The sequence below is a fragment of the Carassius gibelio genome, chromosome B18 (assembly GCF_023724105.1).
Source record: "Carassius gibelio isolate Cgi1373 ecotype wild population from Czech Republic chromosome B18, carGib1.2-hapl.c, whole genome shotgun sequence".
Lineage (NCBI taxonomy): Eukaryota > Metazoa > Chordata > Actinopteri > Cypriniformes > Cyprinidae > Carassius > Carassius gibelio.
In genome coordinates, this window is record NC_068413.1 from 27,853,252 (window position 1) to 27,925,340 (window position 72,089).

Below are 72,089 nucleotides of genomic sequence, written 5' to 3' on the forward strand. Positions count from 1 at the left end.
GTTATTAGCTAGCTCATCGGTTATCACAGAATCCTGTTAAAAAAGTCCTAATGCTACACAATGAAATCAATTCACCAAGTTTTATGTAGAAAACCAGCAAATAACAAATAAAATTAGCATCAATATGTACTTTTTGGTTACATAAACATTAAAATAATAACATTAAAAATGATGGCCACATTTGAAAGATTAAAGATTTTTTATAAAAAGATAAAACTCACATGTTTCTGCCTCTAAATCATTTTTATAAAAGTCAAAAAAGATAAATTACTGACATTTACAATGCAAATTCTCCTTTATTATTAATAGTATGCGGTCCGATTTTTCCCGTTGTGTTTGTCGTTGCTATGCAGGGGGTATGGCTTATCTAAATGAGATGTAAATGAGCCCCATTGTCACTCGCAGCAGTGAAAACTGCACAATCTTCAGAGGCTATTTCTGCTTTTTGAGCTTTTTTGAGTGCCTATCTTCAAATGGCCACAACTTCTCCAAATATTATCAGATTTCCATGTGTTACACATCGTTGGAAAGCTTGGAGACTACACTTTCAGAATCTGTGAATAACTCAAAATGCCCCAGAACCGACTTGTGTCCCTACTTTCCGTGATTGGTCACGTATATGTAACTCAAGAAGTGCAAAACAAGTACAGAAAGTGCATTCTGTCAACTTTTTAAAGTGCATGCAATTCACAATTTACACTGTGCAACTCTGGGAAATAAACTGGGATAAGTATTTTTTTTATTTTTTTACAGGTTTTTAGCTAAGAACACAAGTCTGTCTACTGTCTGTGGTTTAAGAGAAGCTCTATGGAAAAACTATGTTACCACTGGCACTAAAAACCCTCTCAGATATATATATATATATATATATATATATATATATATATATATATATATATATATATATATATATATATATATATATATATATATAGATAGATAGATAGATAGATGGATACCATATTTTCCAGACTATAAGTCACACTTGTTTTTCATAGTTTGGCTGGTGCTGCGACTTATAGTCAGGTGCGTCTTATTTATAAAAATTAATTTGACATGAACCGAGAGAAATGAACCAAGAGAAATGAACAAATAGAAAACATTACCGTCTCCAGCTGTGAGAACATAGAGCGCCCTCTCACGGCTGTAGACGGTAATGTTTTCTCTTGGTTTTCTCTCTAAATAAATGCGACTTATAGTCCAGTGCGACTTATATAAGTTTTCCTCATCATGATGTATTTTTGGACTGGTGTGACTTATAATCTGAAAAATACAGTAGATAGATAGTAGAATAGTCATTCCACATTGCTATGGCCTATATTTCTCTATTCACACAACACCAATTGTATAAGGTCATTTTATACAGCGAACAAAATCGCAAACAATACAGTCGAGATCTCATGACAGAACACAGACCGGCTGAATGATGCTTTTATTTAGATTGCTAAACTTTAGCCTGTTTGTTTGAAAACCCTGGTCTTCAAGTTCCCCTGTCTCATCTCTTTCAATATACTTTACAATATGTACTATTAGAAATTAGAGACTTTTCCTGGAAACATTCTCTCTTTGCGTACCGACAATATTTAGAAAATCACAAATTGCAAACAAATAATCACTGTTTAGTGAGTAAAGTGTCCCCACTACTTTAAGTCTCAAAACCTCCAATGTGTTCATGTTGGTTGTGGATGAGTGGTTAGTGTCAGTATAAAGCAGAATGTCTACTTGTAGCTCTCCTGGTTGGGTGAGGAACCTCATATTACTCTGACTTCTGCCCGTCTGGTTGTGAGACTACTGACCACACACCACTGACCTCCTATTGTGGTGGCAAGGTGGGATGTTATCATATGGCAATCTACCTGCAACCTTCAATCTCCTTAGTAGACGCTCCAGACATTATACTTAAATCAAATTGATTCTGTCATATTTTAACCTCTGCACTAATATTGCATCTCCAGCAGTTACAGCAAGAAAACATTAATGCCGGACTGCTGCTTCTCACGTTGTTTATGCTAATAGGGCAGAGTCCCAAATGTCCTATACAAAGGGAGAAATCTGAAATTGCTTGTTTTAAGAAACTGTTTATGATTTATTGGGATTAAAAACCAAAAACTGAGTGTAAGGATTGTTTTCCCACACTATGTCCACACAGATGTGTTCAAACACTTTATGATCTTACCTTATGAATGTGATTTTTGCATTATAGGTTCCCTTTAAACTTTTTAAAATGCCTTGGCATCTAACTGAAATAAGTTGAAATATAAGTTGAATAAGTATAAATCTAAAACAACAATAAAACAAAAGCTAAACGGATATATAAAAAATACAAGTAATAACATAACAAAATTACTATAACTTTAATTAAACTTAAAATGAATATACTATAACAATAAAAGCTAATTACAAATAAATAATGTAATAGTACAGCGGTATATAAATAATACTAAAGACAACAAATTATATGGAGTTGGGTTGGGGTATGATCTATTACTAAATACCAAGTATGTGTGTATGTGTGAGTCCATCTCAAAAGGAGCAGAAGTGGAAAGAGTATGAAAATATTCTACATGGTATGTGTGTTGGAGCAGGTTTGTAACTAAACTCTAAAAGGCTGAGGCCCTTCTGGAAATTACAAATGCAAGACAATACATTGAATACTCATTTGAAATTATATATATCAAAAGATACTTTAAATGTGAAATTAAAACTGCCAGTAGATGTCAGCAAGTCACTGTTAACAAGTGAGTCATTGCGATGAAACACAGAACTGTGCTATGGTGGCTGTGTTTGGAATTTTTTGTTGTTGGCAACAACATAAACAAATGTTACTGCACTTTTGTGCCCCTAACTTGACTTCTGGTAGACTTCCAAATAGAATCAATAAAAACAACTTAGTCCCTCTAGTGTAGATTATTTTTGATAACAAGCAAAATATGTTTGCTGTGTAGACAGACTTATATATATAAAAAAAATACAAATTCATATAATAAGTGGTGATCTTACAAGCCCTGCTTTATCAGGCATATAACATGCAAGATGAAATTAAAATGACATCGAAAATTTCTTCCGAAATACTGTGATATTAAAACACCTGTGCCTTGTTTAGATTTTTAAACATGCAGTTCAAGCTCATGTTTATTCAACAAAGCAAAGGTAAGTTTTGATATTGTGACGGATCGCCACAAATAAATGTAAGGGAAACTGCATTTGTAGCCGGCGTCACTAGCCAGACTGATAAACAAACAGACAGGAAGTTTATACATTTTCTGCCCCTATATCTGACATTTTGTGATCATTCTAAACGTGTTTTAACAGACTAAATGATGTAGTAAAAGAACACACTCTAAATGCTAGTCTCATTTAGTCTAGTCGACTATTCTAATCTACTAAAATTCACAGCACTCTGTGGGACTGTTTTGTTTTGTTTTTGGCAAAATAATGATAATGTCAAATTGCGATTTGGTTAAAACAACAATTACGATATTATCGCAGACAATATGTATCGCACACCCTGCACCACTGTCTTTTTGGCTAATTTGTGCAAAACCTTTTGCTAAACAGTCAACACTTCATTTTAACCACCAATGCAACAATGCAAGTATTTACCTGACCTATACATTCTTGTGAAGGGTTGATGTTGAGATTTTATAAGCTGCTAGTTTGGTCTCCTTAGGCAAACGCAGCTTACACTGCATAATAGAGCATAAATATGGCCATGGGTTCACTTCATTTCCTTCGAGTTCAGCTTCAGCAGAACACGACGGTTTTGTTTTCAGCTGGGTCTGCACTATAATGCGTGTCTTGTCTGTCTGCATCTTTCTTATGATTTTAGCGTGAGTTTGTTCTCCTGCCCATTATTTACTGCAGTAGTTTCCAAGGAGCCTTTTATTTATTTATTTTACTCAGTAATTAATGTGTTTTAAAAAGTGAGATACTTCAAACTAAATATATTTAAGCATAGGTAAAATTACAGATTTAAAAAAATTACTTAAAAAATTAGAAGAAACCAAAAAGCTACTCAATTACAGTAACGCACATAAATGTAATTCGTTACTTCCTCTGAAAAGGAGTCAGTGTGTGTGTGTGTGTGCGTGTGTGTGTGTGTGTGTGGACCATGAGTGAAATTGTGTGTAGAACACTCACACAGCTCCAGAAATCATAATGATTAACTCTGGCATCATAGCAATAGCTTAAATTGCTATAATGACCTCAATTTTCCCTGTAGGCTGAACAATGTCCTCAAAAGCACAGACATGCAAAATGGCTTTGAGGGCTGACAACACAAAATAATTGTTTTTAAGCTCTATCAGCATGAATATATATATATATATATATATATATATATATATATATATATATATATATATATATATATATATATATATATATATATATATATATTATTGTGTCTTTTTATTTCAATAATGTGCTCATCTTCAAAATATCAGTTCTAAAAGCTGTTTTTTACTCCATTCTACATGAGAATTACTCTCCACAAGGGCTTTCAGTAATTATGCCCCCACTCACCTGTTTTCCTGTTGCATGTTATTTTGCCCCAGGCATATTAAAGTCTACAAAAGTGGAGAAATTGTCCAACCCTTCTTTCTTTGCAGGCAAAGTGTGAGATTGTAATTTTTCATGGTCTCTCTTTCTGTCTCTCTGTATGTTTGTGTAAAGTGATGGGATTTACTATGTGGTTTTGGGTAGGGGTATTTATTGTTGAGATGACAAGGGTTTGTGGTGCAGGACTGTCCTGTGGTCTGCAGGGCAGATCTGTTTCAGAAAGCCTGTATAAAGAGGGAGATGTGATAATTGGTGGTCTCTTTCCAGTTCATGTTGAAGCACCAGAACCTGATCATGCTTTCACTCATATACAGCATGGTTCTCGCTGCCAGGGGTGAGTATAAAATTAGTGTTGAAATGAACTGAAAGGCAGAGCTGCAGAGAAGCCATTTACACATTTTGAATGCAACAATTTTATGTAGTTTTTAAGGGATTTTGCTAACTACAATTTACCTATAATAATTTGTAAAAAAAAAAAAAAAAAAATACAATTAAATAAAAAAATAAAGTGGAAAAATTAATCTAGCATATAATGATTTCTTTCTTTTTTTATTAATTTATATTTATTAATTTGATTAAATGCCATCAGTTAAATTATATTTTCTACCAGTTAATTTAGATAAAGCACAACTGGGCTATTTTATATTTTACAGTGTATACTTTAATATAATGTCAAGAATCTTCTTTGGGAAAATGCTACAATATGTCTCTCATTAAACTGTACATTTTTTGTTTTCCCTTAGTGTTGACCTTCGCTCATACCGCTGGCTCAAATCTATGATTTTCACAGTGGAGGAGATTAATCGGGACCCTGTACTGCTTTCAAACATTACTCTGGGGTACCTGGTAGCTGACACCTGCCTAGCTGAAGGCACAACACTGAGTGCTGCTTTAGCTCTGGTTACGGGGCAGGATGAGAAAGTGTTGGGAGCAGAATGCAACAAGGCCCCAGTTGTGCCTGTCATTATTGGTGACGCTCGTTCCTCTGCCTCAATAGTGGTGGCTGACACGCTGGGAGTGTTTGATATCCCCATGGTAAAATGAGGTGTTCTGTATTTTACAGATGTGATTTACATATTTATTATATTATTTTTGACCAACAATTTCAGTAATCAGAAATTCATACATTTCAGTTAAATGCTTGTCTTTCTGCTTCATCTGTGCAGGTGAGTTATTTTGCATCCTGTGCTTGTCTCAGTGACAGTCGCAGATTTCACTCTTTCCTGCGCACTGTTCCCAGTGACGCTTTCCAGGCCAAGGCTATGGCCCGTCTGCTGCACCTGCTGGGCTGGACCTGGGTGGGGGTAGTTGCAGGAGACGATGAATATGGTAAAAGTGGCTCGCAGCTGCTTTTGAAAGAACTGGAAAATACAGGCGTCTGTGTGGACTATGTGGAAGTTATTCCTAAATCACATTCCCAAAGCCGGATCAGGCGGATTGTGGAGAGGATCCAGAGTTCCACAGCTCATGTTGTGGTAACATTTGCCATTGGCCCAGACCTTGAAGTTGTGTTCAAGGAAGTTGTGGTGCAGAATGTGAGCAACAAGCAGTGGATAGCTACAGAGGCCTGGAGCACCTCTATTCAGTATTCTGTTCCAGCAAGCATTCCTCTCCTGGCCGGTACAATCGGTTTTGCCTTGCGTCGGGCTGATATTCAGGGTCTTGGTGCTTTTCTTGCCCGGCTGAACCCTGTGAAGCAGCCAAATGAACCATTTGTAAAAGATGTTTGGGAAGAAATTTTTGGATGCTTGCTGGCACAGGACTGGCAGCCTTCATCTCAGAGACCAAAGTGCACAGGCTCAGAGAATGTGGAGAAACATGGTCGCATCTACACAGATGTTTCACAGCTGAGAGTCACTTACAACGTGTATAAGGCTGTGTATGCTATTGCCAATGCTATTCACAACATGATGACCTGTCAGCCTGGTAGAGGGCCATTTGAAGATGGAGAATGTCCTGATGTGACCCGAATAAACCCCAGACAGGTACAGATGGAAGGGGAGTCTTAAAATATTAATTTTAAATAATATTTAAATTTCTTAAAATAACAAATGTATAATATATTTTGTTATAAAAGAAAAAATAATATATACATATTTTTATTTTATTTTGTCTACATTAACAACTTTTAGATGTAGAATTGCTACTTTAATTTTGATAGCATTAACTCTTATTTATTTTTTTAAATATATTTACTGTTACATGTTCTATCATCTTTCCTTTCACAGCTTCTGTACTACTTAAATGCAGTAAACTTCACCACACCAGTGGGTGAGCTGTTCTATTTTGAAGATAACGGTGAGCCATCTGCCTCTTATGACATTATGAACTGGCATGTAGATGAAAGTGCAGCAGTGAATTTCATCCAGATTGGACAGTTTGATGCAGCCAAAGGACCAGGCCAGGAACTGAGCATAAACCTTGAAAAAGTTGTTTGGGGAGGAGGCTGGGCTGACAAGGTAAGTGATTTGATTTTTATTTATTTATTTTCTCTACACCGGCCCCCCAAAAAACAGGATTTGGACACTTAAGCCATAATATAAGAATGTTATATTAAATAACAAAAAATCTAACCAAGTAGCATTTATTTTTATAATATCAGCAAAGTTGAAAACAAACAAACAAATAAATAAATACAGATTTATTTGTAGATTGTAATTTTGCAAAACGTTATTTTTAATAAAAAAAATGCATGCAAATGTTATTTTTAAAGCTTAATAAAAATGTTGTGTTACTTTTGTTGTATGTGAGGTGTATATTGTATTATCCTGTGCATTAATCCTACTCCTGTTATTTCACTATTCAGAAAACATTAATTTGTAAAATGTTGTGAGTGTGTCCATTATCCTCTCAGTTAGGGACATAGTCGATAAAACCCTTTAATGGACAGACTGTTGAGAAAGTGGAGATATTCCATGGAAATTAGTCTAAAACGTTTTGTATATGTGTGTGGATATATATATATATATATATATATATATATATATATATATATATATATATATATATATATATATAATATATATATATACATATATATATATATATATATATATATATATATATATATATATATATATATATATTATTATTATTATTATTATTATTATTACTATTATTATTATTTATTTATTTATTATTTTTTTTTAATTGTATTATTTTTGTTTATCTTTATTTGATTCTTGATAGATATTGTGCTTTTAGTCTGACAAACTTTCTTTCTCAATCATTCAGGTTCCTGTATCTGTGTGCAGTGCAAGCTGTCTTCCAGGCACTAGAAAGGCTGCACAAAAAGGAAAACCTGTCTGTTGTTTTGACTGTCTCCCTTGTGCAGCAGGGGAAATCAGCAATATGACAGGTATTAATAACCTTTGTACATACTTTCATTTAAATAATTCCAAGAATGCCATTGTGTGTCATGATTCACAAGTTAAGAACTTCTGGTCTTTCAAATGTAAGACCACACTTAGAATGTGCAATGTCTTTATCTGTATCATAATGTTCTTTAGACTCTACAGTGTGTATGAGATGTCCTGAGAGGTTCTGGTCAAACAATGAAAGAACAAAGTGTATCCCAAAGGTTGTGGAGTTTCTGTCCCTGCAAGATACCATGGGAATTGTCCTGACAGTCTTATCTGTCACCGGGGCAACACTGACCACAACTATTCTGGCAGCTTTTTTCCATCATCGTGACACACCCCTCATACGGGCCAACAACTCGGAGCTGAGCTTTCTGCTATTGGTATCGCTCACCCTTTGCTTCCTGTGTGCACTAGTTTTTATTGGCCGCCCTGCGCCGTGGAACTGCATGCTACGTCACACCTTGTTTGGAGTCAGCTTTGTGATCTGCATTGCCTGTGTCCTCAGTAAGACTGTGGTGGTTTTAGTGGCTTTTCGGGCCACTCTGCCTGGATCTAACTTGATGCAGTACTTTGGACCCATCCAGCAGAGGGCAGGCATCTTCCTTTGCACGCTGGTTCAGATTGTCATATGTTTACTGTGGCTGCTGCTGGCTCCCCCTCTGCCCACAGAGAGTGCAGGAGGTGAGCTTGGTGCTCGAGTGATCCTGCAGTGCACGGTGGGATCTGTTGTGGGGTTTGTACTAGTACTGGGGAACATCGGTCTGTTAGCAGTGGCCTGCTTCCTGCTGGCCTTCTTTGCTCGAAAACTCCCAGACAATTTCAATGAAGCTAAATTCATTACTTTCAGCATGCTGATCTTCTGTGCTGTGTGGATTGCATTTGTGCCAGCTTACGTCAGCTCACCGGGGAAGTACACAGTAGCTGTGGAGATTTTCGCTATTTTGGCTTCCAGTTATGGCCTGTTGCTGTGTATATTCACCCCAAAATGTTATATTATTCTACTTAAACCTGAGAAAAATACAAAAAAGAACATGATGGCTAGATAAGGTTTACAAATCAAAGACATGATTTGGCAACAATTTTCCTGAGAGCAATATATAACTATATTTAACTAGACATTTGCATATTATCACTATAACAACAACAAAAATGTGCACTAATCAGTTTGATGAAACATTCTAACTGAAATATTAGAGATGTTTTGCTTTATATGTGTATTTTCATGCACCGTCTCAGTAAATAATGATTATAATATGAAAAAAAAAACTACCAAAAAAGTTTATTAATACACATTTGAATGATTTTGAGAATACATAAATAAATAAATCTGAAATTAAATAAATAAATAAATAAATACATTCAAATAGGCTCTTACCTCTTTACTGCAGACTTGGCCCATTTCTTTTCCAGATCACTGATAATCTTTTGTTTTCATTGTGCCACTGCTTTCTTCAGATTCAGTCAAATATTTTCAATGAGAATTAAATCTGAAGATAGAACAGGCCACTTAAGAACATTACAAATGATTCCTGAAGAACCAAGCTTAAGTAGATTTGGATGTATACTTTAGGATGGCTGTCCTGCAGGAAAGACAATCGATCATCAAGCTTCAGTTTCTGCACTGAAGGCATCCCAGTCTTTGCCACAATGGCCTGATACTTCAAACAATCACCCATGCAGCAAAGCAGCCCCATTAAAAGACTGGTCCACCTCCTTATTTGACAATTGGAGATGGTTTTCTTCTGCTTATAAGCTTTGGCTTTTTTTGCATCAGACGTACCACTGATCCAAAAAGTTCTACTTTCATTCCATAAAGCTTTCTTCTCGAACTCCACAGGTGTATACACATTTACCATATTCAAGTCACCCTTTTATGTACTGTTTGGTCAAGAGTGGCAAGATTACCTGAAATGAAGGCCACATGTTTCTAGTATTCTTCTTAAACTCATTCATTGAAATTAATTTTTTTTCTCCTCCGTTTACTAGGTCATTTTGCAAGCGTTTCGGAATTAAACCGAGTTTTATTTTTTATTTATACGTTTTCCTGTATCCATTAACTTTCTAATGTAATAAAACAATTAGTTCTCTATAGCTTTTGTGAGAGCTCTTTTGACTTGGCCATGAATAATGAATACATATGAATAAATCAATAATTGTGACATAGATGTATTACAAAAAATACTGTAACCTACAGTATGACTCAAAAACATGACTTAGATCCATGGAATTTAGCCAATTTTTGGTTGCTCAGGTGTAGTTACATTTCATTGACTGAATCAAGCAAATACCCCTAGATGGATCCAATGATTTATTTTTTATTTAATTTTAATAGGCCTACTACATACTTTATTACCATACAACTAATGTGGTACCAGATGCACTTTTTTTTTTAAATAAACTTTCCTCCCATCTATGCTGATTAGGTAGCTAACATTACTACTTTAGTGTGTCGGGTAAAAAGTGTATAAGTATTTACATTATAAACTAACTATCTACAGTTATAAATAAAGTTTTAAGTATAGTATATAGACAATAAAAAAGCAATCTAGATGTTAACATGTCACCTTTAGGAACACACACATACACTCCTCTAAAAACATTGTTATTTATTGTTTTACTAACACACCAACACATCTACCTACATCTACAAACCAAAATAATGGTTGCACTTTATTTTACAGTATGTGTACTTACATGTACTTATAGTGTACTTACAGTGTATTTATCTAAGAAAGTTCTGGTAATACAAGGTAAATACATGGGGTAGGGTTAGGTTTAGGGGTAGGTTCAGGGTTAGTACCTAGTTATTACATAGTTATTGTAATTATTATAATAGGTACATAGTATGTACATGGGGAACAGGACTGTAAATACTCTAAAAAAATAATTTAGTGTATTTTATTGATGTGTCCATTTCTCAGCTGCAATACAAACACTACTGTATTGTAAGTGGAGTTACTGACAGCACACAGTTGACAATTAAATTATCACTCTCCACAGTGGTATGGCCAAACAGAACATTTACTTGCATTTAGCACAAATGGCACGTGTTAATTTTGTGCCCTGGTTTGTTTTGGGAACACAAAAATCTCGCCTCTGTTTATTAATTTGTTCTTTACTGGAAGACATTGAAAAGGGCTGAGTTATATTGTAAAAACATTTTACAACAGTTCTTTCTGGTCCTCAAATCTAATTTGCTGATAAGAGTGTGATATTAGAGTGATATCAGAACTCCAACAACCGTTTCACCGTTTGAAATCTTATCACTCCACTTGTAGTACTTCTTACAGTGAGTGTCATGGTGGATGCCAAAATCCGGTATCATTTCATAAATATTACTGTTTTTGTGTCACGAATGTAGTTTTACGTGGTTTTCAGGCGAGAATGTACTTGTTTATAATTCAAATATGCAGTTTGTTAATACCAATAATGTCTATTTGAAAATTTGCTTCAACGTTTTGGAACGTGAGCTCCAGATCGTCCACACCCATTCTGTGCTCATGAAGCCGCCCAAGAGTGCCTCACCTCGGCCAGATCTTCTGGAATTTACCACTGGCTCAGATGTATCTGTTGTGGTTAAACATGAGATGTAATTAATTTTGTGTAAATCTAATGGACAGTCTTTGGCCTCATTAATCTATAATTTGTTCCAGAGAAGATGGTTTTGGCAAAATCCCATGTTTATGTAAATTCAGTGTTGTATATCAGAGCAATGTACTTTTGACTGAATTGCCTAGCAACTTTTATGGCTGTTGTTGTTGTTTATTAAATATTATTATTCAATAAATAATATTTAATTTAGATATTATTTTAAATAATAATAGTATTTAATAGTAGTGTTTAGCATTGAGAAATGTTCTTTGCTTGTGATGCTGATTTTAGTTTCATTGTTCATTAGATCAGCATCAGATCAGCATCAGATTAGCATCATAGATGGTGACGAGACTGCTTTTATGAGTGAGTCAGTAGTGAAGACATTTATACTTAAAGGTGACATCATAAAAATCTGACTTTTCCAGGTTTTAAGTGCTATAATCAGGTCATCATAAACCATGATGAATCTACCAACCAAGGAAAGTTGAAAAAGATTAACCCAGTAATGAGGGATCTCATTATAATATTACCGCCCCTTAATCTCTAAATTTTCATCCACGGCACTGTCATTTGATTTCACAAGTGACAACGGTGTAGCATTTGGACCAATCAGACACACAACTATTTGTTATATTTAACAAATAGACCCTAACACCCCCTTCACCTAACCAAAGTGCCAACTATAGCCCGATTCGGATGGTAATTGTTTCTCATGTGGACGTCTATAAAATTTTTTTTACATATCATCTCAGTGATAAAACTCATGGATTCGGATGGGAACCTCTGTTCTAAAGCAACCAAAGACAAACTATCTGATAACACTAGTTTTATGGCTTTAAAGAAATGTGGGTAAAGCAACTCTTACTCAAGTCTCTCTAAAACAGAGACATAATGTCCATAAAACAGGACTCTTCTCAAATTAATTAATAGGAAAACCTTTCTTTTTAATGAACACATATATACTTCAGGTAACTGTGTATGTTGTTACTCTTCTTGTATATTGTTTTTTTGTATTGCATACTGTTTTATGCATGCTTATGATAGAACCACTCATTGATGTAATATTACCTATATGTAATCTAACCATGTTTAGTATCTATGAATTCATCTTCTGATGATTTAAACAATAGTGTATATTAATTAATTTAAGAATCTTTAGTAATTTTGCATTAAGACTCAACAGGGTTCCATATGCAAATTACCATGCTTTCAGACAAAGGACTTTCTCTCCAGTATCTCCAACCTCCCGCTTGAAATTTCAGCCTTTCTCATTAAAAAAGCCCATCCTGAGAGGCGTGAATCTTCTCAGACCTTAAAGGGCTCACGTACAGTGCCGCCCATGTTTTGCTAAATCTTCTGTCTTCCAGATGAGGATGTGAGCTAGAATGCTTCTAAGAATACCCTAAGCATGTGCCAGACCCTCCTAGGATCTCTTTTTTTTATTTAACTTTCCACTGGGAAGAAACTCTCAATCAGAATCAGAATCAGAAAGAGCTTTATTGCCAAGTATGCTTACGCATACAAGGAATTTGTTTTAGTGACATAAGCTTCCAGTACACAGAGACAACAACACACAGACAAAAAAAAAAAAAAAATGTACAAATTGGCAAATAAATAAGTGTATAAACAATTGTGCTATAAATGATAATGGAATAGGATTGAGTGAGATGCAGGGATGTTCTAGGATGGAGGGTTAACAAATAAATATAAGGATATTGCACGTTTATAAGCATAAGTAGGGAACATTTAACTGTTCATGAGGTAGATTGCCTGGGGGAAGAAACTGTTCTTGTGCCTTGCTGTTCTGGTGTTTGCGGCTCTGAGGCGCCGGCCAGATGGCAAAAGTTCAAAGATGGGGTGACTTGGATGTGAGGGATCCAGAGTGATTTTCTGAGCCCTTTTCCTCACTCTGGATGTATACAGTTCTTGAAGGGTGGGCAGGGGAGCACCAATAATCCTTTCAGCAGTCCGAACAGTTTTCTGTAGTCTTCTGATGTCTGATTTTGTTGCTGAACCAAACCAGACAGTTATTGAAGTACAGAGGACAGACTCAATGACGGCCGAGTAGAACTGTTTCAGCAGCTCCTGTGGCAAGTTAAACTTCCTCAGCTGGCGAAGGAAATACAACCTTTGCTGGGCCTTTTTAACAATAGAGTCAATGTGATTGTCCCACTTCAGGTCCTGAGAGATGGTGGTTCCCAGGAATCTGAATGACTCCACTGCAGTCACAGTGCTGTTCATGATGGTGAGTGGGGAAAGTGCAGGTGGGTTTCTCCTAAAGTCCACGATCATCTCCACTGTTTTGAGCGTGTTCAGCTCCAGGTTGTTAAGACTGCACCAGACAGCCAGCTGCTCAACCTCTTGTCTGTAAGCAGACTCATCACCGTCTGGGATGAGGCCGATGACTGTAGTGTCGTCTGCAAACTTTAGGAGCTTGACAGAGGGGTCTTTAGAGGTGCAGTCGTTGGTGTACAGGGAGAAAAGCAGAGGGGAGAGAACACATCCTTGAGGGGCACCAGTGTTGGTGGAGCAGCTGTTTGATGTGAATTTCCCCAGTCTCACTAACTGTTGCCTATCTGTCAGAAAGCTGGTGATCCACTGACAGATAGAGCTAGGAACAGAGAGCTGGGTCAGTTTGGTCTGAAGGGCTGTTGGGATGATGGTGTTGAATGCCGAACTAAAGTCCACAAATAGGATCCTCACATAAGTCCCTGTTTTGTCCAGATGTTGCAGGATGAAGTGCAATCCCATGTTGATAAGTATACAGCGTGCTGTTAACAGTCCCACCACGTCTACTCCGTGTGTTTCTCTGCGCAGGCCCGGTGCACCCAGGACGCGATCTTCCCAGATGTCCTTCACTGCGACGCCGGGACACCACGGACCCTGGGTGCATCCACAGTGGAGGACGCGAGCTGGGTCCCGTGCGACGACTTCTCCCCCTCCTGCCTTCGAGATCTCCATCCAGAACCGCTTCGCTCCCCTCCGCGAGACAGGACGTGACGCTGTGATCATCGGAGACTCCATCGTCCGACACCTAGGTGCTACGTTAGCTGAAGGTAAAGTGCACACTCATTGTTTGCCTGGTGCTCGTGTTCTCGATGTTTCTGCGCAGATACCCGCGATCCTGAAGGACGACGAAAGCCCCAGAGCGGTCGTGCTTCACGCCGGGGTTAACGACACCACGCTGCGGCAGACGGAGACGCTGAAGAGAGACTTCAGGAGCCTGATCGAGACGGTTCGCAGCACGACGCCCGCGGCGACGATCGTCGTGTCAGGACCACTGCCCACGTATCGACGAGGACACGAAAGATTCAGTAGACTTTTTGCTTTAAATGAATGGTTGTTGTCATGGTGTAAAGAACAGAAACTGCTATTTGTTAATAACTGGAATCTTTTCTGGGAGCGTCCTAGACTGTTTCGCGCTGATGGATTACACCCCAGCAGATTTGGAGCGGAGCTTCTCTCTGACAACATCTCCAGGACACTTTGCTCCATGTGACTAGTAAGACAATTCTCAAATAACCATTATGATGAGTTTTGTTCCACCCGCTTAAATGCTAAAAGTACTTGCGCTGTAAAATCTATTAAGACCGTGTCTGTTCCCCGAATAGTGAGGTCAAAATATAAATATAAATATAATGTAGGATCTAGAAAAAATCTTATCGTAATTAAACCAGAAAAATGTAAAGTAAATGAACAAAAACAATTTTTAAAGTTTGGGCTCATAAATATTAGATCACTCACACCAAAAGCAGTTATTGTAAATGAAATGATCACAGATAATGAGTCTACTCCACCAAACTACTGTTATAAGCATGAGCCCCGTCAGACTGGCCGTGGCGGGGGTGTTGCAACAATATATAGTGATATTCTCAATGTTACCCAGAAAACAGGATACAGGTTTAACTCTTTTGAAATACTTCTGCTAAATGTTACACTGTCAGACATGCAAAAGTAATCGAATGTATCTCTTGCTCTGGCTACTGTGTATAGACCACCAGGGCCGTATACAGAATTCCTAAAAGAATTTGCAGATTTCCTCTCAGACCTTCTAGTTACAGTTGATAAGGCGCTAATCATGGGAGATTTTAATATTCACGTTGATAATGCAAATGATACATTAGGACTTGCGTTTACTGACCTAATAAACTCCTTTGGAGTCAAGCAAAATGTCACCGGGCCCACTCATCGTTTTAATCATACACTAGATTTAATTATATCGCATGGAATCGATCTTACTGCTATAGATATTGTACCTCAAAGTGATGATATTACAGACCATTTCCTTGTATCGTGCATGCTGTGTATAACTGATATTAACTATATGTCACAGCGATACCGTCTGGGCAGAACTATTGTTCCAGCCACCAAAGAAAGATTCGCAAATAACCTGCCTGATCTATCTCAACTGCTATTTGTACCCAAAAATACACATGAATTAGACGAAATTACTGACAACATGGGCACTATTTTCTCTAATACATTAGAAGCTGTTGCCCCAATCAAATTGAAAAAAGTTAGAGAAAAACGTACTGTACCATGGTATAACAGTAATACTCACTCTCTCAAGAAAGTAACTCGTAGTCTTGAACGCAAATGGAGAAAAACTAACTTAGAAGTTTTTAGGATTGCATGGAAAAACAGTATGTCCAGCTATAGACAGGCTCTAAAAACTGCTAGGGCAGAGCATATACACAAACTCATTGAAAATAACCAAAACAATCCAAGGTTTTTATTTAGCACAGTGGCTAAGTTAACAAATTACCAGACGCCACCTGATTCAAATATTCCACCAACGTTAAATAGTAATGACTTTATGAATTTCTTCACTGATAAAATAGATAACATTAGAAATACAATAGCGAATGTAGATTCTACAGCATCTAACACTTCAGTTTCATCCATCGCACCCAAAGATAAATTGCAGTGCTTTACAACCATAGGACAGGAAGAGCTAAATAAACTTATCACTGTATCTAAACCAACAACATGTTTATTAGATCCTGTACCCACTAAATTACTGAAAGAGCTGTTACCTGTAGCCGAAGAACTGCTTCTCAATATCATAAACTCGTCATTATCTTTAGGACACTTCCCAAAACCATTCAAGCTGGCGGTTATCAAGCCTCTTATTAAGAAACCAAAACTAGATCCTAGTGTACTGGCAAATTATAGGCCTATTTCAAATCTTCCATTTATGTCTAAAATTTTAGAAAAAGTTGTGTCTGCTCAATTGAGCACCTTCCTACATAAAAATGATCTGTATGAAGAATTTCAGTCAGGTTTTAGGCCTCACCATAGCACAGAAACTGCACTTGTTAAATTTACAAATGACCTGCTCCTTGCGTCAGACCAAGGCTGCATCTCATTTCTAGTCTTACTTGATCTTAGTGCTGCGTTCGACACCATAGATCATGACATACTCATAGATCGATTACAAAACTATACAGGTATTCAAGGGCAGGCTCTAAGATGGTTTAGATCCTACCTGTCCGATCGCTACCATTTTGTTTACTTAAATGGGGAGTCATCTCATTTATCATCAGTAAAATATGGAGTTCCACAAGGATCCGTCCTAGGTCCCCTTCTATTTTCAGTATACATGTCGCCCCTTGGTAATATTATTAGAAAATACAGAATTAGCTTCCACTGTTATGCTGATGATACTCAGCTATATATCTCAACGAGACCAGATGAAACTTCCCAATTATTTAAGCTAACGGAGTGTGTTAAAAATGTAAAAGATTGGATGACAAATAATTTTCTCCAATTAAATTCGGATAAGACAGAGATACTAATTATTGGACCAAAAAACACTACACAGAATCTTGTAGATTACAATCTGCAACTAGACGGATGTACTGTTACTTCCTCTACAGTCAGAAATCTGGGTGTTATATTAGACAGCAATTTGTCTTTTGAAAATCATATTTCCAATGTTACAAAAACTGCATTCTTCCATCTTAGAAACATTGCCAAGCTACGAAACATGTTATCTGTTTCTGATGCAGAAAAGCTAGTTCATGCATTCATGACCTCTAGACTGGACTATTGTAATGCACTTCTAGGTGGTTGTCCTGCTTCGTCAATAAACAAGCTACAGGTAGTCCAAAATGCAGCAGCTAGAGTCCTTACGAGGTCAAGAAAATATGATCATATTACCCCAATTTTACAGTCTCTGCACTGGCTACCTATTAAGTTCCGTATCAGTTACAAATTATCATTACTTACCTATAAGGCCCTAAATGGTTTAGCTCCAGCGTACCTAACTAGCCTTCTACCACGCTACAACCCATCACGCACCCTAAGGTCACAAAACGCTGGACTTTTGGTCGTACCTAGGATAGCGAAGTCCTCTAAAGGAGGTAGAGCTTTCTCACATTTGGCTCCCAAACTCTGGAATAGCCTTCCTGATAATGTTTGGGGTTCAGACACACTCTCTCTGTTTAAATCTAGATTAAAAACACATCTCTTTTGTCAAGCATTCGAATAATCTATCTTTTAAATTGTGAGTGTAGTTGCATCTGATCAAAGGTGCTTTTTTTATTCATTAGCTTGGGTTAAACTAATTTTACTTTGTTGGATCAGCAGCTATGCTAATGATGTCTGTATTTTGTTTCTATGTTTCGCCACGGGATTCACATCCCGTGGTAACTAGGATTTACACAAGCTCCAGTCTGGATCCAGAACACCTGAGAAGAGATGATGCTGACCCTCAGAGGACCTCAGATGATGCTAACCCTGAATCAACAAACAGAACTAACAATTATTGCTAAATGTGTGACTGAATCATATAATAACTTAATTAATAATATTGATAGTTCATCGTCTAGCTGACTACGTCTTGTATTATTATTATTATTATTTTTATTTTTTCTAAAATCCTGTCAAATGTGCACAAACTACTAGCTACTACTAAATATTGTAGAAACAGAATTTTCTGTAAAGTTGCTTTGTAACGATTTGTTTTGTAAAAAGCGCTATACAAATAAACTTGAATTGAATTGAATTGATTGCATCATCCACGGACCTGTTTGCTCGGTAGGCAAACTGGAGGGGGTCCAGTAAGGATCCAGTGATGTCCTTCAGATAAGCCAGAACCAGTTTTTCAAACGACTTCATCGTTAAGTTCTGCTATCTTGGGTTTCTTTGGGATGGGGATGATGGTGGAGCGTTTGAAGCAGGAAGGCACTTCACACAACTCCAGGGATCTGTTAAAGATCTGTGAAAAGATGGGGGCCAGCTGGTCAGCACAGATTTTCAGATAGGCTGGTGTAACACCATCTGGGCCTGGTGCTTTTCTTCTTTTGTTCTTCTTGAAGACCTGGCGCACATCATCTTCACAGATTTGAAGAGCAGGAGGTGTGGAGGGTGGGATTGCAGGATGTGTTAATGGTTGTGTAGGGAGATGGTCAGAATGGGTGTTGGGGGTTTCAAATCTGCAATAAAACTCATTCAGGTCGTTAGCAAGTCGTTGATTAGCCTCAGCGCAAGGGGATGGTGTCTTGTAGTTCGTGATGGTTCTTAGACCTCTCCACACTGAAGTTGAGTCGTTGGAAGTAAACTGGTCTTCCAACTTTTTAGCGTAGGTCTTTTTAGCCGCTTTGATCTCTTTGTTCAGTGTGTTCCTGGCCTGATTGTACAAGACCCTGTCCCCATTTCTGTAGGCATCCTCTTTGGCCTGACGAAGATGTCTGAGTTTTACTGTAAACCATGGCTTATCATTGTTGAATGTTAAATAAGTCCTGGTAGGAATGCATATATCCTCACAGAAACTAATATAGGATGTTATGGTCTCTGTGAGTTCGTCCAGATCGGTGGTAGCAGCTTCAAAAACACTCCAATCAGTGAGGTCAAAACAAGATTGTAAATCCTGCTCTGTTTCGCTGGTCCATCTCTTCACGGTCTTTACTACAGGTTTAGCAGATTTAAGTTTTTGCTTGTAGGACGTATGAGATGAACCAGACAGTGATCAGAACGTCCCAAAGCTGATCGTGGAACAGAGTGATATGCATCCTTTATTGTGGTGTAACAGTGATCCAATATATTACTGTCTCTGGTGGGACATGTAACATGCTGTCTGTATTTTGGCAGTTCACGGGAGAGATTGGCTTTGTTAAAGTCCCCAAGAATGATTAAAACAGAGTACGGGTGTTGTTGTTCTGTGTCTGTGATCTGATCAGCAAGTTTCTGTAAAGCTGAGCTCACATGCGCTTGAGGATGGATGTAAACACTGACCAGAATGAACGAATGAAACTCCCGCGGCAAATAGAACGGCTTGCAGTTGACAAACTGCATTTCTAGATCAGGACAGCACCTCTTCTTTAACACAGTTACATCTGTACACCACCGTTCATTGATGTAAAAGCATGTCCCACCGCCGCGCGATTTCCCAATTGATTCTGATTCGCGATCCGCTCTGAACAGCTGAAAGCCCGGCAGATGGAGCGCGCTGTCCGGTATGGCGTCATTCAGCCAGGTTTCCGTGAAACACAGAGCAGCAGAGTGAGAGAAATCCTTATTTGTCCGAGAGAGCAGAAGGAGTTCGTCTGTTTTGTTGGGTAGAGAGCGGAGATTTGCTAGATGGATGCTAGGCAACGGCGTTCGAAATCCGCGCTTCCTGAGTCTGACGAGCGCTCCCGCTCGCTTCCCCCGCCTGCGCGTCCTGAAGCGCTTGATCAGCGCTGCCGCTCCTCCGATAACAACGTTCAGTAAAACGTCTGAATAATTTAAATCCGGTAAAAGATCTTGTGGTGTGTTCTGCCGAATGTTCAGCAGTTCATCCCTGGTGAAACTGATCGTGTTTGTTAAACAAAAAACAGGAAAAACGAACAAAAACAGCACAAACACTGGAGAGCCAAGCACTGAAGCAGCCATGTGCGGCGCCATCGAGTACTACTATAAGGATAAGGATAAGGATAAACTTTATTTGTCCCCCAAAGGATATTTGTCTTGGGCAAAGTTTTACAGTGTTGTTCTGAACAGACAATAATAATAATAAAAATAAAAATAAACTTAATATACAACAATGTATAAGCCTAAGATGTAAACATACATACAGTGCAAAATACAAAGTTCTAATATTTTATATAGGTATTATTTTTGGTAGAATTCAGCATTTTTATCGAGGCAGGAACAAACAAAAGCTTCAGTCTATTAGTTTTACACATTAGCATTCTTAGTCTCTTTCCCAGTGGCAGTGTCTGATATTTGCTAAAAATAGAATGTTTGGAGTCAGTACTGATATTTTTGCTCTCCTGGCGGGCCTTCCTGCATGTACTATCAAGTCTCTGTAACTTCAATGAGCCAAAAAAAGCTCACGTTACTCCTCTCTTCATCAGGTTACACTGGCTACCAGTAGCTGCTCGCATCAAATTCAAGGTACTGATGCTTGCCTACAAGACAACCACTGGCATGGCATCAACACACCTAAACTCACTAGTACAATCCTATGTGCCCACCAGAAGTTTGCTTTCTGCAAATGAACGACGCTTTGAGGTGCCATCTCAAAGAGGTTCAAAATCACTCTCACAGACCTTTTCCTGGACTGTGCCCAGCTGATGGAATGAAGTCCCAATCTCAATTTAGAGTCTTTACTCATTTTCAAAAAACTGGCTTTTTCGCCAGCACTTAACCAACTAATACTATCATTACCTTTTCTTTTCTTGTCTATCATATTCTTAAAAAAAAAAAAAAAAAAAAAAAAAAAAACCTGGCTATGTGTTCTGTGCTAGACTGTCATGCTGTCTGGTCTCTGTTTCCCTGAGTCTCCACTAGTGGTCTCACTTCCCCATAGGCACCTCACCGTTGGCACTACAATTCCCACAAAGCCTTGCCCCTTCATCACAGTTATTGCACTCCTGTTAATTGCACTCAGGTGTCTTCACTTGATAGTCTTTACCCTGCCTATATTCACCGGTCTTTTTCTGTTTGTCTTCATAGAGTCCTTTCTTTCCGTCACCCAGGTTCCTCGCCTTCCGAGTTTCAAGTCATGTTCCTGTTCCTATTCCTATTCCTGTTTGTTTGTTTGGATGGATTTTTGGTTTTGACCCCTGCATGTTGGATTCTGATTTGGATTAGCCAAATAAACCCACACTGCATTTGGATCTCTCTTTCCCTGGGTCTCTGATCGTAACATAGACTAACTGAGACTTGTCACATCATTTGTATACTGTTGTTGTTCTCTTGTTGGTCTGATTGCTTCTATTTTTCTCATTTGTAAGTCGCTTTGAACAAAAGCGTCTGCTAAATGACTAAATGTAAATGTTCTCAGCATTGCTTGTTCATATAGAGTCCGTATGAGCTTATATTGTTTTATTCCTATGATTTTCCAATTTGTTTTTCAGATGAACAGAATTTCCAAACCACACTGTGATTCCGTAGCGAATAAGACTTTCAAGCGTGGTCTGGTAAAAAAAAAAAAAAAAAAAAAAAACATGCAAGATATTACTACCCACCCCATACAATGTGAGACTGTCAGTTTGTGTTTTCCAACAAAGAACACTGTAATATGTCACTTGTTGTATCACTGTGTCTTTAATAATGACAGGCTTGTGTTCAGATACACTTCTTGGGTCAAGGACAATTTATTGTGTCTTATTTACATTTAACAAAAGACCTTGTCACACCACTGAATGAAAGTACATATTTCACTATGGTAAGATGATAGGTCCATGTCTTTATGTAAGAGACTTCACATGACAGTGTCATCAGCATATTTCATGATATAATTATTAATATATGTGCTTCTACAATCATTCAGGGATAAAGAAAAAAACAGTATGAAAGCAATGAAACAAAACCTTGTGTGCTCCTGTGCTGCTATATCTGACCTCAGAAAGTTCAAATCAATTCAATTTTATTTTATTTGTTCTATACAAATCTTTAGAAAGCAGCTTTACAGAAAATTAAGTTTCTACAATATTTAGTAGTAGCTTGTGGTGACTGTCAGTTTATGTGCATATGACAGGATTTTTCAGAAAAATTTATGGATGAACATTATTAACAGCAATTATTATATAATCATCAGCATAACAGTGGAAACTAATCCCATATTTTCTAATAATATTACCAAGGGGCAACATGTATATTGAAAATAGAAGGGGACCTAGTACGGATGCTTGTGGCACTTCATATTTTACTGGTGATAAATGAGATGACTCCCCATTTAAATAAACAAAATGGTAGCGTTCATCTTAGAGCCTACCCTTGAATACTTGTATAGTTTTGTAAATGATCTATGAGTATGTCATGATCTATGGTGTTGAACGCAGCACTAAGATCAAGTAAAAATATAGCTGCAAGCAGCGATAGCGGGCTCAAGCCTTCAGTGCAAACGCCACCCCAGTGGCATCGGGAAAACTGTGCCCATGTCACGTTTATTAACTTTCTGTTTCCTTTTTTGGTCACCTTCCTCTTAGTTTTGGTTAATTGATTCTTCCCACCTGTTTCCAGTTCCCTCATCACCTCCTGATTGTTTAAATACCCGTTCTGTTGAGTTCTCCCTCGTCCGTGATTGTTTGTATGGTTCCCAGATAATGTTTAGATGTTGATGTGTTTGAATGTAGATGAATAAACGTGTTACCTTACCTGAATGTGCATCTGAGTGTTAATGCTAAATGTAATCTTGTATATTGTCTGTTTTCCCCTTCTTTATCAGTAAACTCCTTATTTGTTCCAGATCCTCTTCTCGCACTTTGTTTTACGTTTAGCACTACCTTAGTTTGTAACAGAATCACGGACCCAACAGTGTAGTTTAATTTAGCTGCGTTTTTTTCTTTCATGTATTTATCTTTTATTTTTTCTCCTCTCCTGAAATGGCCATCCCAGCAGTCCGTCTCCTATGCCTGGAGCAACTGGACCGTTCGCTGGAGGACCACACCAGGGACTTTTTAGATTTGGCGTGCTTTACTCACTTCCCTGACCGCTCTCTAACTTCTTCTACACTGGCCTGAGCGAGCGGTGTAAGGCACGCCTACTCTAAAGAGTCCCTGGTGTGGTCCTCCAGTTCCTATGCTCCTTTTCCGCTGGTTCCGTCCAGCCATGAATTTTCTGTTTCTCCGCTGGTTCCATCCAGCCATGAATTTTCTGTTTCTCCGCTGGTTCCGTCGAGCCATGAATTTTCTGTTTCTCCGCTGGTTCTACCCAGCCCTGAGTTTTCTGTTTCTCCGCTGGTTCCGCCCAGCCCTGAATTTTCTGTTTCTCCGCTGGTTCCACCCAGCCCTGAGTTTTCTGTTTCTCCGCTGGTTCCGCCCAGCCCTGAATTTTCTGTTTCTCTGCTGGTTCTGCCCAGCCCTGAATCTTCTGTGTCTCCGCTGGTTCCGCCAAGCTCTGAATCTTCTGTGTCTCCGCTGGTTCTGCCCAGCTCTGAATCTTCTGTGTCTCCGCTGGTTCCGCCCAGCTCTGAATCTTCTGTGTCTCCTGTGTTCCCTCCCGGCCTCCCTCTCCCACCTCCTCCTGGACCTGCCGGTCCCTCTGCTCCACTTCCGCTGGTTCCGTCCAGCCCTGATCCTCCTGTCCTTCCTCCCATCCTTCCTCTCTCTCTTCCTCCTAGACCAGCCAGTTCCTCTTCATCCCTGCTGGTCCCAGTCAGTCCTGCAGCTCACGCTCAGTCCGCGCCATCTGGGCGCGATGGTTCGCCGCTGGACTGCCAGTCTCCAGCTCCGCCTTGGTGCGTTAAAGCCCTGTCTCCTCCTCCAGCCTCCGAGCCCTGGACTCCTCCTCGGTCCTTCAACTTAGCGGCTCCGACTTGGCTCTTAACTCCCTTGTCTCCACCGTGGCCTGGCATCCCACCTGCTCCACCGGGCTTCCTCGTCCCTCCGGCTCCACCTTGGTCAGTCGTCGACCATCCGCCGCCTTGGGACTCCACTCCTCTGGTTCCACCTCAACACTCCATCCTTCCGGCTCTGTCAGGCTCCTCCTTCCCTCTGGTTCCACCTCCATCCTCGGTCGCTCCGGCTCCACAGCGGTCTGCCAGGACCCCGCCTCCGCCTTGGTCGCCTGAGCCTTCTGCTCCACCTAGGCCCTCCGGATCCTCGACGTCACCCTGGCTCTGAAGCTGTGCTGCTCCATCTTGGGCTCCTCACCCACCGGTGCAGTCTCCGCCTGTCGGCCCCCTGGTGTCGTCGACCCCTCCTTCACCATGGCTCCTCCCGCCGTCAACTCCACCATGGATCTCTGTCCTGGCTGGTCTCTGGTGGACAATCTGGCTCCTATTTTTGTATAATTGCGCATGTTTATATTGCCTGTTACGTCATTTGGGTTATTGGGCTACCTTGTTGAACGCATATCATTATATTTCAATTTTTTTTTTTTTTTTTTCCAAATATAATTCATTAGTCCAACGAACCTTTCAGTACATAATGCATACTGCGTAACGAACCGAAAGCCTCGTACCGAACGGTTCAATACGAATACGCGTATCGTTACACCCTTAATATATATATATATATATATATATATATATATATATATATATATAATAGCTTTCCAATGCCGTTGCTGTTGATAATAGGATTAAGCAAGTGTAGAACACGTACAAACAGAGTCCATGTAGACAGATGTAGATGCATAACAAATGTCTTTCTTTATCACTTGAGCTCCATTAAACGTTATCTCAAACTTCTTTTGGCCTCTCCTTGTTCACATGTCAAACAAAGCCATACTTTATGGACCGCATACAACTAGAATCCTCCTTGCGAACTACTCTGCAGTGCACTCAAAAACTGTGTTCAGGACAGGTGCTCTAATTAAACATAGCCACAGCACCACCCAGTGGACAAAACCTTTACCATCCCCAAAATGGCTCCTACTACACACACACACACACACACACACACACACACACACACATATATATATATATATATATATATATATATATATATATATATATATATATATATATATATATACATGTATAGCTGTATTTATAAGCTGCTTACTAATGACTATTAATGTTGGGACAAGACTTTTTATAGCATGAACTGACTATTTACTAATGAGCAGGCACGCAGATGGCACGAGGGACGGGGGGGACATAACCCCCCCAGATTCATAGTAACCAGATCCGTCCCCCTCACTTTCTCAATGAATGGTTGTATTGGTAAACAGAGGATTAATCCGCGAGTTTCCGCGATTTACATTAGTCTAAGTAGAAGCGACCCGGCCCGCCACTCCTTTAAACGTGTACTAACTAAACGATTTTTGAAACACGCTTTTGACAGCTGTGTTTGACCGAGTCCCAAAACACACTTGTAGCCAATCAGCGGTAAGGGGACGTGTCTTGTTCTGATGGTGAGAAGAAAGTGCTCAATTTGAGTGCACAGGACGCATATTACATTAGCTACATTTACATTTAGTCATTTAGCTGACGCTTTTATTGAGAGAGATGGCGGATAAAAAAGAGGGATTACAATTAAGCAAGAGGTAGGACCCGTGTAAATATCGGAGCAGCTTTCCAGTGGTGGAGAGAAACTCAAGGATTGGGAAGGGCTCGAATCGTATGCCGAGGTTTATTTGCTTCTTTTTGATAGGTGAGTAACGATTTTGCGTTGTTTCACACAACTTATCCATGTTGGCTTTTGTTTGAATATGCTTGTGTGTCATCTTTGCTTGTTTCCGCGATCGTTGTTACCATGGTTGCGTATGTACGTGTGGGGTGAAGATTTCAAAATAGGGGCGATGCACGGTGGCCAAAAGAGCTCAACTTCACAAAACACATTCAAATAGAAAAAAACACCAGCAAATAATAAAAAAAAAACTCTTAATCAGTTTGACAGCACACATGCTGCAAATACTCAATGAAATACAAAAACAAGCTACAAATGCTCACAACACAAACAAATACAGAAACGCTCTGCAAATACTCAACACAAACAAAATTACCCCAACAAAAAGAGTATTTTGAGTATTGATACCATTTGAATGACCATATTTGTACAAATACCATGGTTAAACTATGGTTATAGTAGTAAATCCATGGTTAATTTGTTAATGATTACAGTAACCATTTTTTGGTAAATGGTAAATGGACTGCATTTATATAGCGCTTTCAACAGACCAGATGGCCATCCAAAGCGCTTTACAAGTTGTCTCACATTCACCCATTCACAAACTCATTCATACACCGACTGCGGTGTCAGCCATTCAAGGCGCCATCCAGCTCGTCGGGAGCAGCTGGGGTTAGGTGTCTTGCTCAAGGACACCTCGACACTTGGTCAGGTGGAGCCGGAGATTGAACCACCAACCTTCCGGTTTTAAAAAAATATTTTTTCAGAGCAAAGATTTATAAATTATGTCCCAGCCACATTTGTCACTTCACGGTTCCCTGAAATATTTCCGATGTGGTCTGTGTTTTTGCAGCACATTTCTTTATTTTTTTGTATTGTGAGTATTTGCAGCACGTGTTGTCAAACTGATGAAGATGTTTTCATAATTTACAGGTATTTTTGTCATTTGCAGCATGTTTAGCTCTCTCGACCACCGTAGCAGGTCCTGTTGGGGTATGGGTGTGTTTGTTTTGGTGCTAAAGAATCGGGTTAGGGCAGATGCAGGCTGAAGCACAATAATAGTCTAGCCATTACTTTACCCACATTCTCACTACACACTGTTCTGTTGTCAATAAACACACATGACGATGGTGCTTCCACTGACGTTTATGTTCTCTTTATGTGTATTGCTATGACTCCTGACCCCGGGGTCCTACGAGGAGCTGGTAGCTGCCTCAATTGTGCCTTTAGCGGTAACCATAGTGATCATATACAGGTGCATGCCAAAAAATTTGAATTTCATGGAAAAGTTCTTTGTTTTTTCTAATTTAATTCAAATAAGCAAACTTTCTTATATTCTAGATTCACAGACTGAAAATATTTCAGTATGAGTTTTTTTTTTTTTTTTTTAATTCTGATGGTGACCTACAGCTTAGAAAAATGAATAGTAGGCAAACTTTTAAAGAAAAAGAAAAATTTAAATCCAAAGTAGGTTTAATTATGCACTCAATACTTGGATGGCGGTTCAGGTTTAGCATGGCATGAAGGTGATCAGCTTGTGGCACTGCTGAGGCATTACTGAAGACCAGGTTGCTTTGATAGCGGCCTTCAGCTCTTCTGCTTTGTTTGTCAGATGTTACTTCTCTTCCTCTTCACAATACCCCATAGATTCTCTGTGAGGTTCAGGTCAGGTGAGCTGGCTGGCCAATCAAGCATGGTAATATCATGGTCAGCAAAGCACTTGGAAGTGTTTTTTTTTTTTTTTACTGTGGGCGGGTGCTAAACCCCTACTAGAAGAGGAAATCAGCATCTCCATAAAGCTTGTCAGCAGATGGAAGATGGAAGTGCTCCCAAAATCTCCTGGTAGATGGCTACATTGACTTGTCACGGTTGGTAAACCGTGATCTCGGCTTGTTTACACTTTGTGGTGAATTCTGTGTGTTCCGCGTCTGCACTGATTAGTTGTGGGCGTCTCCGTTAATTGTATCAGCAACAGCTGCCACTCATTACCCATCCACTATATAATGGCTTGTCTCACGTCCTGTGTTTGTGAGATCGTTGTTTCATGTCGTTGTGTTTACCCCCGTCTGGCTTCTGTGTAGTTTGCGTTGGATGTCTGTGTTTCCCCAGAACCTCATTCACTCTCCACACGATCACTCAGCCACGGACACTTACCTTCGGCTCTGTTCCCCGCAGTTCCTGTGCCACTCTCTCCTGCTGCCTCACGCCTTCAACACCCGGATTCCTCACCTTCTCTCCACTACCGTCTGGACTTCTCACCGCCTTAACATCCCTCTGGAGTGTTGCTGTATCATCGTCTTTGTGTGACTTTGTGTGACTTTCAAGCACTCGTGAATGACGTGTTGAGAGATATGGTAGATCAGTTTATATATGTTTACCTGGATGACATACTGATTTTTTCTTCATCTCTCCAGGAACATGTTCAACACGTCAGACGAGTGCTCCAGAGGTTATTAGAGAATGGGCTTTTTCTCAAGGTGGAGAAGTGCGTATTCCATGCACAGTCGGTCCCCTTCCTAGGGTATATCGTATCGTCTGAGGGAATACGAATGGACCCTGACAAGGTAAAGGCTGTGATAGATTGGCCATCTCCAGATTCCTGTAAGTCCCAACGTGCTGCTTCAGACAATAAGGTCCACCCCTTTGGCGTTTTTCTCTCATCGATTATCTCCTGCTGGACGTAATTATGACATTGGCAATAGAGAGTTGTTGGCGGTCAAATTAGCGTTGGAGGAGTGGCGCCACTGGTTAGAGGGTTCAGGGGTTCCCTTTATTGTTTGGACCGATCATAAGAATTTAGAGTACATTAGATCTGCCAAAAGACTCAATTCCAGACATGCTCGGTGGGCACCTTTTTTCGGCCGTTTTGAATTTACCCTATCGTACCGCCCGGGTTCCAAAATTGTTAAACCCAATTCTTTGTCACGTCTTTTTGATCCCTCCGCCCGTCCCGCTACTCCCGAGTGTATTTTGCCTGAGAGATTAGAAGTCTCAGCACTCGTATGGGAGGTCGAGTCGAAGGTCAAGACGACCTCAGAAGGTGTAATGCCTCCGTCCGGTTGCCCACCGAACCGCTTATTTGTGCCGGAAGAGTTAAGGTCCGAAGTTGTCCAGTGGGGTCATTGTTCCAACGTGGCTTGTCATCCAGGGATAAGTAGAACTAATGGGTTGGTTAGACAACGATTCTGGTGGCCACGTATGGCTCGCGATGTCCGCGATTTTGTTTTGGCTTGTTCAGTTTGCGCCAGTGGTAAGTCATCTAACCGACCTCCTGATGGGCTTCTTCAACCGCTGTCTGTCCCTTCGAGACCCTGGTCACATATCGCTCTAGATTTTGTCACCGCCCTCCCGCCCTCTAATGGCATGACAGTCGTTTTGACTGTAGTAGACCAGTTCTCGAAGGCGGCACATTTCATTCCATTGCCCAAATTACCTACAGCCAAGGAGACAGCGGTTACTGTTTTAGATCATGTCTTTCAGCTTCATGGCCTCCCGGTAGACGTAGTTTCAGACAGGGGATTATTTATATTTATATTTATAGACAGTTCATATCCAAATTTTGGAAAGAGTTTTGCTAATTATTAGGAGCGTCAGTTAGCTTGTCATCGGGTTATCATCCCCAAAGCAACGGACAATCTGAGCGAGCCAACCAAGATTTAGAGAGGATGTTGAGATGTTTGGTCTCCAAGAATCCTTCTTCCTGGAGTCAACAACTCTGTATGGTGGAGTACGCCCACAATTCGTTGCCAGTGTCAGCTACGGGCCTCTCTTGTTTCAGTGTAGTGTAGGGTACCAGCCACCAGCGTTTCCCAGTCTGGAATCTGAAGTCGCGGTCCCCTCCGCTCATGCGTTTGTCCAGAGGTGCCACCGCACCTGGACCAGAGCCCGTGAGACTCTGCTCCGGGTGAGGGACCGCACTAAGGCCAAGGCCGATCGCCACCGGTCAAAGCCTCCCATTTACGTTGTGGGTCAAAAAGTGTGGCTTTCTACCAGTAACATTCCATTGCGATCCATTTCTAATAAACTAGCTCCCAAATTTATCGGCCCGTTCACTATCACCAAGATCATTAGTCCGGTGACAGTCCGCCTCAAACTACCTCCTGCGTACAAGAGGATACACCCCGCCTTTTATGTGTCCAAAATTAAACCCGTGTTTTATGCACGTATTAATCCGCCTACTCCGGTTCCCCCGCCGCCGCGTCTCGTAGATGGGGAACCAACTTATTCGGTTAATCGCATTCTGGACTCGAGACGGAGGGGACGAGGATTCCAGTATCTGGTGGACTGGGAAGGTTTCGGTCCAGAGGAGAGGAGTTGGGTACCTGCTAGGGACATATTGGATCACTCCCTTATTAAAGAATTCAATCAGCAGGTAGGCCCTTCTGGGAACTCCAGGAGGAGTTCTTAGAGGGGGGGGGGGGTGTACTGTCACGGTTGGTAAACCGTGATCTCGGGTTGTTTACACTTTGTGGTGAATTCTGTGTGTTCTGCGTCTGCACTGATTAGTTGTGGGCGTCTCCGTTAATTGTATCAGCAACAGCTGCCACTCATTACTCATCCACTATGTAATGGCTTGTCTCACGTCCTGTGTTTGTGAGATCGTTGTTTCATGTCGTTGTGTTTATCCCCGTCTGGCTTCTGTGTAGTTTGCGTTGGATGTCTGTGTTTCCCCAGAACCTCATCCACTCTCCGCACGATCACTCAGCCACGGACACTTACCTTCGGCTCTGTTCCCCGCAGTTCCTGTGCCACTCTCTCCTGCTGCCTCACGCCGTCAACACCCGGATTCCTCACCTTCTCTCCACTACCGTCTGGACTTCTCACCGCCTTACCATCCCTCTGGAGTGTTGCTGTATCATCGTCTTTGTGTGACTTTGTACCAAATCATATCCTCTCATTAAATACTTGTACTCGCTATTGTTTCCAGACTGTCCTTTCACCAGCCGTCACATGACTCTGGACTTGATAAAACACAATGGAGCAACACCAGCAGACGTCACGCACCCAAATCATCTCTGACTTCAGAAACTTCACACTGGACTTTGGATTATGTGCCTCTCCAGTGTTCCTCCAGACTCCAGACCTTCATTTCCAAATGAAATGCTAAATTTACTTTCATCTGAAAAGAGGACTGTGGACCCCTGAGCAACAGTCCAGTTCTTTTTCTCCTTACCCCAGGTGAGATGCTTCAGACGTTATTATCTGGTTCAGGAGTGGCTTGGTTCTAGGAATGTGGCAGCTGTAGCTTTTTCCTGAAGACATCGGAGTATGGTGACTCTTGATGTGCTGACTCCAGCTTCAGTCCACTCCTTGACACTCCCAAGTTCTTTAGTCAGCTTTTCATGATAATCTTCCCAAGGCTGTGGTCATGCCTGCTTGCTTGTGCACCTTTTCCTACCACACCTTCTACTTCCAGTCAACTTTCTATCAATATATTTTGATACAGCACTCTGTGAACAGCCAGCCTTTTCAGCAATGACCTTCTGAGGCTGACCCTCCTTGTGGAGGGTGTTGATGAACTCAGTTGTCTGAAGTCAGTAGTCTTTCCCATAATTGTGGTTGCATGTTCTAAACTAGCCCAGGAGGTACCCTGTATTTATACTCAAAATAGAATATAAAAACTTTTGAGATACTGAATTATTTTATTTTCTTAAGATGTAAGTCGTAGCCATGATAATTAAAACACTTTATATAATAAATAATAATAATAATTATAATAATAATAAATACATACATACATACATACACACATAAAAAAGCAGCCAAGACAAATGATTTTCTGTATTTTTTTATAGATTAAAATTGAAGCAGCTGGTAAATGCTGTCACTTTAATATTCAAATCCAGTAGATCCACTACAGATTTATTTCTCAACAGTTTATGTTCATATGGCTGTTTTCGTTTATATTTGCCAAGCTATTATGTATTTTGAAATAATCTTCTCCGTGATGTGTTCGTTCCCAGACAGAAAGCAGTTTTGGCCCAGATCTTGCCCACATTTGGCCCGCATGGATTTCACGCGGGCCAAATGTGGGCCGGTTCTGGGCCAAAACTGCTTGTTGTCTGGGTTCGTTTCAAATAGTCTTTCACACTTAAACGGTTCACAAATACATTCATTTAGCTCTTGTTGTGTTATAATGGATGTATTGTGTGCATTTGGGGTAATATTTTATTTTAAAAAGCTCTTAAACAAGAATAAATTTGTTTGTTTTGAGCTCTGAGACACTGTACGCACTGATCAGAGGCAGTGATTTCACATAGACAGCCGCAAATATTTCATTTTCACACAAACAGTTCAAAAACATCTGAATTTAGCTATTGGTGTGTTCTAATTGGTGTATTGTGTGATATCGCTGTAATATTTTATTTTTAAAAGCTTTAAAACAAGAATAAATTAGTTTTTTTCTGAGCTCTTGACTCCAGACGCTCGTGATCACAGCGGTGATTCATCTCTCGTCTTTCTCACGTATCTCTGGCCAGAAATCAATTATCCATGAGCCCTGAACCAGTAATAATCAGATATGTTGGTTTAGCTTGTCAGTGTGAATTAAATCTAAGTATTTATTTGTATTTTTAACCGATTTAAAAGTGAAAGTAAAAGAGAGTCTTCAGTCCGGGAATTGCACCTGTAGGGGCGCAATTTCTCTCAGACAATGTAAGTCTCAGCACATATACTCAAACAGAGGGACAGAGTGAGATGAGATGTCTGACAGTTTTTTAATTTTCTGTTATCCATACAGTGTTGTAAAGTCGCGAAACTATCCATATTTACTCAGAATGCACTGTTAACAATTCATTGCACTTACATCAAATCGCGATATGGACTAGTATCTGTAAATATTAAGCCGGAAAAGTCTATTTAAATATGAATCCTGCATGTTCTGTGTGTCTGTGTTAATGAATGGTGCAGGAGCGCGGCTTCATTCATCACACACACGGAACCGCGCGCGACACTCGCAGTGATTTCAGCTTCTGTCGTCTCTCTAAATAAGAACGTGAACACATGAGGAACATCTCCAGAACTGTTCTGAGAGTCACTTCATGAGCATTTGAGTAACACTAGCGTCATCACATACAGTGAACTGTATGTTACAGAACTGTAAAGGTATTCACGTCAACCTGTCAAAATAAATGTCCGGTTTAGTTTAAAGACAAGTGTTTGCCATAAATGTTCAGCAGAATGTACATAACCTACTACTACTACTACTAAAAGAATCAAACATCATTTTTTTAAGGTTAAAATCGCACAACATTTTTTCCATGTTTTATTTTTAGTAGTAAATCCCCTTTGTTTACCAAAAAATAAAGTTTGCTTAATTTTCAACAATTAAAAAGATAAATAAAATTAACGTTTTATGCCTTCATTTGATAACCATGAGGTGGACTCATTTAAAATAATGTAATCATCAGGTTTTAGCACATCTAGATTATGATCAGTGATCATATTATTTACAAAAAGTGTTTTCATAGAAAGGGATCTGGTATTCAATAAGCCAAGCTTTATCATTTGTTTATCCGTATTGCATCTGTTTTTTATTTGTTGAACCTCAATTAAATTGTTACTCTTAACTTGGTTTGGACGTTTTTTGTATTTTCTAGTTCGGGCAACAGACACAGTCTCTATAGTGTGATATCTAGGTGAAAGAGTTTCTATGTGCTGAGAATTAACTGACCTCTGTGACGTGAGATTTACTAATAATTTACTACTAATCATGGAACCAGCTTTACTGATGAGATGCGCATGTGATTAATTGCACAGCCCTGGAGGGTATGTTCACTGTGTGTGTGTGTCTATCTGACTAGTGTGAGGCCTGTTCATATAACATGATTGGAAACATAGACATAGACATGATTGGTAACAGAGACACAGGCAGATGCAAATGAAGCTCAGACGAGACTGCAACATCAATCATCTGTCTGGTACACATCAAGAGTAGGAAGAATAACAGCTTCCAGTATGCATCCCATTACATCTGCTAGTGTTGAGAAACCAGCCACATCAACTGTGTCAATAGTGTGCTATCCCCAAAAAAAAAAACAGCAACCTCAGCTGCCATCAGATGGGGAATAGACAATGAAGGAAAAGCAAAGCAGGTCTATGTCACACTGGCAGCACCTCAACACACAAACCTAAAAGTGGAGAAATGTGGATTTATCATAAATCCATTATTTCTTGAAGTTGGGGCATCGCCTGATGGCCTCATTCACTGCACATGTTGTGGGATAGGCTGTCTGGAAATCAAATGCACATTTAAGCACCGCAACAGCTCCATAATGCAGGCTTGTGCAGATGACAACACTTTCTGTTTCCAGGTAAATGATGGGAAGTTACATTTGAAAATCTTTTTTCCATGTCGGTCGTGAGTGTGAGTATGGCAGTGAATTACTCAACAAGCTTTCACCAATGTGACGTAGTTTTTAGCTGTACAAAGCAAAGAAAACCGTCAATTATCAATCCAATTCAGTACATACAGCAGCGTCCGTGTCCCCAAGTCCCAAAATGCACTGCATTGCTGATGTCACATTTTCAGACTCTATAGCAGCTGCTGGAAGCAGATTATCATGCAGATCTCTCCAGGGAGACAATGACAATAATGCTGGGATGCAGAAGAGATACAGGGATAACCAGGTCAGATGCTCTGAATCAGTATACCAATACAGAATAGACATAAATGAAATGACATAAAGCTGGAGAATGTGGATTCTATTTTAGACTGTGATAGACCAGATATAATGTATCATGTAATGCAGTTTGCTAGTTTGCAGTTTGAGTTATTCACCTTCAAAGACCATGTTTAGAAAACACACAAAAAAGCACCTTCTATTGAGGTGGTTCATCATATGAAAAACAACATAAATAATCATATTTGTCACAAACAGCAGCTTTTTATATAACTTCAAAGGGTTTTCTGTAAAATGATGTAAAGATATTGCCTTTATTCCATTGTATGTGGGTATGGAGAGACTTCAAATTTGGGTAGGCGAAAACTGTATACTAAAAGGGTATTATTCTTCCCTTCAATTGGAATAGAATAACTTTTGCATAGATTATGATAGAAACACATTTTTCTCTATTAGCTGACATGTGCTGGAAACAAATCAGGGCAACTCAGGGCCTGAGCTATACAATTTCAAACCAGTTTATATAGAATATATATATATATATATATATATATATATATATATATATATATATATATATATATAATTTTTTTTTTTTTTTTTTTTTACCAATTTCAACTGTGTTTTATGTAATTTCATAGGGTTTCCTCTAAAATGATACCATAAAATGATACCAAAAGTTCTTTTTTTTTTTTTTTTTTTTTTTTTACCTCAAATGCTTAATCCCCTTAACCTTAATTTTCCAAACCATCTCTTGATTCAGCAAAAGCAGTCTTCATTTTTAGCCACCACCATGTCTTATACTGTAATTATCCTATGCCATGCCTTAGGACCTGCATGAGTAAAAACTATGATAGATAGATTAGTTCAATATCATCTCAGCCTCACTGATTCAGAAAGTCATCATAATGCTGAATATTAAACTTTTTATAAAATTCTTGCCAATAAAGCAAACAACGTGCTGCTGATATAAATTAAGAAACTGTCTAAAAAATAATGGCCGTCATCACATGGTTTCAGATAGTTCTTGAAAGCCCATTGCCATTAACACTTTATATATAAGCTCCTTTTCTTCAGGGTATGATCCCCTGGCATTGGTGCATCAAGTTGTGGACACTTGTCACAATGAAAAACAAGCCATCAAGTAATGTGGTTGCTGTTGATCAGGTCTGGAAAGGCTCACATTTTTGAGGCAGATTTCTGTACTTCCTACATGCATTTCTAAAAGAAGATTATGCAGAACAAGACGGTAGACAGCACACCCTTTTGTTTTCTTTATTAGATAAATGCACAAAGTTTTTTTGTTATCTTGTGTGTATACAAATAAAAGTAAACCCTTTACAGATTCAATTGATGTATTACTCTGTTTGATCAAAACTGAAAGTGTAATTTATTTTCTTTTTAGTGTTATCAGAAGATGCCACAAAACATCTGCATTTGTCGACCACAGAGGGTTAAGTACAATGGCGAATAGCCAATTGAAGCATGGATTTGGCTATTGCATGCCATAACCAACTCGGGTAGATACTGTTTCCAGTCCCTTTTTTTCAGGGGTAATGTCCTTAGCATGGCATGCATTGTTCTATTAAATCTTTTGCACTGAGAGCTACCCTGCATGTGATTATGGAGTTGTGTGAATCTTACTGATTCCATAGACTTTAAACAATTATTTGATAACATTGGCTTCGAAACACTGACCTTGGCCAGAAAAGCAGCCATAGTGGACAAACCAATACTGCACAAGGGCTTTTGTTGTGGTGTGGGGCAGTGTGATTTCTGGTTGGCATTATCACCGTGAAATGAGTGAACATGTCAGTTAAGACAAGGACATGCTCATATCCTCCCACAGATTCCTCTAAAGACAGTATAATACATAGCAAGGACTTACAGTGTTGCAGATATGTTAGCAAACATAATTGGGGCTCGGATTTTAGGAAAAACATCCTTTGCGAGAGTGTATCTCTTGCATTCCTGGATCCAGCTTTGAACATCCTTACTCATTTTTGGGCATTAATAGCTCCGCCTCATGTGCTCAAGCAAGCTTTTTTTTGTCTATTTTTTTTTTTTTTTTTCAAAATGTTAACAATGATCATGCTGACTCTTGTACACTTTGTGAAGCAAGGCTTCTAGAATCATTAATTGACAAATTTAATCTCCGTCCGGGAGATCAAAGATAGTACGTAATATCACTCAGTGTTACTCAACATCCATGTTGCCCAGCTTGACTGGACTCAGATTCTTGTTGGTTACTAAAGCACAGTAGATAGGAGCTAAATGAGGGTTGACCTTCTGTTGCTGTTCTGTCTCACTCCAGCTATATCAGGGGACTTTTTTGTCACTGACAACTAGACTGGTGCTTGTACTCTGCTGTTTTTAACAGAGTACTCTTGCTCAGGCTCTTTGCCAGATGGAATCCTTGATAACACATCTGCATTTGTGTTTTGTTGTCCTGGCTTGTAATAGACCTCAAAATCAAACTCTGCCAACTGAACCATCCACCATTGTTTGACAGTTCCTAAATTTGCTGTCTCCACGTAGTTCAAAGGGTAATGATCTATAATCATGGAGATCTTGGAGTAGATCAAGTATTCTTTACATTTTTCAGTTACAGCCCATTTTAAGACAAGTGGCTCTAGCTTGAAGCACTGTAATTTTGGTTGTTCTTTTCTCATCCATGAAGGCCCATTGTCATTGAATTACCATGGCCCCAAGACCATGCAGGCTCCCATCAGTTGTGAGTATGAAAGACTGACTGAAATCCGGGTATGCGTGAACTGGCGGAGACATTAGACACTCTGTTGTCCTATTAAGAGGTTCAATGACTAACTGACTGAAATCCGGGTATGCGTGAACTGGCGGAGACATTAAACACTCTGTTGTCCTATTAAGAGGTTCAATGACTAACTGAGCAAAACCAGGAACTAATCTCCTGTAATAACTCATAAACCCAAGGACCTGTCTTTAACATTTGCGGGTGCAGACCATGATTCCCAAGCCTGAGTTTTTCCCTCCATCCACCTTTAGGTCTCTCGGTATGCCATGCTGAGTAGCTTAGTGTGTGTGTTCAGGTGTTTTGTAAGCATTACTCTTTTGTGCCACAGTTTCACTGTGTCCCTGAACGTGTCGTTGTCTATTTAAACAAACAAAAGCGGTCTTCTTTATCCATTACCACTGCTCCCTACAAGCAGAGTACGAGGTTTGTGTAGAGCATCAACTCCCAGTGGGGCAACATCCAAGTTACTCAAAAACAAAATTCCCCATTCACACTCGCAACCACTCGCGCCCCATGTTTGTGGCTGAAGGCAAATGATTATAATTGATGGATGGACATCTATGCTTGTGAAAAGACATCAGCAATCCGGCGCAGAGAAAAGAATACAAAAGACAGTAAAAAACTTGCATAAAGTTGCCTTGACGTTGGACGTACAATATTCCCAAATTTAGTGACCATCTCTAAAGTTGCATGATATAATGGTATACACTTTTCTAACATCAATAGCATTTGAGAATCACTTAACAGTCATAAAAACAACTGTAAACTGTTCATCTCGGTGTCACCTATAATGCACACCTTTTAAATGTTTTATATTTATTAAAATAAACTGTAAATCATATGTAAATTTTGCTACTTTTTTTCACACCGAACGGGGTCGAATTCAAATTTAAAGCTTAAAAGCATTTGATGAGAATGACTTAACAGTTGTAAAAGCAACTGTAAAGTGTTCATTTAGGTGTCATCTACACCTTATACATTTTTAATAATTATTAAAAAAAAAAATTCAAATCGTTTGTTAAAGGTAAAAATGTGATGACCGTGCATCACTTTCAGGCACATTCATAATCCCGTGGAACTTTTTTGCACTTTCCATGTTCCCATCGAAAATTTGCAATATTTTTAACAAGAAATATATACAGTATTGTTCAAAATAATAGCAGTACAATGTGACTAACCAGAATAATCAAGGTTTTTCGTATATTTTTTTATTGCTACGTGGCAAACAAGTTACCAGTAGGTTCAGTAGATTCTCAGAAAACAAATGAGACCCAGCATTCATGATATGCACGCTCTTAAGGCTGTGCAATTGGGCAATTAGTTGAATTAGTTGAAAGGGGTGTGTTCAAAAAAATAGCAGTGTGGCATTCAATCACTGAGGTCATCAATTTTGTGAAGAAACAGGTGTGAATCAGGTGGCCCCTATTTAAGGATGAAGCCAACACTTGTTGAACATGCATTTGAAAGCTGAGGAAAATGGGTCGTTTAAGACATTGTTCAGAAGAACAGCGTACTTTGATTAAAAAGTTGATTAGAGAGGGGAAAACCTATAAAGAGGTGCAAAAAATGATAGGCTGTTCAGCTAAAATGATCTTCAATGCCTTAAAATGGAGAGCAAAACCAGAGAGACGTGGAAGAAAACGGAAGACAACCATCAAAATGGATAGAAGAATAAACAGAATGGCAAAGGCTCAGCCAATGTTCACCTCCAGGATGATCAAAGACAGTCTGGAGTTACCTGTAAGTACTGTGACAGTTAGAAGACGTCTGTGTGAAGCTAATCTATTTTCAAGAATCCCCCGCAAAGTCCCTCTGTTAAAAAAAAGGCATGTGCAGAAGAGGTTACAATTTGCCAAAGAACACATCAACTGGCCTAAAGAGAAATGGAGGAACATTTTGTGGACTGATGAGAGTAAAATTGTTCTTTTTGGGTCCAAGGGCCACAGTCAGTTTGTGAGACGACCCCCAAACTCTGAATTCAAGCCACAGTACACAGTGAAGACAGTGAAGCATGGAGGTGCAAGCATCATGATATGGGCATGTTTCTCCTACTATGGTGTTGGGCCTATTTATCGCATACCAGGGATCATGGATCAGTTTGCATATGTTAAAATACTTGAAGAGGTCATGTTGCCCTATGCTGAAGAGGACATGCCCTTGAAATGGTTGTTTCAACAAGACAATGACCCAAAACACACTAGTAAACGGGCAAAGTCTTGGTTCCAAACCAACAAAATTAATGTTATGGAGTGGCCAGCCCAATCTCCAGACCTTAATCCAATTGAGAACTTGTGGGGTGATATCAAAAATGCTGTTTCTGAAGCAAAACCAAGAAATGTGAATGAATTGTGGAATGTTGTTAAAGAATCATGGAGTGGAATGTCAGCTGAGAGGTGCCACAAGTTGGTTGACTCCATGCCACACAGATGTCAAGCAGTTTTAAAAAACCGTGGTCATACAACTAAATATTAGTTTAGTGATTCACAGGATTGCTAAATCCCAGAAAAAAAAAAAAAATGTTTGTACAAAATAGTTTTGAGTTTGTACAGTCAAAGGTATTGCTATTTTTTTGAACACACCCCTTTCAACTAATTGCCCAATTGCACAGCCTTAAGAGCGTGCATATCATGAATGCTGGGTCTTGTTTGTTTTCTGACAATCTACTGAACCTACTGGTAACTTGTTTGCCACGTAGCAATAAAAAATATACTAAAAACCTTGATTATTCTGGTTAGTCACATTGTACTGCTATTATTTTGAACAATACTGTATAAAAAAAACAAATAAATAATTGTTCTTGCAGCCATGGTAACTGGAAAATAATCATGGTTTTGTTTCTTCAATTAATAATTTACAGAAAAGTTTTAAGATCTTTTTTTTATTGGTTATAAAAACAGGCCTAAGCCATCAATATACCTAAAATGCTTTACACAAAAACAATGGGGCAATAATGATTGGTTAATAACACTGTAAAAATACAAAATGTAGGCTTATACAAAATAAACAATTTATGTACATTTTATTATAATTTCTTTTCACGCAAGTTCAATAAACATAAAGTAAATTATTCGACAATCGAAAAGGAGCTTTAGCATTGCTTATGGCTCTGCAATATTTTGATGTATATATTGGGTCTATTAATTGTCCAGTTGCTGTGTTTACAGATCATAATCCTCTGTGTTTTCCTGTCACGTATGTACAACCAGAATCAACGTTGAATGCGTTGGTCTCTGATTGTGCAGGTTTATAATTTGGTAATCAAGCACAAGAAAGGTGTGGAGAATGTGAACGCTGATGCTCTATCTAGAACATAATTATGTTAACCTGTTAACCAGACCCCCATTATGGTATTCACAGCTGAAAGTGCCCTACCAAACTTAAACTTGTAACAGTTCCTTACTTCAGTGTGTTTTACACGTCTTTGGAAAGAAGACTCTTTGGGCTGTACTTTCTATCAACCAGTTGATAATACTCAAAAATATTATAGATATATAAAAAGTTATAGACACTGAAGTGTCTTGAAATTTGTTTTTATAAAAGTACATGAAATAAGTCCTGGAGCAATCTAGAAAAGTAATGGGTTGAAAGTCAAATGTCTCATGAGTTTCAAATCTGAAGAAGATGCCATGAAAAATTAGATTCCTGCAACCATTTTTCTAAGACTATGTCTAGTCCCTCCCCCCCCCCAAATATATATATAAAAAAATATTTACAAACTGTATTGAAGGGTTCTAGAAACTATTTTAGTCATTAAACATACAACTGCACATTTTTTTCTATTATAAAACAATAGACAGAAACTTAAACATCATATAAGTGATTTATTTGAGCACTAGAAAGATACAATAAGAAAATTTGAATGTAAAGAAAATGTATGAGAAATTTGAATAAGAAACTGTATGCCAATTACAGTACATCCTGAGATTGCTAGAAATGCAGCATTTACAATGAATTATGGTCATATTGTCAATTATCACGTGCTGATGGCCAGTTATAGAGATGGTAATCATAAATGTGCCATAAAGTCAATAAATCACACTATTCATATAGATGGCGTTCACATTGATAGCCGTGATTACACAGTATTAGCGAGCTGATTTGCACTCAAACAGATGGGAATCATGAAGATACATGCACATTCAACATATAACACACTCACGCATATATAAAAAAAATGTTGAATAATAAAAAAAATAGAGAAAGGCGATCGCTAAGTACCGCCTCCATCAGATGACAGGTGCATCAGAGCGTGCGTCATGAACACCAGAATTCTAATAAACAAACTGCCTATCTTTCACTTTTTTTTGGTAGATCATCTGATTCTGTTTGTGACACTGTATGCTACAAAACCATGCCATGTTTTAAAGTCAAGTCACCTTTATTTATATAGCGCTTTATACAAAATACATTGCATCAAAGCAACTGAACAACATTCATTAGGAAAACAGTGCGTCAATAATGTAAAATGAAAGTTAAAGGCAGTTCATCATTGAATTCAATGATGTCATCTCTGTTCAGTTTAAATAGTGTCTATGCATTTATTTGCAATCAAGTCAATGATATTGGTATAGATAAAGTGACCCCAACTAAGCAAGCCAGAGGCAACAGCGGCAAGGAACCGAAACTCCATCGGTGACAGAATGGAGAAATAAACCTTGGGAGAAACCAGGCTCAGTTGGGGGGCCAGTTCTCCTCTGACCAGACGAAACCAGCAGTTCAATTCCAGGCTGCAGCAAAGTCCGATTGTACAGAAGAATCATCTGTACCTGTGGTCTTGTCCTGGTGGTCATCTGAGACGAGGTCTCTGCAGGGGATCTGTATCTTGGGCTCTAGTTGTCCTGGTCTCCGCTGTCTTTCAGGGATGTAGAGGTCCTTTCTAGGTGCCGATCCACCATCTTGTCTGGATACGTACTGGATGCTGGTTACTGCAGTAACCCTCTGATCTGAATACAGACTGGATCTGGTGGCTACGGTGACATCGGAATAAGAGAGAAACAGACTAATATTAGCATAGATGGCATTCTTCTAATGATGTAGCAAGTACATCGGGTGTTATGGGAAGTGTTCCTGGTTCACCTAATTAATGCAGCCTAAAAATCCTTTAACGGATTTGGATATTAAAAGCATATTAGTATGTTATGTGTAAGCCAGGTTAAAGAGTTGGGTCGTTAATCTAGATTTAAACTGCAAGAGTGTGTTTGCCTCCCGAACAATGTAAGGTAGGTCATTCCAGAGTTTAGGCGGCAAATAGGAAAAGGATCTGCCGCCCGCAGTTGATTTTGATATTCTAGGGATTATCAAATTGAGTTTTTAGAACATAGCGGACGTAGAGGATTGTAATGTAAAAGGAGCTCATTCAAATACTGAGGTGCTAAACCATTCAGGGCTTTATAAGTAATAAGCAATATTTTAAAATCTATATGATGTTTGATAGGGAGCCAGTGCAGTGTTGACAGGACCGGGTGGTCATACTTCCTGGTTCTAGTAAGAACTCTTGCTGCTGCATTTTGGACTAGCTGTATTTTGTTTACTAAGCGTGCAGAAAAACCACCCAATAAAGCATTACAATAATCTAACATTGAGGTCATAAATGCACGGATTAACATTTCTGCATTTTACATTTAGACCATAGGCCGTAATTTAGATATGTTTTTGAGATGGAAAAATGCAGTTTCACAAATGCTAGAAACGTGGCTTTCTAAGGAAAGATTGCGATCAAATAGCACACCTAGGTTCCTAACTGAAGACGAAGAATTGACAGAGCAGCCATCAAGTTTTAGAGGTGTTAATAGGACCTAAAAACTCTGCTTGTAATAACCTAGGACAGTGGTTCCCAAACCTGTCCTGGCGTACCCCCAACACTGCACGTTTTCTTTGTCTCCCTAATTAAACACATCTGATTCAACTCATCAGCTCATTATCACATGGGTTAATGAGCTGATGAGTTGAATCAGATGTGTTTAATTAGGGAGACAAAGAAAATGTGCAGTGTTGGGGGTACGCCAGGACAGGTTTGGGAACCACTGACCTAGGACACTGTCTGTTTTTTTTTATTTTTTTCAGAATTTAGAAGTAATTACTCGTCATCCAATTTTTTTATATCGACTATGCATTCCATTAGTTTTTCAAATTGGTGTGTTTCGAACCTACAGTAAAAAGTCCACAGGAGGAGAAGGTTTGCATCAACAACAATAATAATAATAATATTAATAAAAACACTTCGGATTGAAGAAACAAGGGAAACTGGTTTTCCATAAATATGGGGTTTTATTTTACCAATTGAATTAACCCAAAAAGATATAACAGATACAAACTACTACAATGAGGAATGAAAGAGCAAACACATTCATATTTACAACCTTCTCTTCAGAGAGAGTAAACCCCAAACATGAGGATTGAACTTATTACACGCTACTGCAGGAACTCCACGAATGCCCCTTCAGTATCAACCAGCTCTAGTAAGCTGTATGCATCTAGACATCTGCTCTCCACCCGCTTCACAAACTTCTGCCTGTTCTCTTCCCTTTTTACCAGCTCTCGCTCTCCTGCTGATTGTCAACAGGTATTCCTCTAATTAATTGCCAACTGAAAACCGGTGTGCACACAGGACCTGCGAGAGACAGACAAGCAGCAGTACATCTAGGCAGAAATACACACACAAATACGACCTAAGGGCCGTAACACCCCCCCCCCCCCCAATAAAATCAAACTAGAAGTTTGACTAAGTTACCTCACCCATGAGCCAAGGCATCGGCTATCACATTGTCAGCTCCCTTTTTATGACGGATCTCCAAGTTGTAACCCTGGTTGTGGTTATACAACTGGGACAAGAAAACCAGAGGGTCATGATCTGTAAATACAACAACTGGAGAGGGGTTATAGCCAATATAGACTTCAAAATGCTGCAAAGCGAGCAGCAATGCAAGGGTCTCTTTCTCTATAGGAGAGTAGTTTATTTGAGGTTTCTTAAACTTGACAGAGAAGTAGCTAACTGGGTAACAAACATCTCCTTCTCCATCCTACAGCAACACAGCACCAGTGCCAGTAGCATCAACTTCAAGCTTAAAGGGGAGAGAGAAAATTGGCGCAGCCAGGACAGGGGCACAACAGAGGAGAGATTTCACTGCTTTAAAAGCATGTTGACACTCATCCGTCCACACAAATGGGACATCGGGACTACATAAACTAGTCAGGGGGACAATGACTACGGAGAAGTTTCTGCAAAAACATCTGTAATATCCAGCCATACCAAGAAAACGACAGAGCTCACGTCTAGTCTATGCTAGCACCGCAGTAACCTTGGCGTCAAAAGGACAGACCTGGCCCACCTGTTTACCCAAGTACATCACAGTGGCCTTTCCAAACTCGCACTTCGCTAAGTTTAGTGTCAGTGATGCTGCCGCCAACCTCTGAAACGCCTCAGCCAAAATCAACATGTGACTAGTCCAGTCATCGGTGTACACTACCACATCATCTAGGTAGACATTGCAGTTAGGTATAGTCCCTAATACTATCCACATCATGCGTTGGAACGTTGCCGGTGCATTTCTCAACACAAAGGCCATAACCGTATACTGCATGAAGTGATCAGGGGTAACAAACGCAGAGATATCTGATGCCCGAGAGGTTAGTGACACCTGCCAGTACCCCTTCAGTAGATCTAACTTAGTGATGTACTCCGCGGGACCAATCAATGTAGTCCTCCATCCTGTGCAAAGGGAACGAGTCTGGGACTGTCACTGCATTAACCTTATGAAAATCTGTGCAGAACCACAGCGTACCATCAGATTTAAAAGTAAACATGGGGAACTCCACGGGCTACAACTAGATCTGGCTAACCCATTTCATATTAAGTAGTCGACTTCCTCTTTCATCATCTCTCTTTTAACCAGCGGACAACGATAGGCATGCTGCTTTATTGGTTCCACTATCCCAATGTTGATATTGTGCTGCAGTACAGTGGGCTGGGATGGCACATAACTAAACAGAGAGAGATGAGAAGTTATTAACAACATTACATCACGTTTCTCCGGCGAGAGGTATGACAAATATGCCTCTAGGTCAGACAAGAGCTCCGAATTGGGCAACCTAACGCCCTGATGACCTTCACCGAGCCCTGCAAACCCATCATCAAGCTCCCCCCCAACATAAACCAAAAAAGCAATGGTGTTGCCTGGAGCAAAGGTCTCTGGAGTTTCTTCCTGCTTCTCCTGATCCACATCTCTGGAGTAATGGGGCTTCAACATATTAATGTGACACAGACATTTCTTTCTTTTACGGTCAGGTGTGTAAATGATGTAATCAGTTTCAGACACTTTACTATCAACCACATAGGGTCCTGAAAACAGAGCAGTAAGGGCAGCGCCAAGCACAGGCAATAACACCAACACTTGTTCACCTGGTTTAAATTGCCTTTTAACCCTCTGGAGTCTAAGGGTATTTTTGGGGCCTTGAGAAGTTTTGTCATGCCCTGACATTTGTGCTTTTTTCAGTTTCTTATAAATATCTAAATGGGTAAAGTCTAATATCACTGTAATCAGCACAAACTGGGCTATAATAATATGTGAAATGCATGCATGTACATGATTGTATTTTTGAGAAAAAAAATGTTATGCATGGTTAGTGAAAAACTAAAAATGTTAAATCACTTGAATAAGGCAATAAAACACATACATAAAATTGGTTGCCGGAAAAGTTGAGAACTGGAGCTTGTAGCCTAGAATTTTTCTTTCTGAATGATGTGAAAATCATCTTGTTTACTCACTCACAGAAAACAATATATTGATTTAAATTTTCTAAATCACTTTTTGTTGGTAAAAGTCATATGCGAGTAGGCGTCAACTATCATGAATATCATTGTGATTTACACCTGAGAAGACAAAGGCCTGCATAATGAGCTGCATAATGAGCCTCTCATTCAACTGTGCCACTGTTAGGGAGGACTTACAAGAAAGAATGTGAGAACAAAATAAAAGTATATAATTTCATGTTTGTAGTTTATTAAGAATATATTTAATTATCCCACAACATAATTTAATATCCACTTGGGGGAGCAGTTAAACAGTTTATTAGGGACAATCAAAGCTGACTTTCAAATTTTTTGGCATCCTTTCTCTAGTCACACAATCCTTCAGAAATCCTTTTAACAATCTTATTTTCTACCAAATAAACCCCATTTATTATCATCATCATTATTATTATTATTAATGTTGAAAAGAGCTGATAATATTTTTCAGGTTTTTTTAGGGGGAATAAATCGAAAGAACTGCATTGTTTTTACATTTGTTAGAGTTATCTCTATTTGTCACGTTTATATTATATACATCAAGCTTTTGAATGGTATAGTATTGTATATTGTTATTGAAACTTCATAATGTTTCACTTGATTATACATTTAGTCAGGAATTATAGTTTGGAAAAAGTCTAACTAGTAAAATGTTTACACGTTATGTGAAAACTAGTACAAATAAATAAAAAGAGACTTACTCATGTTTATGATCTCTGCTGAATAAAGTGCTTCATTCTTTTTTCTGAGGAAATCCATTTCTCAAATCCTCAACCACATCACATCTTTTTGGGGTGAATTATGTCTTAGTCCTCTCATCGCGAAGCAAACAGTAAAATAAAATAAAAACTTGAAGAACAGTCTCGCTGCTTTTTCTTCTGTGTGGGCGTATTCAAGCCGCGCGCTTCAGTTTGAATCTGAATAGCGCGTTAAGCGCGGGGGCGTGGTCACATTAGATATAATGAGCGGAGATATGAAAAACAGACATTGCGTTGTTTTCATATGGATTACTTTATCTCAGAATATTTGTTTTCGGCAGCACTTGTTTAGTTTAAAAGTAGACATTCAAGGCTTTCTATAGATATCTCTCTCATGTCTCTTCGTTGAGTATTCACGGAGTTACAGTTCATTTTAATGAAATGTTTGTACATGACGATCAGCGGAGACAAAGACTGTAGACAGCGCACCTTGTTTGTTATCTTTATTTTATAAGTGCACAAAGGTTTTTTGTTATTATGTCTGTATCCAAAAAAAACTAGACCCTTTACAGATTCGATTGATGTATTGCTCTTATCTGTACGATTAAAACTGAGAGTGTAATTTAAGTTCTTTTCGGGGTTATCAGGTGAAAATGACTCAAAACGCATATATGCGTTAATCGACTCGAAAGGGTTAACCGTTTTTCTGTCGAATCGCTGCTTCATGCCTTCTTGGGACAGAGCCAAAGCCCTCTTTACCATGGAGGTGGCACGGTGCAACCGCCCTCGATTCTGGGATACAAAATCCAATACATTAACCTTCGACAAGGAGCCAGACACCAACTGCTCCTTCAACACAAGTTCAGTCGGACTAAACCACAGAGACTCTTGTTTAGCATTTCAAACAGCAAAAAGCACATACGGCACACCTTCATCCCAGTCTCTTTCTGTATCATAGTAGAATTTATTTAACATGGATTTAAGCGTCTGATGCCAACACTCAATCACACCTTGTGATTCAGGGAGATAAGCACTAGACACAGAATGTTAAATTCCCAGTGCTTTCAATGTCTGACGGAAAATCTTAGACAGGAAATTTGTACCTTGGTCAGTTTGAACAAGCTTTGGCAAACCAAAAGTGGTAAAGAATTGAATTAGAGATTTCGTGATGTCGTTAACGCTGATGTTCCTTAATGGCACAGCCTCAAGAAAACGGGTGGACACGCACATCACAGTTAACAAAAAATTATTCCCTAACTTAGTCCTAGGCAAGGGACCATTACCATCCACAATAACATGATCGAATGGTTCACCAACAGCCAGAATTTGATGCAGCGGAGCAGGAGGCACGACCTGGTTTGATTTACCAACAATTTGGCATGTCCCACAAGTTCTGCAATAATGTGTTACATCTGCCTTAATGCTGGTCCAGAAGAAATGCTCAAGCACACGATTGTAAGTTTTTGTGATTCCTAGATGACCCGACCACAAATGTTCATGCGCTAACCCTAACACGTACTGGTGGCATCCAGCTGGAACTACAAACTGATAAACAGTGTCACAACCCCGAGTCAGATCATCTGCCATCCCACCCCGAGGAACCCACTTAAGCATCAACCCTCCATCCTCAATAAGAAAATGCTGCTGACTTGAACATCCACGAACATCATACTCTGCTGCGGCAAAACATTTAGCTAAGGTGAGATCACTCTTTTGAGCCTTGATAAGGACTTTGCGAGTTAACGGCAATATTTCCTTAGAGACAGTGACAGAGGGAGTAACACTTACAGGATACTTCGAGACTGTTCTGTGCTTCTCCACTAGAGTACAGCTGGTCCTCCCTAAACACAGTGGAGAAAAGCGAATCTGCGAGATCTACCCCTTGGGCCTGCTTACGAACCAGTGCCTTAGTCAATACATTGACCAAAAACACTTTTCAGTTTCAGAGATAGGAGTATCCACCACCTCTAGATCCGGATAAACTTTTCCGCCAGCAATGTCATTTCCCATGCTAAACTCTACACCATGAACTGGAAAACAAACCCGAACAGCAACAGGAAAGAAACCAGATGCTAGCTTGGACTGCACATGAATGGAACGTAAAGGAGCAGGCACAAAACTCATCCCTATCCCTCAAACTACAGTGCTCACATCACAAGCAGACTGAGGAGTTAATGGTAGTACAGTAGCCAGGATGAATGAGCGTGAGCCACCTGTGTCTCTCAGCACTGTGACCGGACGCTGATCCTCAGGTTTCCCTATGAGGGATACCAGTCCCTTGGATATAAATGGCTTGAAGCAGTCATCAGGTTCTTTCAAAACCAGCTGACAACCACAGGTAGATACAGTTTTAATCAAACCAACTCCTTTTGGTGGTTTAGCCATTAGAGACTGAGGCTTTCTTTTATACAGAACACAGTCTGCAATAAGATGATCTGATTTATTACAATAAAAACAATGTTTGTCACTCTGAGCTAGTACGAATGCTCTAAACTGGTGCTCACGTTCGTGCTCCTTTCTAAAGCAGAGCCAGATGAACCTTCAGCCATGTGTCACCTCCAGAGGTAGGAGAGGACTCCGCGGACAATGGATAATACTTCAGCAGGGTGAACTGCTTACCCTCATCTCAGGGCAGATCCACCACATCAGGTGCCGTGGCTACTTCCTTTACCACTGGACCAGATTGGTTCACTGCTGCCCTGGCAGACTAAATCTGATGAACCAACAACAACACTCTTCACCAACCCATCAGTCACAGCTGCTCACAACTCCGTTTTAACCAGGGAGCTAGACACAGATAAACCATAATCTTTAGCAATAGCAAACAGGTCAGTTTTTTTACATACACATAGCTGCTCTAGCGTAGGATTTGCTCTTCTAAAGTAAACACAGCCATCCTCACTACAAATATCTACATGACTAACACAAATGGATATACGAACACGAACCAATAATGCAACAAACAACAAACGTACATACACCCAAGAAAAAAATGAAAAAAAAACAGATTGCATAGGTTACACAGAAGAACAGTCACACACAAGCTTTCACAAAATAACCCACCCCCAGGACTTGCGTACCCAAAACTTAGCCTAATCTGTTTTCTGGGGCTTGCCGGGCTCAAGGCAACTTTAAAGGCAAACTTCGGCAGCCGGAGCACTGAAAATCCCCCGACAGGGATCTCGTCCCCACCCAGGATTCCCCCGAAAATAAAAAAGGAAAAATAACAACCAAGTACCTGATGAAAAGACTGCAGAACAGCCTAGCTAGACACTTCTAACTAGCTGGGGGATTCGTCTGGAAAGACTGGACAGTGAAACCCCACACAAAACAATTTCAACACCAATGATAACTACTTACAACTTTATTCCATGCAACCCGAAGTGTTTGGAAAACCATATCTCGGACGAGCTCCCAAATTGTTACGAACCTCCAGCGAAAAGTCCAGAGGAGGAGAAGGTTTGCAACAACAACAATTACAATAAAAACACTTCGGATTGAAGAAACAAAGGAAACTGGTTTTCCGTAAATATGGTGTTTTATTTTACCAATTGAATTAACCCAAAAAGATATAACAGATACAAACAACTACAACGAGGAAAGAAAGAGCAAACACATTAATCTTTCCCACCCTCTCTCCACAGAGAGAGTAAACCCCCAACACGAGGATCTAACTTGTTACATGCCTCTGCAGGAACTCCACGAACACCCCTTCAGTATCACCCAGCTCTAGTAAGCTGTATGCATCTAGACGTCTGCTCTCCACCCCATTCACAAACTTCTGCCTGTTCTCTTCCCTTTTTACCAGCTCTCGCTCTCCTGCTGATTGCCAACAGGTATTCCTCTAATTAATTGGTAACTGAAAACAGGTGTGCACACAGGACCTGTGAAAGACAGATAAGCAGCAGTACATCTAGGCAGACACACCCACACACACACGACTAGGGATGGGCGATACCAAATTTTTTCCATCCGATACGATACCGATACTTTTTGTTACAATTTTAACAATACCGATACCAGTACCATTACTGCTTATAATTTTAAAAGTGTATGCGATTTTTCTAAATAATCTTAATTCCATGGCTACAAGAACGATGATTTGTGGTGTTATTGTTAAAACCTTGGGTCATTTTCGTAAGGGAACCTGAAAAAAAAAAAAAAAAAACTTTCACAGAAATGTGCCTGAAAGTGATAAACGGGCCTCATTTTTATGTAAATGTTTTATAATTTATTTTAATATATATTAAAAATGTATAAGGTGTGCATTGTAGCTGACACCTAAACGAACACATTACAATTGTCCTATGACTGCAAGTCTTTCTCCTCAAAATCTATTAAGCTTCAAATTTGTGTTTGAGCGAAAAAAGTAGCACAATTTACATATGATTTACAGTTTATTTTAATAAATATCAAACATTCAATTCAATTGTGCATTATAGCTAACTCCTACATGAAAAATTACAGTTGTTTTAATGCTACTGAGGTTAGAAAAGTGTATACTAATATCGCATGTAACTTTAGAGACAGTCTCTAAATTTGAGACTCACGAACGTCCAACGTCAAGCCAACTTCATTTTTTCATAGTTTTCTTTTCTCTGCGCCGGATTGGTGATGTCCTTTACCCAGCCATAGATGTCCATCCATCAATTATGAACATTCCACCGAAAACATGAGGTGCGATCGGTCGTGAGCGTGGATAGGAGAATGGTGCATTATTTTTTTTTATTTTTTTTTTGAGCAACTGGGATGGTGTCCCCTCTGGGATATGGTGCCCTACGCAGACTACATAATCTGTGTATAGGTAGTGGCGATACTGCTGTCATCATTCAAGCAAGTCGCGACCGTGCATGCCATGTTGTCATGGTTAATGGCACATTGCACTGCGCGAAGCCGCAGACCAAGCGGTGTTAACGTGGTAGCACTTTATTTTACAGTCCTGTTCCTCATGTACATACTATGTAAATATTATAGTAATTACAATAACTATGTAATAACTAGGTACTAACCCTGAACCTACCCCTAAACCTAACCCTTCCCCATGTAGTTGCCTTGTGTTACCAGAACTTTCTTAGATAAATACACTGTAAGTACACTATAAGTACATGTTAGTACACGTACTGTAAAATAAAGTACAACCGTTAACGTTATACCACCGCGTCTGTGAGACCTTTTCTTTTTATATCATACACACACAGTCCCGATTGGCCTGCACACACTGCTTTAAACACTTAGTTATAAAGAAATGATAAATATAATTAAATATCGATACTTTGCAGAAAATAACGATACCAAAATAGAGTCTTTTGAGTATCGATATATCGATACTGCAGCATCGATGTGCACATCCCTACATACAAACTAAGGGCCGTAACAGGACAGTATGTGTGACAGCAGTCATATAATCAAAGTCACAATTGATCTTCAAAAACACATCACTGTGCTTGGCCAGTAGGTCATGGAGTTTGAAATGTTGAGTTTCTGTGAGATCCTGAAGATTTATTTGCTATGGAAACGGCAACTGCTCCATGGTGCTTACCTCCACTTAAACGTGATGTGGCTGAACAGGCATTCGAGTCGATTAACGCATTATGAAACATTTTCTCATGATAACCCTGAAAAGAACTTAAATTACACTTTGATTATGCGAAAAACGTGATTATGCGATCACCTGATTTTATGCATAATCAGCCAAAGGCCGCATATTTATGAAGGGGGTTGCATTTTTTCAAATAAGCCGTACTTTTGCCGCATAAATTGCCGATTTCAGGAAGCAAAATATGCGGGGGTAGCATGATTTCATAATCCCTGTTTTTTTGTTGCAAAAAAGTCACATATAACAGAAAGTTGAAAAATGTTCCGTTTACTTCACACAAGTAAATCACCATTATTTCCAAAATGGGAACCTTATGAAAGTGTTGTAATTACACAACGCGAACATCATCTGCGAACCCCGCGGTGAAACCAGGGTGAAGCACGCAAATTATTCTCATTTGCCAACAAAAATAAGCGCAAAAGACCGCGCCAAGCAGTTACCCGGTGTGTTACATGACAGTGGGGGCAGATTGTTTTGAGAGAGGGATGAGGATTAAGGTGGCGAATGATAGGCCAGTGTTAGAGGCTACGGAGTTAGTTTTCATTTTCACAGTGGACTGTTGTAGTTTCATTCAGAAGCTGATACACCTCTACAGTTGTAAGATTGCACTTTTTTGTTACAGAATACAGTAGTACCAAAACCTTACAGTTGTAAGTATATTAGTAGTATGTAAAATAATTTACGTTGCAGTAAGAGATTGCACTTTGCAATTCCTGTAAAACAGCATTTTTAAAATATTTTATTTATTCATTTTTACAGAAGTTGTTGAATATTCCTTTTGTAAAGCTAGAGAACTTGTTTGATTCAATGTTTTGTAAGTTTTAGCCATGTGTTAATAAAGGTCTGAAATAGAACAGAATGAGAACTTAAATATTATGTGATTTAGTTTGCTTGCTTATCATAGGAAGTCAGTTTTTGCAAATTCCTGCAATTTCATCGCATAAAATTGCAAAACTGTTTAATCGTACAGATAAGAGCAATACATCAATCAAATCTGTAAAGGGTTTACTTTTTTTTGAATACAGACATAATAACAAGAAAACTTTGTGCAATTATAGAATAAAGATAACAAACAAGGTGTGCTGTCTGCAGCCTTTGTTTGCGCTGATCTTCATTTACAAACACGTCAATAAAATGAACTGTAACTCTGTGAATTCTCAACGAAGAGACATGAGAGAGATATCTATGGAAAGCTTGTCATGTCTACTTTTAAATTAAACAAGTGCCGCCGAAAACAAATATTCTGTGATAAAGTAATCCACAAAAAACAACGCAATGTCCGTTTTTCACGTCTGTCTTCATTATCTTCAAATGAGTCCACGCTCCGCTCTGAACACGCTATTCATATTCAAACTGAAGCGCACGGCTTGAATAGGCCCACACAGAAGAAAAAGCAGCCAGACTGTTCTTCAAGTTCTTTTATTTTACTGTTTGCTTCGCAAGGCCAGGAATAATACATAATTCACCCCAAAAAGATGTGATGTGGTTGAGGATTTGAGATTTGGAGCACTTTATTCAGCAGAGATCATAAACATGAGTAAGTCTCTTTTTATGTATTTATATACTTGTACTAGTTTTCACATAACGTGTAAACATTTTACTAGTTAGACTTTTTCCAAACTATAATTCCTGACTAAATGTATAATCAAGTGAAATATTATGAAGTTTCAGTTACAATATTCAATGATATACAATTCAAAAGCTTGATGTAAATAATATAAATTTAACAAATAAATGTAACTGTAACAAATGTAACACAATGCTGTTCTTTCAATTTATTCCCCCTAAAAAACCTGTAAAAATATTCTCAGCTCTTTTCAACATAATTAATAACGATAATAATAATAATAATAATAATAATAATAATAATAATAATAATAATAATAATAAATGTTTTTTTTTTTTGTATAAAATAAGATTGTTAAAAGGATTTCTGAAGGATTGTGTGACTGGAGTAATGATGCAAAAAAAAAAAAAGTTTGAAAGTCAGCTTTGATTGTTCCTAATAAACTGTTTAACTGCTCCCCCAAGTGGATATTAAATTATGTTGTGAGATAATTAAATATATTCTAAATAAACTACAAACATAAAATTATATAGATGTATTTTGTTCTCACATTCTTTCTTGTAACTCTTCCCTCTCAGTGACACAAGCTGACTTAAAGGCTCATTATGCAGCTCATTATGCAGGCCTTTGTGTTCTCAGGTGTAAATCACAATATTCATGATAGTTGATGCCTACTCACATATTACTTTTTTTTTCTCAAAAATACAATCATGTAAATACATGCATTACACATATTATTATAGCACAGTTTTTGCTGATTACAGTGATATTAGACTTTACCTATTTAGATAATTATAAGAAACTGAAATAGCACAAATGTCAGGGCATGACAAATCTTCTCCAGGCCCCCAAAATACCCCTAGATTCCAGAGGGTTAAATACTGCTTAACCCAGTTCTGTTTTCTAGAATTTCCATCACCTTAAAGGCAGACTTCATTGAATTTTTATCCATTCTTCTATATTCAATTCACCAGGCTTGGAACATCATCCACTAAACTATGGATGTTTACGATCCCTACGGATGCACACAGTAGATGGTGCTCTCTGAGCAGCAGCCTGCTGTTCAATAACAGTTTTAGCAAGGAAAAAATGGCCTCTCTCTGTTTGACTCTAGATTGCTCCTACATGCTTGTCTGGTCACCAAACTGCCTTGGCATCTCTTCAAACTGTCTCTTTAATTCCTCCAGTTCAGCTATAGCATCGACTCAAGGACCATGAACTTACACCGAATCAGGAACCAGTAATTGAAACTGTTCTGGATGCGACTGTGTGAGAAACAGAATACTAGTCCTCCCACCCAAAGCTTTTAGTCTTTGTATAAGTGTCTCTTGTATCTTGTGCCTGTCGTGGTGCAATGTGGAAATGCTCAAGATGTGGTAAGATGCCACACTCCTTACTATAAGTGAGTCAAAAATTTTGTAAACATGTTCAACTTAAATATACTGACATTTATGTAAACTAATGGAATTATGATTCTTCACTTTTTTCCAATGGAGAAGTGAATCAAATTTGAATGAAATCAGTGAAATAAATAAAAATATAGAAAACAATAAAAATTAACAACTCAGTAACCAATTCAGTTGAGTCTTGTAAAACAAATGTGTCCTCCTTGTTTACCCACAGAAGAAAGAGTTTAACATTAACAATCTGTTTACTCGGATTCTTCAACAACAACAAAATCATGTCAGAGCCCAATGCAGGTCATAAAAAATAAGTAATTTTTGATTGTTCAAGAATTCAAAAGTTGTATTTCCAAGAACAAGAATTCTTCAAGTACACTAATTAACAGTATCCAGCGTAATTGAAGTTACTTTGAACAAAAACAAAACTGGACACGCAAAACTAATTTTTGACTCATAACTGTTATCCACTAACAGGCCCACTTCTTCTGCTTCACGTTCAAACACAGCAGAAAACTATGCCAACATGTTCAACAACGCCATCAAACAACTGGAGACTCAGATACAATGCTGTGTGACTGTAATGCAGGTCTAAACACAACTCATTAGCATCATAAAATTACCCACAAATGCTCTTCAGCTCACCACCATGCTCAGATCCACAACCTAAAGAGCTTAGGTGCTGCTCGCATCCCCATCATGGCAGTGCCCATGGCGAAAGTCAAAATAAAAGTCTCATCCAAACATCCATCAAAACATTAATGGAAAGATACTGGTTTGATTCATCCCATAAAAACTGACTTTATAATCATTATTAAGAGAGGTATGTTTGTTCCCTTAAATCTACTTCATTTACAATGTAATGGACTGTATCATATCTTGATATTGTTTATTTAAGATCTGCACAGTATTTTACAACAGCTTGTGAGTGGTTAGATGTTTTGTTATTAGAATGTTTCCTGTGGGGCTTATGTTAATTGACTGATGCGTGCTTAATACTCCAACTGAAAAAAAAAAGAAAAAAAGAAATAAATATATATATATATATATATATATATATATATATATATATATATATATATATATATATATATATATATATATATATATATATATTGATGGTACCATTAATCATTCGACTATAAGCAACTTTGCAACTACATGCCATTTAACTCTCATTAGAGTATTAGTATGCTCAAGAATATGCTCAATAAGTTGATGTAATTGCAAAGACACTTATAGTCACTGTATCTGTTGGTTCAAAATAAAGTGTTAGCATATATTTACAGTAGCAGATATACTATTACTCTGATGACCACTTGTTAATATGTAGTTGCAGAGTTACTTATCAACAGCTGTCTAAAGGGTACCATCAAAATAATCAAACTGATATTACAATAAAAATAGTTTGGTAACTAACACTTTAAGGGGGTGGTTTATTCCTTTTCTAATAAGATTGAGAGTGCATGTAAACACTCGATCGGATTGAAACGCGAAACTGAAAGTACTGTGCATGTGCAATGACGCAGAAAAATAGTGTAAAGACCTATGAGACGGAAAAAAAAGAGCTGCTCTTCCATTTTAATAAAGTGTTGTATAAATGCATGTCCTGTCATTATAAAACTTTCCTGTCATTCGGCAACTGTGAAGTGGAGCAGAACAACCTACAACCAGTCCTTGTTTTGGATTCTCATTCACAGGCAACCCGTTTTGGGTGTGGGGAGGGGCATTTTTACTGCTTGATAAATATGAGCTGCACGGCACAGCAGTTTTATATATATTTATCAATAAATGCCAATAAATGGATAAATATTAATTCTGCTGTTACAAACAATCAAAGAAACCATGTAGGAGAGTGGTTATTATTTGTGAACAGTGAGAAACGTCTCAGGTTACGAATGTAACTATGGTTGCTTTAGTAAAGAACGAGACACTGCGTCCTCTAGGGGTCACTATGGGGAACACATCGCCGTGACCCGTGTCTGAAGCATACATTGAAAAAACACCAACGAGTGAGGGGAGTAAAGGCCAGAATCATGGCGAACACTAAGTACCAACTCCACCATTTCTATGGGAGTTGCCCCTGGGATGTTAGACGGCTGTCCGTGACATTACCTGTTACAGCCAAATGCCTAGGCTACATACCCACCTTACTCATCAGGGTAGAGCTGAAGGCTCTTTAAAGCAGGGATAGGCAACTTCGGTCCTGGAGGGCCACTGTCCTGCCGAGTTTAGCTCCAACCCTAATTAAACACACCTGAACAAGGCAATCAGTGTTTTCGAGATTACTAGATAGATTTTTATGAGGGCTGAAGCTAAACTCTGCAGGATAATGGCCCTCCAGGACCGGAGTTGCCTATCTCTGCTTTAAAGGGATACGGCAAATAACCTAGCACTTTATACTAGGTCTTGCCTGTCACACAAGGGCTACCACTTGCTCTTGCATAAGCTTGCTGAAGGAGCTGTCTCAACAGATCCCTAGTAGCAACACCCTGTTTAATTAGGTATCCGATGATACATAGGTGGAGTGATGCCCGAGATGAAGAAGCAACCGTGCGAAGCCCTAACCATATAGGATTTTAGAAAGAATCCTGACCGTACAGGATTTCCAAAAGTGTGCAGTGTCTTGCGTGCACACTTAACACTTATGTGGATTTTAGAAAGTGCGCAAAGTGTTCAACGTGTAAACTCACCACCATGTGGATTTCAGAAAGTACACATAGTTTAGCGTTTGTACATAAAGGTTCCTAAGCATCGCAGAGGTGCCGAACCGCACGGGAGAGGCAAGCTCAAATTTACAAGCCTCTGGTGAGGGGAGCATCACCTGAGGCAGCATATACAAGAAGACTTCCGTAACTACCACCTCAGGAAGCCCCTCAGGGTGAACTGGCCGGACATTCATGAAATTCCTTGCAGTGCCGTGCCGGGCCGGATGATCAAGAAGGCTCCCGGAGAAACCTGTGATCTGGCTGCCTGATACTAGAAACATGAATCCGGAATCAGGGCTATCATAACGGCTGGACATTATGCCGACGAGTGATTAGTAAACACTGTAATTGAGCACTGCAAAGAAACTCGAAGAAGATTAGTACACACATGAGCACCAGCAATTTGATACATATACGAGTATATAAAGAATGGATCATTCTGACACACCCTGGCTCCTGCGCTGGAGCCCTGCTCAAGGGGCGACTCCCTTTAGTCCGGACCATCAGTAAGTTGGTTACTTTGAACATGGAATGAACTGAAACATCATAGGTCCAGCATAGGAGACTGTTATGTAAGAAGTTCCCACCGAACCTTGGACAGCTGGAGAGCTGGTGGTTACAGGGGAATTAGGAAGGGGAGGATAAGGGCAGATTTAAAAACCCCTAAAGAGAAAGAGTAGATACAAAGTATCTCTCTGATGACTCATCTGGATCACATCCCTTATGCTGTGTTCACACCAAACACAAAAACGCAGTGTCAAATTCGCGTCTACCGCTTCTAGTTAGCCGCTTGAACATTTTGAATGCATTCGTGCATCTAGAGCGAAATAGATGCGAGTAGAAAGCAAAAGTTTGAAGCGAAATTGACGCACGTCTGAGGTGAAATCCGCTTCTTGTGGGAGGGGCAAGTGCTAGGCGGTTGTCTGTTTGCAAGATTGCTGATGTTGATCGAGCATTCAGGGCTTTTCCACTTTTTCCTGTGCATGTCCTCTGAATAAACACATTATCTTGTTAGCGAAAAGTAGCTGTAGGCTATATTAGGGGGGAAATAGTTGTAAAAAACAGCAGGAAGGCCCAAGGGTCAATAAACGTGTACGTGACTCAAAAGGTAAATGTGTATTTACAACACACTCTTCCAAGCGAGTTCCTTTTAATTCCTGAAATATGAACTTGTGTGTGATACTTGTGTCATAAAGCTCCAGTTGACTGCTCACTGACAACATCAGTCGTTCCTCCATGTTGAATGAGTGACTCCTGAGGAGGCTCCTGATTGGTTAACGCAGCGCGAATTGATGCCAAAGTTAAACATTTTTAACTCGGACAGCAGACGTAAAATCACGTCAAACACATAAATAAACAAAAGCACCATTCACGCGTAACGCGCCAGACACTCAATTCACGTCATCCACGCGAACTAGACACATGAATGAGGCGAATTTGCGTCTACCACAGCGCACGAAATGCCTCATTCGCGCCACAAGGCCTCCAGATGCGTGGAAACGTGTCTTTACATTGACTTAACATTGAAATCATTCATGCCAGACGCTCTATTCGTGTTTGCTGTGAACACAGCATTAGGTCTTGCCTACCTCCTTGTGACCCACAATTCCATTTACCCCTTCCCGCAGGTGGGGTGGAGCGTGAGTCACGACACTAGCCTTCTGTGCCCGTCACTGATCCTCAGATTGAGACGGACAAGGACCCCTATGTTGTTCAGGCTCAGACCTGGACCTTTGTGGAACGAAGGATCTGAAAGCAGCTGAGCGCGCCTTCACCTCCTTGAACTTCTCAATTACCGTCTCAACGGAGGTACCAAAAAGTTCAGAAGCACCTGAACATCGAAAAGAAAGCCTTTTCTTTCTTCACGATTTCTGCCAGGTTCACCCACAGATGTCTACGCAGGACAGGAGGATTGAGAAGGCTCAGCCTCAGCTTCTTCGCCATCTGTAGGAGCCATAAGGCTATTAATAATGTTACTTAAATGTCATGGCTGTATTTAGCTAGGGTCTGTACTTCCTCCTGTGTCAAACATTTCCTGCTCTTCCTGGGTAGAACCAACCAGAGCACTAACATCAGTATCGGAAAGTGTTAAAGATATAACATCATCCTCATGAGGCTTTCTCTCGTCCGCCACCCACGAGTGCAAAAGAGAAAGTCCCTCTATAAACTCGTCAGCCAGATCCACCTGTGATCTCCATGAGCTCACTCTCCTCCGTGCCTCAGCAGTGGTGGGTCCTGAACCACGGGAAAAAGATGGCTCCCCTTTTTTCCTCGGAAAGAGAGACGAACGAGAGCGGAGCTTTTTCATTGAAAAAAAAAAAAACACTCACAATGCATGCAGATTGTCTTCTCAAACACATCGCGTGTGTGCTCTTCACCCAAACAAATGACGCAAAGATTGTGTGTGTCTTCGGGTGTAAAATAATGCAGACTCAGATGAACACACCGTCTGAACGCTTGCTAGTAGTAGCCATGATAGACAAAGAAAGATCACTCTTAACAGTTCTTTTAGATGCACGCTTCAAACAGAACAGAATGACGTGTTCTCCCGACGCATATTTATCCATATTCATGCCTATGTCAGGGGCTGTTGCCAGCCAACTTGTTGGTGTTTTTTTCAATGTATGCTTCAGACATGGGTCACGACGAGGTGTTCCCCATAGCGGCCCCTAGAGGATGCAGTTCGAAGTTCCCTTGAAAAGGAATTCTTTATTCGTAGCAGTGAATGAAGAGGTATCATATCGATAAAAAGTGCAGTATGGAGTACCTCAAGGCTCAGTACTAGGGCCGCTACTCTTCACTATTTACATGTTACCCTTGGGAGATATCATCAAGAAACATGGTGTTAGCTTTCACTGTTATGCTGATGATACTCAGCTCTATATTTCTTTGCGGCCGGGTGAAACACACCAATTTGAAAAAAGAATGGAATGCATAAAATCTATATAAAAAACTGGATGACGAGAAATTTCTTACTGCTAAATTCAGAAAAAAACAGAGGTGTTAATTATAGGGACCTACAAACTCTGCATGTAACAACCTAGAACAATGTCTAAGACTTGATGGCTGCTCTGTCAATTCTTCGTCATCAGTTAGGATAGCAATCTTTCCTTAGAAAGCCACGTTTCTAGCATTTGTAAAACTGCATTTTTCCATCTCAAAAATATATCCAAATTATGGCCTATGCTCTCAATGTAAAATGCAGAAATGTTAATCCATGCATTTTTGACCTCAAGGTTAGATTATTGTAATGCTTTATTGGGTGGTTGTTCTGAATGCTTAGTAAACAAACTACAGTTAGTCCAAAATGCAGCAAAAGAATTCTTACTAACACCCTAATTCCAATAACACCCGATGTACTTGCTACTGTACATCATTAGAAGAATAGCATCTACTCTAATATTAGTCTGTTTCTCTCTTATTCCGAGGTCACTGTAGCCACCAGATCCAGTCTGTATCCAGATCAGAAGGTTACTGCAGTCACCCTGATCCAGTACATATCCAGACCAGATGGTGGATTAGCACCTAGAAAGGACCTCTATAGCCCTGAAAGACAGCGAAGACCAGGACAACTAGAGCCCCAGATACAGATCATCTCTAAAGACATGGTCTCAGACGACCACCGGGACAAGACCACAGGAAACAAATGATTCTTCTGCACAATCTGACTTGCTGGAGCCAGGAATTGAACTGCTGGATTCGTCTGGTCAGAAGAGAACTGGCCCCCCAACTGAGCCGGGATACTCCCAAGGTTTTTTCTCCATTCTGTCACTGATGGAGTTTTGGTTCCTTGCCGCTGTCGCCTCTGGCTTGCTTAGTTGGGGTCACTTCATTCACAGGAATATCGTTGACTTGATTGTAAATGATTGCACAGACACTATTTAAACTGAACTGAAATGACATCACTCAATGATGAACTGCCTTTAACTGTCATTTTGCATTATTGACACACTGTTTTCCTAATGAATGTTGTTCAGTTGCTTTGATGCAATGTATTTTGTTTAAAGCGCTATATAAATAAAGGTGACGACTTTATTTGTACAGTGTGCATGTAAAAAAAAAAAAAAAAAAAATCAGATTTGAAGCTTGTGACATATGAACGTGCACTCAACCTGATCACTTTATTTAGCGTTCATGTAAACACTAAAATAATATTCATCAATCAGAATGTATTCAGCCCGACTGAACCAAACATTGTGCATGTAAACTTAGCCATTGTGTGGCAAGTGACTAGGAGCACTTCACCTTTGTTTTGGACCTGCCCTTACTTGAAAAATAAGTAATAATATTTCAATTTTTTTTATACAGTAGATGTGATGCATGCTGAGTTTTATTTATTTTTATTTTTTATCTGTGCTTGCAGCTGTATAATATGACAAAATCATATTAAAGTAGTTTTTCTTTGTTTTTGTGCTATCCACCAGAGCTTTCTACAGTTATCCCCCACTCACTTGTTTTCTTCTTGCATGCACTTTTGCCCCAGGCAAATTAAAGTCTACAAAAGGGTAGTTATCATCCAACCCTTCTTTCTTTGCTGAGAAAGTGTGAGTCTACAATCACAGCACTCAGTATACATTCAGTTTCCTGCTCTCTCTCTTTCTTTCACTGTGTTTAAACTGATGGGCTTGATTATGTGGTTGTGGGTGGTTGGATTTATTGTAGAGATGGTCAGTGTTTTTGGTGCACGTTTCTCCTGCAGTCTGCAGGGCAGATTTATTTCAGAAAGTCTCTATAAAGAGGGAGATGTGATAATTGGTGGTCTGTTTCCAGTTCATGTTGAAGCACCACAGCCTTATCATGCTTTTACTCAATTACAGCATCTTTCTCGCTGCCAGGGGTGAGTGTAGTCTCTGTAAAATTACTTAAAAGGCAAAAAACTGTTTAGGTTCAAAATTTCAAAATGGTCTCTCTGGAGGGTTTTTGTTAACTCTAATTCAGTACAGCCTTACCCTGAATTTCTATTCATCCTGAAATAATAATATCTTGTATTTTTGTCAACATATTGGGATTATCACATACAAATAATATTTGTTTTCCTACTATGTAGTCATTCGGGTATTTCTAAAATTAACAATCTTAACATTTTTACATTGTCTTTCAGTGTTAATCTTCGTTCATACCGCTGGCTCAGAACTATGATCTTTACATTGGAGGAGATTAATCGGGACCCTGTACTGCTTCCAAACATTACTCTGGGGTACCTGATAGCTGACACCTGCCTAACTGAGGGCACAACACTGAGTGCTGCTTTAGCTCTGGTTACAGGGCAGGAGGAGAGAGTGTTGGGAGCAGAATGCAGCAGAACACCAATGGTGCCTGTCATTATCGGTGACGCTCGTTCATCTGCCTCAATAGTGGTGGCTGACACACTGGGAGTGTTTGATGTCCCCATGGTAGTTTATTTATTATTATTATTATTATTTCATTTATTTATTTATTTATTTATTTATTTATTATTTTACATATAAAATTATTTATTGTAACTTGTTATTGTAAAAATATGCAAAGATTATAAGATAAAATATCAAAATATTCCATCAACATATATGAACACTTTCATAGCATTCACTTTACATTTGCAAGTACATTTTCTATGTCCCCATACATTACATTACTGAGAAAATACACTTAAAATGCATATTTAAACATAGTAGAGTTGTCCTGAATTTGTATTTTTGTCAAAGTAAAATAGAAAAGGGTTGCTTAAGACTTACAGGAGTAATATTTTTTAGAGCATCTGTACTTTTACTCCTCTATTTGATTTGTGTACTTCATCCACCTCTGACTTTGACAAGCAACAGTTAATTTTACCCATATTTATTGAAAACTATTTGTAGTAAGTAATAAGTTTATATTTGTAAATAAATAAACAAATAATTGTAACAAACATAACATTTCTAAGCATAAACTATTTTTAAACATCAGAACTACAGAAACATCATGATTTATTATATATATATATATATATATATATATATTTTATATACAGTGACATTTTGGGAAATCTATTTTTGATCTGTGTTGTATCTCTACAGGTGAGTTATTTTGCGTCCTGTGCTTGTCTCAGTGACAGTCACAGATTTCACACTTTCCTGCGCACTGTCCCCAGTGATGCTTTCCAGGCCAAGGCTATGGCCCGTCTGCTGCACCTGCTGGGATGGACCTGGGTGGGGGTGGTTGCAGGGGATGATGAATATGGTAAAAGTGGCGTGCAGATCCTTTTGAAAGAACTGGAAAATACAGGGGTCTGTGTGGACTACCTGGAATTCATTCCAAAATCACACTCACAAAGCAGGATCAGGCGGATTGTGGAGAGGATCCAGAGTTCCACAGCTCGTGTTGTGGTAACATTCGCCATTGTCCCTGACATAAAAGTCCTGTTCAAAGAAGTGGTGGTGCAGAATGTTACCGACAGGCAATGGATAGCCACGGAGGCCTGGAGCACCTCTATTCTGTTCTTTGACCCAGCAAGCAGTTCTCTCCTAGCTGGTACCATTGGCTGTGCACTGCGTCGGGCTGATATTCAGGGTCTTGGTGCTTTTCTTGCCCAGCTGAACCCTGTGAAGCAGCCAAATGAACCATTTGTTAAAGATGTTTGGGAAGAAATTTTTGGGTGCTCACTGGCACAGGACTGGCAGCCTTCATCTAAAATTCCAAAGTGCACAGGCACAGAGAATGTGGAGAAATATGGCAGCGTCTACACCGATATTTCACAGCTGAGAGTCACTTACAATGTGTATAAGGCTGTGTATGCTATTGCCAATGCTATTCACAACATGATGACCTGTCAGCCTGGTAGAGGGCCATTTGAAAATGGAGAATGTCCTGATGTGATTCAAATAAAGCCCAGGCAGGTACAGACCTCCTCTGTCTTGGAAAAATAAATAAATAAATACAAATTATATATATATATATATATAGTATGTGTGTGTGTGTGTGTGTGCGTGTGTGTGTGTGTGTGATCTTATGTTTTTCTTTTACAGCTTCTGCATTACTTAAATGCAGTAAACTTCACAACACCAGTGGGTGAGTTGGTTTGTTTTGAAGATAATGGCGAACCATCTGCCTCTTATGACATTATAAACTGGCATGTCGAGGAAAGTGGAGCAGTCAGTTTCATCCAGGTTGGGCAATTTGATGCAGCCAAAGGACAAGGCCAGGAGCTGTACATCAACCTTGAGAAAGTGGTCTGGGGAGGGGGCTGGGTGGACCAGGTAGGAGTCCAGTGAATTCTAATGCTTTATTTTAACAGTTCAACTTGAAATACAGCAGTCAAAAATGAAATACCTACAGTTTATATGGATAAAAGTACAAAGTGCAGTAAAAAGTAAACTTATTTGCATTCCTAACCAGCATGTTCATGTTTACAGAAATACATTAAAATAATATGGTAAAAAATAAATAATAATAACTGGAAGCAAATTACACCAGACGCCTCACATACTGAAGTTACAAATCAGTTCTCCTGCACAAAAAAAACAAGCAAAATAGCTGTTTCCTCAGAGAGCTACAGTAGTTAGCTAGTTATCTAGATATATAAGCTACACATATTCTATTATTGTTTTACTTTTATATTTTATATTATTATTATTGTATTACTGAGAAATAAATCAGTAGGCGAGAAACAATTTTATCTTGTATGTCTGTTTGTGGTGTTACTTGCTTTAGATTAAAATTTTTCTTTTCTTTTTTTCTTTTTTCTGTACAGCACATGCAAATATGAATGTATGAGTTTGTGTCTAAATGTTTGTTATCAATTGCATTCAAAAGGTATGAGTAAGTGTGCAAGTGAATGCATCCATTATCTAACATCTCAAATACAATGGTGCAGATCCAATCTTTTAATGGACAGACCCTGCTCATAGGGATGAAATGTGACATAGGAATAACTATGAATGTGTGCATGAGAGTGTTTTTATGATAGAAAAAGAGGAATACATTTATGTAAGTGCTTGTGCTGAAAACAAGGTTGTTAGAAGATTGCTCTGAGTCTGATAGAATTTCTTCTTGTAATATTTAGGTTCCTGTATCTGTGTGCAGTGCAAGCTGTCTTCCAGGCACTAGAAAGGCTGCACAAAAAGGAAAACCTGTCTGCTGTTTTGACTGTCTCCCTTGTGCAGCAGGGGAAGTCAGTAACATGACAGGTATTAACTTTTTAACCTTACCACATACATTACACAAGAGGTGCAAGTAACATTACAAGATCTACACAATGTAAAAACAACCTTGACTATGAGCCATACCATTCTTTAGACTCTACAGAGTGCATGAGATGTCCTGAGAGGTTCTGGTCAAACACTGAAAGAACAAGGTGCATACCAAAGGTTGTGGAGTTTCTGTCTTTGCAAGATACCATGGGAATTGTCCTGACAGTCTTATCTGTCACCGGGGCGACACTGACCACTACTATTCTGGGAGCTTTTTTCCTTCATCGTGACACACCCCTCGTACGGGCCAACAACTCAGAGCTGAGCTTTCTGCTATTGGTATCGCTCACCCTTTGCTTCCTGTGTGCACTAGTTTTTATTGGCCGCCCTGCGCCGTGGAACTGCATGCTACGTCACACCTTGTTTGGAGTCAGCTTTGTGATCTGCATTGCCTGTGTCCTCAGTAAGACTGTGGTGGTTTTAGTGGCTTTTCGGGCCACTCTGCCTGGATCTAACTTGATGCAGTACTTTGGACCCATCCAGCAGAGGGCAGGCATCTTCCTTTGCACGCTGGTTCAGATTGTCATATGTTTACTGTGGCTGCTGCTGGCTCCCCCTCTGCCCACAGAGAGTGCAGGAGGTGAGCTTGGTGCTCGAGTGATCCTGCAGTGCACGGTGGGATCTGTTGTGGGGTTTGTACTAGTACTGGGGTACATCGGTCTGTTAGCAGTGGTCTGCTTCCTGCTGGCCTTCTTTGCTCGAAAACTCCCAGACAATTTCAATGAAGCTAAATTCATTACTTTCAGCATGCTGATCTTCTGTGCTGTGTGGATTGCATTTGTGCCAGCTTACGTCAGCTCACCGGGGAAGTACACAGTAGCTGTGGAGATTTTCGCTATTTTGGCTTCCAGTTATGGCCTGTTGCTGTGTATATTCACCCCAAAATGTTATATTATTCTACTTAAACCTGAGAAAAATATAAAAAAGAACATGATGGCTAGATAAGGTTTACAAATCAAAGACATGATTTGGACACAATTTTCCTGAGAGCAATATATAACTATATTTAACTAGACATTTGCATATTATCACTATAACAACAACAAAAATGTGCACTAATCAGTTTGATGAAACATTCTAACTGAAATATTAGAGATGTTTTGCTTTATATGTGTATTTTCATGCACCGTCTCAGTAAATAATGATTATAATATGAAAAAAAAACTACCAAAAAAGTTTATTAATACACATTTGAATGATTTTGAGAATACATAAATAAATAAATCTGAAATTAAATAAATAAATAAATAAATACATTCAAATAGGCTCTTACCTCTTTACTGCAGACTTGGCCCATTTCTTTTCCAGATCACTGATAATCTTTTGCTTTCATTGTGCTACTGCTTTCTTTCAGATTCAGTCAAATATTTTCAATGAGAATTAAATCTGAAGATAGAACAGGCCACTTAAGAACATTACAAATGATTCCTGAAGAACCAAGCTTAAGTAGATTTGGATGTATACTTTAGGATGGCTGTCCTGCAGGAAAGACAATCGATCATCAAGCTTCAGTTTCTGCACTGAAGGCATCCCAGTCTTTGCCACAATGGCCTGATACTTCAAACAATCACCCATGCAGCAAAGCAGCCCCATTAAAAGACTGGTCCACCTCCATATTTGACAATTGGAGATGGTGTTCTTCTGCTTATAAGCTTTGGCTTTTTTTGCATCAGACATACCACTGATCCAAAAAGTTCTACTTTCATTCCATAAAGCTTTCTTCCCGAACTCCACAGGTCTATACACATTTACCATATTCAAGTCACCCTTTTATGTACTGTTTGGTCAAGAGTGGCAAGATGTCCCGAAATGAAGGCCACATGTTTCTAGTATTCTTCTTGAACTCATTCATTGAAATATTTTTTTTTTTTCTCCTCCGTTTACTAGGTCATTTTGCAAGCGTTCGGAATTGAACCGAGTTTTATTTTTTATTTATACATTTTCCTGTATCCATTAACTTTCTAATGTAATAAAACAATTAGTTCTCTATAGCTTTTGTGAGAGCTCTTTTGACTTGGCCATGAATAATGAATACATATGAATAAATCAATAATTGTGACATAGATGTATTACAAAAAATAACCTACAGTATGACTCAAAAACATGACTTAGATCCATGGAATTTAGCCAATTTTGGTTGCTCAGGTGTAGTTACATTTCATTGACTGAATCAAGCAAATACCCCTAGATGGATCCAATGATTTATTTTTTATTTAATTTTAATAGGCCTACTACATACTTTATTACCATACAACTAATGTTGTACCAGATGCACTTTTTTTTAATAAACTTTCCTCCCATCTATGCTGATTAGGTAGCTAACATTACTACTTTAGTGTGTCGGGTAAAAAGTGTATAAGTATTTACATTATAAACTAACTATCTACAGTTATAAATAAAGTTTTAAGTATAGTATATAGACAATAAAAAAGCAATCTAGATGTTAACATGTCACCTTTAGGAACACACACATACACTCCTCTAAAAACATTGTTATTTATTGTTTTACTAACACACCAACACATCTACCTACATCTACCAACCAAAATAATGGTTGCACTTTATTTTACAGTACGTGTACTTACATGTACTTATAGTGTACTTACAGTGTATTTATCTAAGAAAGTTCTGGTAAATACATGGGGTAGGGTTAGGTTTAGGGGTAGGTTCAGGGTTAGTACCTAGTTATTACATAGTTATTGTAATTATTATAATAGGAACATAGTATGTACATGGGGAACAGGACTGTAAATACTCTAAAAAAATAATTTAGTGTATTTTATTGATGTGTCCATTTCTCAGCTGCAATACAAACACTACTGTATTGTAAGTGGAGTTACTGACAGCACACAGTTGACAATTAAATTATCACTCTCCACAGTGGTATGGCCAAACAGAACATTTACTTGCATTTAGCACAAATGGCACGTGTTAATTTTGTGCCCTGGTTTGTTTTGGGAACACAAAAATCTCGCCTCTGTTTATTAATTTGTTCTTTACTGGAAGACATTGCAAAGGGCTGAGTTATATTGTAAAAACATTTTACAACAGTTCTTTCTGGTCCTCAAATCTAATTTGCTGATAAGAGTGTGATATTAGAGTGATATCAGAACTCCAACAACCGTTTCACCGTTTGAAATCTTATCACTCCACTTGTAGTACTTCTTACAATGAGTGTCATGGTGGATGCCAAAATCCGGTATCATTTCATAAATATTACTGTTTTTGTGTCACGAATGTAGTTTTACGTGGTTTTCAGGCGAGAATGTACTTGTTTATAATTCAAATATGCAGTTTGTTAATACCAATAATGTCTATTTGAAAATTTGCTTCAACGTTTTGGAACGTGAGCTCCAGATCGTCCACACCCATTCTGTGCTCATGAAGCCGCCCAAGAGTGCCTCACCTCGGCCAGATCTTCTGGAATTTACCACTGGCTCAGATGTATCTGTTGTGGTTAAACATGAGATGTAATTAATTTTGTGTAAATCTAATGGACAGTCTTTGGCCTCATTAATCTATAATTTGTTCCAGAGAAGATGGTTTTGGCAAAATCCCATGTTTATGTAAATTCAGTGTTGTATATCAGAGCAATGTACTTTTGACTGAATTGTCTAGCAACTTTTATGGCTGTTATTGTTGTTTATTAAATATTATTATTCAATAAATAATATTTAATTTAGATATTATTTTAAATAATAATAGTATTTAATAATAGTGTTTAGCATTGAGAAATATTCTTTGTTTGTGATGCTGATTTTAGTTTCATTGTTCATTAGATCAGCATCAGATCAGCATCAGATTAGCATCATAGATGGTGACGAGACTGCTTTTATGAGTGAGTCAGTAGTAAAGACATTTATACTTAAAGCTGACATCATAAAAATCTGACTTTTCCAGGTTTTAAGTGCTATAATCAGGTCATCATAAACCATGATGAATCTACCAACCAAGGAAAGTTGAAAAAGATTAACCCAGTAATGAGGGATCTCATTATAATATTACCGCCCCTTAATCTCTAAATTTTCATCCACGGCACTGTCATTTGATTTCACAAGTGACAACGGTGTAGCATTTGGACCAATCAGACACACAACTATTTGTTATATTTAACAAATAGTCCCTAACGCCCCCTTCACCTAACCAAAGTGCCAACTATAGCCCAATTCGGATCAGTGTTAATTTTGACATGAAATTTTAATTTAGTTTTAGTCTTAGTCTTTTGACTATAATTCTTTTTAGTTTTAGTCAAGTTTTAGTCATCTGATTTGTTTTAATTTTAGTCTTATTTTAGTCGACTAAAATTGCTTGGTATTTTAGTCGACTAAAATTGCTTGGTATTTTAGTCGACTAAAATAAGACTAAAATCAATAACAGATTTACTAGACAATTTTTTACAGCTGGTATAGGAAACAAACTTAACCAAAATATATAAAACACAAATTCAACTTTATTTCAACACAACTGTGTCTTTATTTCGATTCAAAAGCTTTTATGGAGCAACAAACACTGTCATGATAATGTAAACAATAACTAGCTGCCAATTGACCATCAATAAAAGAAAAATAAAGTTAGGTCCAGGACCTTAAAGCTTACAGCTGAGCTGAACAATAAGTGCATACATTTAAAGTAAATATTTAATAAGTTGGGTGGATAAAAAAAGTAACAAGATTTTATAAGGTATTCATTTGTCTAGCAATATTGTATGTTTTAAATACTACAATATTGCTAGATTAGTATGTATAATGATAGGATTTAAACATTCACATTACACATGACTAATATAGAAATATTTGTGATATTGTCAACAAGTAGAACATTATAAAATATACTAAACATTAGTATTAATCAAATGTATGTATCATAATATTACGTATTAGTATTGTGCTCTCATCTAACTGGAAGAAGGGGCTATTTTACAGTACTTTTCAGTTCGTAATATTTAATGCTACAACATCTACGCACTGCAGTCTTCCAATTTTGCTTAGCTCAATAAACAAAAGAACATCGTTGTGAAATTACATTTGAGAAAATGTCCGGGTGGCTCGTCTGTAAATGTCTTTTCAAATTGGTTGTGTTCTTGCCACGAATGAGCGCTCCGCGTGCTTTACACTTTGTTTTGTTTTGTTCGTCGTCAAACGTGAAGTGAACTGTGGACATGTTGTCGCTTTTTTAGACATTACCTCTTCGAATGCCGACTTCCCGGGAGCTCATTTAAAAACTGAAAACCTTCGCTTCACGTCTCAATAAGTCAGGCTCGGATTGGTTCTCTTCTCTCATGCAGTCTTGCCTGTTCCGTTTTGCCGGTTCTTTTGCTCATTCCTCGCATCTCTCCCGTCTGCTGATTTGATTTTCGTCACAGTCTATTTTCGTCTAGTCCTTTATTCGTTGACGATAATGTCAATCAATTTAGTCATAGTTTTAGTCTCCATCAGTGCCTTCTATTTTAGTTTTCTTTTCTTTTTCGTCCGCAAAAATATATTCGTGACGAAAATAATGACGAAAATATTTAGTCAACGAAATTAACACTGATTCGGATGGTAATTGTTTCTCATGTGGACCTCTATAAAAAAATTTTTACATATCATCTCAGTGATAAAACTCATGGATTCGGATGGGAACCTCTGTTCTAAAGCAACCAAAGACAAACTATCTGATAACACTAGTTTTATGGCTTTAAAGAAATGTGGGTAAAGCAACTCTTACTC

The 72,089-nt window shown here is 38.9% G+C and overlaps 2 protein-coding genes across 2 annotated transcripts; both read left to right on the forward strand.

The window, feature by feature from the left end:
• The first annotated feature begins 4,721 nt into the window (after positions 1 to 4,721).
• LOC127977366 (extracellular calcium-sensing receptor-like) lies at positions 4,722 to 8,968 on the forward strand. Its single transcript, XM_052582240.1, has 6 exons — positions 4,722 to 4,894; positions 5,304 to 5,595; positions 5,727 to 6,545; positions 6,789 to 7,019; positions 7,795 to 7,918; positions 8,070 to 8,968. Exons 1-6 carry the CDS (start codon positions 4,722 to 4,724, stop codon positions 8,966 to 8,968), a joined length of 2,538 nt encoding a protein of 845 aa, XP_052438200.1.
• A 53,825-nt stretch (positions 8,969 to 62,793) lies between these two features.
• On the forward strand, positions 62,794 to 67,326 carry LOC127977354 (extracellular calcium-sensing receptor-like). Its single transcript, XM_052582228.1, has 6 exons — positions 62,794 to 63,011; positions 63,276 to 63,567; positions 64,210 to 65,028; positions 65,158 to 65,388; positions 66,195 to 66,318; positions 66,428 to 67,326. Exons 1-6 carry the CDS (start codon positions 62,794 to 62,796, stop codon positions 67,324 to 67,326), a joined length of 2,583 nt encoding a protein of 860 aa, XP_052438188.1.
• Positions 67,327 to 72,089: the final 4,763 nt, after the last annotated feature.

Excerpts from the sequence above, each read along its gene's own strand:
- LOC127977366 (XM_052582240.1), top strand. The coding sequence starts at position 4,722 with ATGACAAGGGTTTGTGGTGCAGGACTGTCCTGTGGTCTGCAGGGCAGA. Across the intron at positions 5,596-5,726 it reads GAGTGTTTGATATCCCCATG|GTGAGTTATTTTGCATCCTG; the intron begins GTAAAATGAGGT and ends TCATCTGTGCAG. Across the intron at positions 7,919-8,069 it reads GGAAATCAGCAATATGACAG|ACTCTACAGTGTGTATGAGA; the intron begins GTATTAATAACC and ends AATGTTCTTTAG.
- LOC127977354 (XM_052582228.1), top strand. The coding sequence starts at position 62,794 with ATGGGCTTGATTATGTGGTTGTGGGTGGTTGGATTTATTGTAGAGATG. Across the intron at positions 63,568-64,209 it reads GAGTGTTTGATGTCCCCATG|GTGAGTTATTTTGCGTCCTG; the intron begins GTAGTTTATTTA and ends GTATCTCTACAG. Across the intron at positions 65,029-65,157 it reads TTCAAATAAAGCCCAGGCAG|CTTCTGCATTACTTAAATGC; the intron begins GTACAGACCTCC and ends TTTCTTTTACAG.